The sequence below is a fragment of the Toxotes jaculatrix genome, chromosome 16 (genome assembly GCF_017976425.1).
Source record: "Toxotes jaculatrix isolate fToxJac2 chromosome 16, fToxJac2.pri, whole genome shotgun sequence".
In the NCBI taxonomy this organism is placed as follows: domain Eukaryota; kingdom Metazoa; phylum Chordata; class Actinopteri; family Toxotidae; genus Toxotes; species Toxotes jaculatrix.
In genome coordinates this window covers 7326486-7380667 of record NC_054409.1, presented here as the reverse complement: position 1 = coordinate 7380667, position 54182 = coordinate 7326486, and the positions used below count along the sequence as shown (strand labels likewise).

The following is a 54182-nucleotide window of genomic DNA, read 5'->3' as shown; positions in this document are numbered from 1 at the left end:
GTAGGTGTGAGGAGCTTAAACATTCAGGAAAATCTCACTGTGCCTTCAGGTTGAACTGAGCCAGTTGAGGTTATTCATACATCTGATTATGACGATGCCTCCCGGATGCCTCTATGCGGAAATTTCTAGTCCAACTGGGAGGAGACAGGAGGACCCCCAGGGCAGACTCAGCATGGTGGAGGAATTATATATCTCATCTGGGCTGGGAGCACCTCCTTCCTGAGGGGCCAGAGGATGTGAAGGATGGATGGGCTAAAGTTATACTGAAGCAAAGCACATATCAGATATTCTGAATCAGAATGTCGCCTGTATATTAAAGGCAGCAAATGAGCTGCTGTACTCCGTCACCCAGCGAGTACCTGGGGAAAGTTGAGTTGAAGTTTTTAAAATATGTGAACTGTGTTTGCTTTCATTTCTACTCCCCTGTTGTAATCGATTGTTAATTTAAGACCAAATATCATCATTGTAAATATTGTTCTTTCATCACTTTTATCACTATTCATATAATGTAAATGGGTAAAACTGACTCCAGCTGCAGCAGAGCATCTAAAAAGAAAGTCAAACTAATAATCCAGCACAGTGTTGACCATCACCAGTGTCCAAATTTGGAAAATGGCACCTGAACAGTTCAGTAACATAAACATGTACAGTTCAGGGCTCCTCGTGTCTCTGTGTAAACTATAAAAAGATCACAGTGTTTGGATGAAGCAGCGTGTCCAACCTCCTCTCTTTCATCTTGTGGTTTCCATCCAGCCAACCTTTTTTTTAAATCTATGTTATTTGTCCTGTGAGGAGTGGGCATGTATTGTAAATGCTCTGGGATAAATGTTCTGGCAAAGACAAAAAGTCATATGCTTTTAGTCGCCATGGTTACGGTGAACGGTGTGAAACATGTGGAAACTGACATTTAGTGAAATTTGGGTCATGTGGTAAGTTGATAATGGAACATGTCCGACAAACATGAGCCCAGTGGGAAAACGTAGGACAGGACATGGTAAGTGCATTCATTTGAGGATTATTTAACCGTCAGAGAGGTGAAAACAAGACCTCAGCAACACTTGTACACGTATGAAAGAAAAGCAAGTAGACAGTACGAGGGAGTATGTTTGGTCTGAAGGGTAAAAAGAGCAAAGGAGAAGTAAACAACTACAAATACATACTAACTGTAAATCAGTTTTTATGGGGCAGTAGATGTAGAAATAGAGACAAAACCAGCTAAATAAGACAAACAGCTGTTATGTAAAGGTTAAGTAGTTACACAGTGTCTGCAGGGTGCTGGTGTTAAAAGTGATGTGTGCATGAAAAATTGGGTTGGAATAAATAGTGTATGGCTTGTACGATGAATTATAAATTGGCTTGGCCACATGTGCAGCGATGGTTCAGTAATGTAAAGGGATCTGCTTTGTAAGTAAAGGCTAAAGCAGTCAGTCAATTAAGTGATTGGTCCTGCAACATAAAATAAATCAGTGACAATTTTTCAAGCAGAGAGAAACAAGCAGGGGAGAAAGGTGCATCAGCAGAAGACAAGTATTTATTGTATTTATAATATTAGAGTTAAAAAAAAAGAGCAGCTTCTCATATGAAAGGATTTTCATTTCTTTCTCTAATCTTTAAATATATCAATTTTTATTTGGCTGCTGGTTCAGCTAGAATAAGCCAGTTATGTAAGTTAAAAGTTACAAGTTATTCCTGTGGGTTTTGGGATCAATCAAGAAAGTAATTGTAGTCTAATCAATAATTAGCAACCACCTGTGAGTCTGTGTGAGATTACAGTCAACAAAGTGAAAGTTACGTACAGGTGATCATACTGGACTTAAGGAGTGTTAAACAATGTATACACCAAAAATATTCAGTGTCTGAATGTATTGCACATTTACTGTGTCAATAGCTTGAGACGCTCAAGACGCTGTTTTGTAAGGGCTTTATGCGTGTGACGGCAGGTGGGAGGGAACAAACAACAACAATAACTTGGGTGTGATTGTTCTGCCAGGCTGCAGTGACTTTACTGTCCTGAGTCAAACCAGACAGTGATGATAGTGGAGAGAACAGACTCAGTGCAGGACTGGATGAAGCAGAGGTTCGTGGGACGTTTGGTACCCCAGGCACCACCACCCCTCTGTGTGTGTGTGTGTGCGTGCGTGTGTGTGTCTAATATGCTATAGAAGGGGGATGGAAGCTGGCACAACAGTTTGTGAGCAATGTTGCCTGGAGTGTGGCGCGGCTTTTTTTTTTTTTTTTTAATTAAAGCATCAGTTCTCTGACTTGCTCCATCTCATCAGTCTGCATTCAGCTGCAGTGCAAAGCTCATTTTGGAATTTTTAGCTCATTTTTCAAATTTATCTCAGTTTATTATTGTCTTTTATTTTGCCACACACAGCAAATGGCCGTGGACCAGATCCTTAACTGAAAGTACAGACCGAACGATAACAGCTCCCACTAACTCAGTGTGTGTGTCCCTGTGTGTGCTCACATTGGACAGACTGATGTTGGTTTGTTTTCTTGTCCTTCAGATTTCAGATTTTTTTTTTTAAAGTTGTATATTTTTGCACATTTTATACTTGTAATTGTACAAGTAAAGGTCCAGTCACTGTGGTGAATCATAAGCTAAAACATTTCACTCACTACACAGCAAATCTAAGTGTCCTTTTCTCTGTTCATCTGTTTTCATCAAATTCCTGTAAGGTTTTATTCTTCTATAACCTTGAATTTCACCCTTTCGGAGCTGAATAGCATCCGTTGCCTTTCCTGTGGCTCAACATTCAGCCACTTTTCTCCCATGTGAACAGAAAGGAAGCAGTGATCAGCCAGTAAAAAAAACCTGAAAGATGATCTTACTCTGCATTTCCTGCCTGTGTTGCCTACAGTATGCTGAGGGCCTCCACTCACTGCATCAGCAGGATTTGTCCTCCATCACCATTTAAGGGTAAGGTTTCCACATTTGTCCATGGCAGGTCAATTCTTTAAGCACACACAGGCAACAATATCAGTTATTGAAAGTCTATTCACCATCAATCATTGATCAACTGCGTCCGTTGCCTTTAATAAAACAACAGAAACATTCTGAGATCTGCCAAATGTTATTGGCTTTGCTCCTCTAAGCATTAGGGCACACTGTATGTTCTATATCCATAAACAGAGTGGACATGAATGATCAGGCAGTAACGGAGAAGGGATGGTGACAGTGACAGCAGGTACATTAGCAGCTTTGTTTCTTTCCAGGTGAAATGAAGCAGAAGGAGGATTCTCACTAAAGTGTTTACAAGACAGATCAATTCCTGAGGGTTTCCTGTTCATGTTGTCCACAGTCACTGTAATGAGTAAGAAGGGTCTGTTTAAAAACCACGTAACCTCACTGAGGTTCCTCACAACATGGACGGCCCCATTTTTAGTAAGCTGTAAGGGTATAAGGAAACCAACATAACACTTATCAAGTTGCAGCTAAAGTTTTTCGCTGAATTTACAAAATGCAAATGAATGCAAATGTGAATATTCCACTGTGAGTGCACTGAGATAAACAGCTGGTGACGAGGATTCTCCAGGTCAGGTGCCATTAAACTGCAGGAGAAGAGGAGGGATCAGAGAGATACTGTCATTAAAAGAGCATCAGTCAAACCTAAAGGGATTGTGTTGGAAAACAATGTGAACTATGATGTTTTCTGTTTGTTTCCTGTGTTCATTTCTGTGCTTCAGTGAAGCAGAAGCTTCTGAGGATGTTTAAATCACATGACCTTCATGTAGGTCATGATTTATTCACTGAGCCAGTTTTCACTGCACTTTGTCACAGTTTGCTTTGATTAACAGCAGTTCTTCCACCTCAGTCAAGCTGATATTTAGAGTTTTTACCAAAATAAAATATTAGTAGTAAAGCAATACCGGGTCCAGCCCGGCTCGGGTCCGGCCCAGGCCCTTTGCTGAGAGCCACCCCTTCTCTCTCCCCTGCCTCTCCTGTCTATCTCTCCACTATCACTGTCAATAAAGGCAAAATGGCCAAAAATAAATCTAAAAGAAAATTATAAAGCAGTATCTAACGACCAACTGGTTTGTGGAACAGGAGATAAAAGTGTCTTGGTCAGATATGGAGACATATTAAATTTTTGAATGAGAGGAAGCTGGAGATGTTTGAATGTAGGACCGGAGCAGACAGTCACAATTCAGTAAAGGTGAGAGAACACGTCCTCTCTGAACTCTCTAAAAAAATTTAATTATCGTTATTTGAGCTTTGAATCTAAAAATGTTCTTTTTCTTTTTCAAGAAAAGAAGAGACAGAAGTGCAGAGAAAACTGTAGACAATCAGAGACACCAGTAGCTGGTGTGTCTTACCACCTTCTGATCAGGACTTGGACTTGGATCTGCTCAGGACTACAACAGCAGATGAAAAGTGTGATTATATCATGTGAACCTCTGGCTGTAAATGAATCATGATTGAAACTCAGGGTGACTCAGGTGTGAACGACTTCTGTCCAGGGAAGGCAACACCACCACCATCGAGATGACACACACTGATAATTTTCCAGTCTTCATCCACCAGTTCACTCTAAGGAACCTCCAATGAGTTTGTGATTAGTTTGTAAATGAGCTGTCTAAACTGCTCGCTGCTCAATGTGATGATGATGATTCTTGTTACTCTCGGGTTTTAACATCTCTGTGTTTTGTCATGCCCCCTGAGGTGTTTCACTGGCTGCTAATAATCTGTTATTGTCATCTGTTATCACAGACAAGATGTCTCAGTCTAAACTGACAGAGAAATGTTCACAGATAGATGATAATAATACATAAGTTCCCATCCTCCTCTTTTTATGAACTTATTGAATTTACACATGAAATAGTTTGAAAAATACCTAAAATTACAAAAAGGTTGTTGAGAGTTGTTATTTCAGATGCAGAGCTGAAAGTGTGAATACTTTATAAGATTTTATTTTGGTGGTGTGTTTGGTTCCGTGTTGTGTGAATCATACTTTAGTGCTCACACAATGCATTATTTTGCCTTTTTCACTATATGCCATGGAATGAGTATTGGCAAAATCAGGAGCAAAAACTTCATGACCATAACGCACTTAAGTGATGCTCACAGCTACGGTGGTTTGGGTTAAAGGACCTTTGTTGCCATGGTTACAATAATAAACGCACAGTTGAGGTTGTAGAACAGTCATGGATAAAACAAACAACAAACATGTTGGCTGTCAGACTGAAACAGGAAACAAGAAGCGGCCTCCTGTGTGAAAGTTCTGTGTTTTGTCCACCACTCCAACCTCAACTACATCTCCTGACTTCCTCCTTTCCACAGATATGAAGCTTTACGTTCTCCAGAGTAGCTGATGAGTTCGAGATTGAGTTTGTTACACAGTGATAACTGCCGTGGTAAACATTTCCTCCTAAATGATCACCTCTGACGACCAAATACATTAAATGCGCTGGTCTGAATGCCATATATAATAACAGTAATTTGAGATGTTGAAACAGAAAATGGGATGGTAAAAACATGAACAGATTTCTCAGCACATGGTGTTTGACATTCAACTATAAAGTGCACTACATTTAACATTCAGCCTCTATGTGTGTGCACACCACATGGCGTTTTGTTATGACACCTACAGGGGACATCACCTCTCCAAGCCTGAACGTGGAAGATGGGGCTCATTTGAGAGAGGAGAGTTATCAGGCGGCATCTCGCCCACACAGCCACTGATAGCTGCAATCAGCAGAAGGAGGAAGAAGGGGCCTTGAGAGGGCAGCTCATCAGCTCTGATAAGGCCTTTTGTACCACCTCTGATTGAGTTGGAATACTTAGAAGACGCACTGTAATGATAGCCATCTCAGCTAGTGCCTGTCCGGGTGCGTTGTCTGAGAATCTGTGCCATTTGGTATTCATGTGTGTGTGTCTGTAAGAGCGAGGGAGTGAAGGGAGAAAGTGAGGATGTGAGAGTGTTTGTGTAAGTCAAGAACTCGTGCTGGGAAATATAAACAAGACGTGGCCCCGGTCGTCCTCCGTGGAGAAATTCAATCTACGGTCACATCCGATAAAATGTGAAGGCAAAATAAGGCGTGGTGGGAAAATAGGTGCCACATATTTACATTTACATTGTGTGCTATCTGAGGTGATTCACAGTGACTCCATCGATACAGTAAATATAATTCGCTCTGTTCTGCGGATAGTTACCAGGGAACCTTTGGTTATTTAGAAATGTTTGTCCTTATTCTAAAGTCAAAGTGCCAAATACTCGCTGGTCAGAGCTTCTCAAATGTGAATAATTGTTGTTTTTTTAGTCCTCAGTAACAGTAAACTATATTTTTCACAATCTTCCTACCAGATTTGAGAAGTTGGTTGCAGGGATTAGCTCCCATTTATTCACAGCTGCATTCATGAGGTCCGGCACTGATGTTGGATGATAAAATCTGACACAGCTGGCATTCTGGGTCATCCTAGAGCTGTTGGATGGGGTTGAATTCAGGACTCTGTGCAGGCCAATCAAGTTCTTCCACAACAAATGGGGAAAACTGTTTCTTTCGGGTTTTTGGACCTGGCTTTGTGCGCGGGGTCACTGTCATGTGGAAACTGTAAAGTTGAAAGTACACTATTGTCTAAAATATCACTGTAAGCTCTAACTCTGGGATTTTTCTTCAATGGAAATAAGGGGCAGCCCCATGTGCGTCCACGCCATTCAGTGTAGGTGTAGGAAAAAAAGAAGATGAAAAAAAATGTTTTAGCAGCGATATGAAAGCAAACAACTACATCAACATCTATTTTGAGTGCCACTGTTTGGTGGGGTCGTATTTTCATGATTGTTGATGGGAATAGTGAGGTGGCGCGTTTTGTCTCACAGCATGTTGCCGCTTACGAGGAAGCTCTTTGGCATCATGGAGCTGTCATAACGAAGATCCGACCCAGCTGAGCATGCTGCGAGCAATCATACCCGGAGCTGACCACAGCCATCCTAATAATATCTGATGTTGTCATATGTAGCCGGCATGAAGTTGAAGGGCCAAGCAATTTTTGTTATGCCTCCTGTGTGCTGACATGTAAATAGAGAATTATAAGATATTCTGTGTATTCACTTGCTTTGTTAATGTGACTTTGAAAGCCCTTACGATATAATGATGTCCATAAATGTCTTTGTATAACCTTCTAAGCACATCTATGTTCATTCTGTGTTCTAATCTTAGATCCAGAAACAAAGCCAGAATATGGAGCACACATCCAGATCACACAGGTGGGATCACGTTGCCAGTTTGGCCTGGCAACTTCTCAAGTTACATCAACAAGAGCACGTGGCTGAACAGAACAATATGGAGGGTAGTTTGGGTGGATGCAGGATGGATGCTGCCTGTGCCTGCTCAGATTCCAGCTCTCACCCTTTTTTCCACGTGTGCGAGCTATTTTCTCTCAGTTTCAATTCAGAACCCAGCTGCTTATCACTGGGCTCTGCCAGTGGGTGCGGAAAAAAAAAAGAGCCTGTAGTTCATTTTGGCCTTGGAATATAAACCTGCAAGGGCTGAATGTAAAGCCTCTGCTTGTCCTCTGAAGCTTTATTCTCTCTAGACTACTAATGGTTCAAGTGTGGTATAGTTGGATTTCATAGCTCTCTGAAAACTAGTGAAAAATGGGTGGATGAAAAAATGGAGAGACAATTTTACTATTCTTAGATGCTGTACTGTAAAAGAAAAAAGCTCCTGACTTTGGCAGCCTGTCCTAAGGATGGCACCAGAGGAAAAGCAGTGTTGAATGAAAAAGGGTCTATCTTCTGTGGCCATTTCTCACTATTTGTAACAATATGTGAACTCAGAAAGAGAGTATGAAACTGTATGTATTTGTTGTCATTATAGTTGTTTTGTTAACTTTCTTGTCAAGGATTTTGCTAAATTGAGTTCAACAGCATTATTAAGCTTGATCAAGTTTATTTTGCTCTTGTGGGCCAGTTTAGCATTTTTCTGTCTTTGTGATGTTAACAGTCACCCCAGAGTACAAACTTTAAAATGTGGCAATGTGATGTTGGAAAAGTATAAAGGGGCACAAATATCCCCAAGTGCTAAACAGTACATGTGAGTTTGTTGATGAAGGTCAGAAAATTAAATGTGGCTCAGAGTTACAGTGCTTTTCCAGAAAGTGATGTCATTAACAACCTTGAAAACACAGTTTTGTTTTATTACGAAGTTTTGTTATCAGGCATGTTCTGTATGTGTCACATCCAAGGCAACCGGGAACACGAAGGGAAGAGAGAACCCAAATGCAAAAACCCTGAGACAGGCAGATGAGTAAACTAAAAAAGCCTTTTAATTAACTCCAAATCACTGGGAGAGTCCGGGGTCAGAGAACAAAATTTAAACAACTAAAAGTCATCCACGAAGGAGGGAAAAAGGCTGGAAACATAAAACACAAAGAAAATTCCAAAAGTCCTTACTAGAAAACAAAAGGCAACCAAGGTAGGTCCATGAGGGGAAAAACACAAGGCACAGGTACAGGAACAAACACAGGGAACCAACACAGGTAGAGACACAGGCGGTGGAAAAGGTGGAACCAATTAGGGTGGGGCAGACAATCACAAATGGAGGGAAACTAGACAAAGACAGGAAGTAGAACAAGACAAGATACACTAGGGACAAGGTTTACAAAATAAAACAGGAAACTACTAACAAAACTTAAGAAACTAAACAAGAGTCCAAAAAGGTGCTGTAAAGGGTTCAGAAAATATCCCCCTGGTCATGACAGTAGGAGTGTCTATCGATATATTATTATTTTGACTTCTTCTATGTCAAAATTAAATTTTCTGTGTATCAGGTCTCTTTGGATCTCTTTGGGTCTACAGTCATCCACTAAAAGTGAAAAGTCCAGTGATTAGAAAACATTTTTTTCTGAATTACCACTAGCATAAGTGACTTGGAAGTATATGTATTTGTCTTTGTATGTATTGTTACAAATTCCCTAGTCCTGTTTTATTTAGTACTGGTGCATGCTGGATGCCTTTGTTTGAGTCTTTAGGACCCCTGCACATGCACGAAAAAATAGTCACTCATGCAGGTAATTCCTGCAAAGTTTGGTATGTGTTCATGAAGAAGTAAGTTGCACTGTTTACTTTTAGTTTATTGTTATTGTTGTTGTTTCAGTCTGTTGCTCAGGGTCCAGCTTTCAGATTAGACCAGATTGACAGTGACAATTTAGAGTCTCCAATCAACAAAAGACGCATGTCTTTGGAGTGTGGGAGGAAACTGGAGCACCCGGAGAAAATCTGCACAGACATGAAGAGAACATGCAAACTCCACACAGCTGCACCAGTTGTTCATAAGCCCCAGCTTTGCCTATTTCTAATGCAAGTGTTTATTAAGTACATAGCAATGAACTTAGGAAGAACTGGTGCAACGCAATCCAGGGCAACAATTCAAACCTAGTCTTCTGCTGAATCTACAGCTCTGCTGTTGTTCTCGGGCTGAAGTCAGCAGGAGAACAACAGGAACACCTGCAGAAAGTATCGAGAGAATAAACAATGAGCCTGTGTTTGATGTCTCACTGAAAACGACTGAATGTGAAACCAAAGAGAGCGACAGCAGTGACACCTGCTGCAGGTTCAGCAGGGTCAGGTTGAGGAAGCCAAGAACAAACCAGGCTTTAAGATTTAGGAAAGGAGCAGAGAGGGGGAGGGGGGGGTCACCATTTTTCAACATCAGACAAGACACATATGTTCACTGTAACCAGTTTTTGTAAACTGAACAGTTATTAGTGTAATTATTGTTCTCTCTGTAACCGGGTAAAATGGTTCTGGAGGCGGTACATGACAATGGGAACTCAGTTTGTGTCAAACTTGCAAAAATACCAGTAGAAAACATTTCAGACACATCACACACTATACACATCAGAAAGTGTGGTCCAATACTACAGCAAACACTGATTCAGCAGCTGCTGTTGTGCCAGTGCTGTTTATAGCACAACCAAACAAATTCACATTTTAATAAATAACCTGATTAACAATATTTACAACTCCAATCCGATTTCATGCTGCACATGATGCGAGTAGATGTCCACACAACAGCAGGGTATAGTAAGAGGAGTTTGTAATCATGGCTGCTTCTTCTTGCTCCAGCACTCCCTTCATTAAAAAAAAAATGGATGTTTTGTCTTGTTTTGTAGACATATTTTTGATGAATGATCACAGCCGCTGTTAATCACAGTGCCAAATACAATGTGTTTTCTGTAACTGCGTCGCAATACAAGCTATCCCGTGTTTCACCAGCTGAAAGCTTTTGATCTGGTGGTAGGAAATGTCGGGGCTGCATTAGCAGTAACTGGATATAGCTGTGTTACTGAGGGCGAGTGAGCAGTAAACAGTGAGGGAGATTTTACTCTAGATTACATGCGTGCACCGTTTCCTGTGAATCTTCCTCATCATGCATGTGAAGGAAATTTGAATCCGACGCCACGATGGCAGACTCCCGCCACTAACAATTAAAATTACTACACAGTAATTGCAGAATGTAATAACACTGAACAACTGTTGCTGGAAAAATGCTGAACATAAATGATATCAAAAACGGGGCTTGATTTGAGCAATTATACATGATCTGCTATCTTTTTTTGTAATTCTAAAATAATTTCAACCGTCTCCCATCACATGGACTGCAATGAAGTTATTAATTCCTTCTTTATCATATTCTGTACCCTCAGCTAAATGAGACAGATATGTCCTGAAGTGCTCAAGTCCATGTAAGTATAGACAAAAGCCCATGCTTCTTCTGTCAGGAGAGTGTGAAATTTCTGAAGGCGTTCAGATGGTGCAAGACTATAGAAAAAAAAGGTGATTACCTATCATGACATACTTTATTCACTGGGGGGGAAAAAAGCCTAATCTTCATCATTTCAAACGCCACAGTTCCTGCCTGTCACAGATCCCTGCTTATTTGTGCCTTCCAGTTATTTCTGCAGTGGAAAACAGACTGCAGCGCCCGCTGCCACCATCTGCCAGTCTGCACTGACCTGACATGGGTTAGCAGGCTTTCACATTATGGAGCAGCTCACATGACCTATCTACGTCCATGAGGAGAAAAACAAAACAAGGAAGACTACTGGAGCAGTCAACTGAAACCTCCTCTAAACGTTTTCATAGACAAACTTCCTACACTAACATAAGTGTCTCTCTTAGGGAAGGAATCAAACTTGCATTTAAGGAAGTCATTGTGATTTGTGTGAGAACAGAGAAAGTAAAGGTGTTTGGGGGGTGTGCTTATACAGTATTCAAATCTCTGGGGAGAAAAAATGTCACTCATTTAAAAAGTACCCATTAAAGGTAATTGAGTTGGACTGATATGACAATACGGGACTTTAATTAAACATAAGACACCTCTGATAAAGATAATGATATTCAGATGCAATTTCAGAGCTACAGATAAAATAAGATTTTCATTAGCATAATAAAAGTTAAATTAATGAACATGCAGCACAAATTCAAACTGTGTGTACTTTAAACACAAAATTCAAGGTCAAGGGTAGAGAAAGCTGGTAAAAGTAGCCAGGAACAAGCATTTGTAATGTGTATTATTAACCCTTTACTTTAAATGAATGTCAGAAGAGTAAAAAAAAAAAAAATGTGCATCAAAGCCTCCCAGAACCCAACAAAACATTTTTAAATTCTGTGTTTAGTTAAAACTGGTCTACAGCCATAGTGGTGCTGACGTTAGCATGCTAACATGATCACAGTGACAATGCTAACATGCTAGTGGTCAGAAGATATATGTTTGGCATGTTCACAGTCAGAGTTTAACATGTTATTGTGCTAACATATGCTGAGTAAGATAAAACACAAAGCACCAAGGTACAGCTGAGGCTGATGGGAATGTCATTAGTTCGGCAGGTATTTGGTTATAAACCTAAGAGTTGAACAAATTAAAAATATGACCTGATAATGATGCTAGATGAAAAATCAGGGGCTCACCAAGGCTATTACCGTGTGTCTGTACCAGATTTTAAATCAACTTATCCAGTTGTTCAGACATTTCACTCCAAACCATGTGGACTATATAATATGTACACATATTGTTTTTAAGTTTTACGTATTTGTTTTTTATTAACAGAGTTTTAAAACTGTTTTACGCTATGCTTTATCTTATTTCAGTTATATTCAGCTTCAGTTATATTTGGCACAATGGTTAATTGTGCTTGAGTATTATTGTTGATTGAGGTGCTGTGTAACTCATCACAACCTACTTTTTTGACTGTGATTAGCAATGTCAGAAAGAGCAAAACTCTTCAGAAATGTGCCTTCGCTTTCTCAAATCGGTATCTTCTCCCAGCAGCTGTGCATTGATCATTATCATCGACCCCAATCTTCACCAAGACCTTTGGGACTTCATCAGAACAAAGAGTGAAACAGAATTTCGTTGTCTGGTTTCGGTTTGGCTGGCAAGACCAAAAGGTGCCCAGATGATCCAATATGTCGTTTTATCTGACTGTGTCCAGGCTGCATCAATCATCACATTCCTCCCATCAATATAAATGCAAATCATAAAGTCTGGTAAGGCTGTGTGGATTATGACTTTGCAGTAGACTGTGCACAATGATGCGGTGAAATGTCACTGGTTCGTTAAGTTCGGGCGATTGCCGAGACAGCGAGCGTAAGGGGGTGAGCTGACTCGTCTGTACACTGTAAAGAGCAACATTATTGCAGGGCCTTTCTAAGATGTACAGAGCTGGGTAGCAGCTGTATGATGTGTCAGATCAGTTACAGTGAGGTAAACCTGCATAATACTGTGCACAACTGTGCAACCTTTTGTCATTTCATTCACTATTTATATCACCTGAAATTTTAGATTATTTCCTATCTTGGTTCGTAATTTCCTTGACTTTCTTTACTTGTTGATTTGATTCCTGTTGTTAAGATAAGATTATTTGTGACCTATTGTAGGTTTCACGCAAATTCAAAATCAATCATTAGGAATTCAAGAGGAGAAAACAGGGGAGGAGTTTTACAGAGGGAGAATGTTTGTGTGCATAATGAAGAGCACAACTTGAATGATTAATAACTGAAAATGTCCACTGCATATATTCAGGAGTCCCTTTGGTCAGATTACATATTACAAATTAATATTTCACAACATGACCGGGCTTTGGATAAGTTCCCTTGTGATGCACACACAACCTTACTCAACTAAGAGCAGATTGTGCATGAGTTATTTTCATGTCCTGACTCTAACCATAACTGCTACTAACTTGATAGACTACTAACCCCGACCTAAACCTAAACATACCCCAACTTTAAACCAAGACTTCACACTAGACTTTTAGACAGTTTTAGATTTTAGAGCCCCAAGTATGTGCCTATGTAAAATGTGTGTCCTCGCAGCATGAGTAATAAGAGTACACATACAAACACACAAACACCCGGATAGCTCTTTTCTGCACTTAGTCTAGTGGTGGCTTCACTCCAGCCCAATCAACCAGTCCATTTAAATTGCAGACCTTTCTCCACTCCAAGGATAATTACCCCCATTATTCTATTGATGAAGTGGCACCTGAAAAATCCCTTTAATGTTTTACACTCTTTGTGTTTTGCAGCAGTAACACGCCTCCTGTGTTGCATAAAGCAAGAAGTTCTTTTTTTAAAAAAAAGGTCGTAATGACTGTGTGGGCACTGGTTCAAACTCCAGAAAAACCAAAGGTCCACCTGTGTCAAACTACAGGAAAGGAATGCTAAAGTCCACCTGCTGCCTCACTCAGCCTTTAAAATATGAAAGTTATATAGTACAAAACATAGAAAGAAAGATAAGGTAATTTTTCAAATATTAGATTCATGCCAGACCCTCATTCACTGCCCTTTCCCACAGAGGTTTCAGTGGCATGGCAGCCGTCCTCATTTGTTTTGCAAACTAACTCAGGGCTATCAGCAGCCAGGGCGATTAATTAGGCAATTGGTTGAGAGCAGGGGGAGTTTGTCACAGAGAGGTCACCGCATGAGGTGTCCGTTTTTCTCATCTCCCACTGAGGTGTATGTAAACCTGTCACTGCTGGTCTTTGTCAGTGAAAAGAAAACTGATCCACAGCAGAAATGTCTTCAAATCGCATTTCAGGATTTATTGATGCTGGTTCAACTTCTCATTTCTGAGAAAATGGAAACAGAAGTTTTGATTGTAGGAGACCTATTTTCAGACACTGGACACAGGGCTTCATGTCCTGCGTCCTGCATAGGGTTAAATTTGGGACCGAGAATACAGTACTTGATCCCAACCTTTGAGTTTCACTTTTGTCTTCTCAATCTACAATCAGCTTTCTGTTGGCTGGAAAAGGCGTTCACTCATGTTATCCTATCTCTACACTCAGACTAATGCTACACCTTCTTTTCAGGTCTGGGCCAAATTTCAGTTTCATTCTGACACTTTGGGCAAAATAAGCACCCACCCCAACATCTCACTGCTTGCTTGATCATTTTTGAGCTAATTTAAAAAAAATAAATAGATTAAAAAAATAAATAAATAATAATTACACTTGAGGGCTTCACATGATCCTTCAATACAGGATTCCCGATGACTCAGAACTGTCTGTCTGGTGTCTCTGTTCCTTTGTGTTGGTTATTTTTTTAAGTTTGGATCCTGTCTTATTTTAAAATCACTAACTCATTGTCAAGCAAGCTGACCCCAGGAGACGTAGACGTAAATGTAGATGCAAGTGAGGGAAGAGAAGAGAGCTCCATGCTAGACTAACAGTTCACGCTGGCCAACTACCGATGCCCAGTCTCTTGCTGGCTAACGTGCGGTCCCTGGAAAACAAACTGGACGAGCTAAGAGCCAGGATCACAACACAACGGGAAATAAGAGAGTGCTGTGCTATAATTTTCCCCGAGACCTGGCTTTCAAAGTCCCAGGATTAGCCGTTCTGCTACAGACCCACTCCATACACCGAGGAGACCGGACTGCAGCCTCTGGTAAGGCCAAAGGGGCTGTTTGCGTGTTTATTAACAGGTCACGGCGTGGAGACATACAGACTGTTCATAAGCATTGCTTGCCAGATGTGGAGTTTTTACTGCTGAAATGCATAGTCAGGTATGCCACATGCTGCGTGCTCAGTCCATTGCATTTAGATCAGGCAATGAGACGGAGTACAAAGCTATGAAGGAAAGCCATTACAGCAGCCAGGAGGCAGTACAGAGAGAAACTGGAGAGCTTCTACTCTACTGCTGACTCCGGATGCGGCAAGGTCTTTTTGTAATGTTCTTTAAACTTTGCACATATTATCACTGCTTGTCAAAGATGGAGTCAATTTGTATTGGAGGTCAGAGGTCAAAGGTCAAGGCCATTGTGATCTTGTGTAAGTTTTGGAAGATTTGTGGAGCCATACCACCGCCATGCGGTACTTCTAGTTGTATTAAAGATCAGTCTTCGGCCTTTCACTCCCTGTATTGTTTCTGAGTCGAGTATTTGAGTCCTTTGTCTGAGCCGAGTTTGACAACCAGGGGCCTCTGCACGATGTCATGACTTGCCAGAGGAGCTCAAGACCAGTTGTTTAAAGTCAAACATCAAATAATGTCACAATCTGTAATAACTGAGAAGTCACTGAGACTAAACTCTGTCATTAGCCACTGTAGGTTGTTTTTGGGAAACTTGGACACTTTGAAAGGAAAGCACACATGTAAAAAGCATCCCTTTGCTTGCTAATGCAATGTTCTTGAGGGACAGGAAAGATCCACATTGGATCACAAAGTTGTGTTTTGTTTTTTTTTGGTCAATAAAAATGTTCTGGCTGCGAGCCATAGACAACTTGTGGAAGCCTTTCTGATCTTTTGTTGAAGGCCAAATTAACCCACCTTCAGTTTGTCTTTGCACAGGTCTGAGGTCCAAGTTTTTACATTTTCACTTTTTAGTTAAACTTTCTGCTCCTGGCAAAAAAGGCATCCTTAATGCCAGTACAACATGACATGATAAGGTCTCCTCGATCATTTGGCCTCATCCCTAGTCTTTTATAATCAGTCACATGCAGTCACAATCAGTCAGACACAGTACAGCTATCCACAGGAAGCAGAGAGCACAAAGCTACATGAAGTCTACAATTTGGGGAAATATACAGGCATACAGCGATGAGAGTCAGGCTGCAAACTCTACTGGCATGTAAGTATACTCTGACATCCACCCACACCTGTATGTTGTTTCAGGTGGTGCTGAGCCTAGAAATCATGTTTTTATTCTTTAAAATGACAGAAAACTGCTTGGATCTTCTGCTGATCTGCTGAGTTTTGTAGTTTCTTAAAACATCCCAGATTTATGTATTCACACCTTTCAGTATTATACAAAGACAGTGTAACTGTGGTGACAGTGGATTTGTAGAGAAAAATGTAAAATGGTGGACAAAGTGTGTGAATACAGAGAGAATCAGTCAGAAAACTGTGACCTGAAATCTGATATTTGCAAAGAAAATTCTTTACAATGAGGCAAAATGATCACTTAGATCCAGAATAGTTCGTCACTTTATGGTAGATCACCTCTTATGTAGTAGTGACTCAAGAAAATGTTGAAAATAGAAGGTTAAATGCTTTAATATATGATCTAATTCTTCTAGGTCTTATCAATAATAATAACAGTGGATGGTCAATTGAAATTACTCGTTGTTTACAGTTCAGTCTGATTTGTTTTAGGATTAATTTCTGTTAAACTTTAATTTCAATTTTTGTCATTCAGCTTCACGGAATTTCAGTGTGGATTTATACAGCACACAACAGGCAGTTTAATTTTAGTTGACAGTATTCCAGGAAACAGAGAGCTATCTCTGAGTTACAGTCACAGCACTCTCACTCAAGTTTAACACTCTTAGTTTAACAGTAGCAAATACATAATATACTTCTTTGGTGTTTCAATTGCAATAGATTTTAATATTAAGCTGTTCATGTAAAAATGTGTTGAAATATCACTTTAAAACACTTAAGTTTTTGTTGCCACAAATTAATGTATTTATAAAATGGATACTTCATTTCATATATATATATATATACACACACACACACTTATACACACTTAAACAAACATACATACTGACATATAAACAATATATTTTTTAATACTTTTAAAATGTTTATACTTTTAGTGTATTTTGGCATTCTTAAATTCTTGATGCAACATGATGAAAACTATATGTTTAAATAATGTTAAAAATACAACTACATAGAATTAGCGAGCTGCAATGGAGTAAGACGCGCTAGTCTGAGCTCCTGCAGAACCTCGTTTAATAATATAATTAACGACATCTACATGCAAAAATAACCCCCAAAATGTGGTAATTGTATAACCAACATCACTTGGCGAGGCCAACGGGTTATAAAACCGATGCTGATGGCATCAAATCTCCGAAAATACAGATACAAAGGTCAGTCCAGCACAAGGCCTAAAACCTCCTTGGCTAAAAGTCCAGACAAATCCGACCTAGCCTCAACTACACCTGAAGTAAACACCAGAATTAGGGCCCTATGACTGACTGACTTGACACACAATGACTTGGGATAACACACTAGATCACTGGACAAGAGACAAGACATGAGACAAGACGAACTGATCAGAACACAGGGAAACAACGAGACTTAAATACACAAGGCAAGGGGCAACAGGTGAAACCAATTAGGGCAGGGCAGACAATCACAAATGGAGGGAAACAAGACAAAGACAGGAAGTAGAATAAGAGAAGATACACACGGGCCATGATTTCAAAATAAAACAGGAACTATGAACAAAGCAACAAACTAAACAAGGATATATATCAGATGGAACAAATAACATACTCCCTGAGACTTCAAAAGGACATTTTCATTAAAAGGTGGAGCCCTGCCATGAGTATACTATCATAATGAGGGACCCCTGTATACATTGTGAATCAAATGCATACTATTGGCTCCTCCCAATACTGCAGGTCCAGCATCTAAAAAAGACACAACAAGCAATTGTATTATTCCTAGAAATTAAACCATAACTGAACATACATTCATCTGACACTGACATATATATATGTATTTTATTTTTATGAATTTTTATACTAAAGAAGGTGCAGTTACTGCACACCTATAATCCATGTGGAGGAGAAAAAGCAATAGTACAAAACAGAAAATGGAATCTCACACACCATCAACACTCATGGCGAATTGATCAAAGTGCCAAAGTGCCAAGCATTTATCATGGATTAAGACCATTTGTGCAGAACTCTGCAGGAGATGATTTTTTTTTATTTTTATTGATCTTCCTGTACATTCAATTTCTACTGTTCTGTTGAACCCACAGCAGGACATACCACAGATCCATCTGTCCCATCATCGTTTTCATCAACACCATCGTTATCCTCAAGTGCACCATAAAAATCTTGTCCCTTCTCATCAACTTTTGTTAGCACTGTCAACTCCCAGTCTACACCTGTCTCTGTAACTGAAAATCGCTCAGTCCTCATCTATGCAACCCGCCCTAGCACCTGCTGATGAGACAACTACAGCTTCAGCTCAGGCCTCCAACAACGCTGGTGCCACCTCTACGGTTTCTACTCGATCAAAAGAGTTAAAACAACAAAGTTATTACAGTTCATCCTGAAAGTGTGTACAAAATTTCATAGCAATCCATCCAGTAGCACATTACATGTTTAAATTACATCATGTCCAAAATAACAGATGAGCTAAGAGATGAGACAAACATTCTTAAATGAAACAAAGGACGACTTGATCAGACAAGAATGACTGTTGTATGCTCTCACATGTGTTGAAACACTTTGACAAGTAACAAAACAATGTTTGTCTTGAATTACAGGTCTACTGCTGAGCGGTGCAGTAACATCACAGAGCTCCACCACACCGGTGATGAGCCTAGTGACACTGAGCTCAACACCCACCAGCTCCATGCCCACACATGGGATTTCATCAAGTACCCAACCTGCCACGTCAACTGCTACTATCCCCCATCTAAATCCAAACAGTACATCTCCATCCACCAGCCATACATCTTTCTCCACTGCAGTTACACAAACCCCAGCGTCAGCCAACAATACAAACTCAACAACTTCATTCTCCCCCTCAACCCCATCACCTGACACTGATCAGACCCCAAATGTGACCCATGTGACGAGCACCACCAACAGCACCTCCCCTACAACCACCATCACCAGCAACAGCACCTCCCCTACAATCACCGGCAACAGCACCTCCCCTACAACCACCGGCAACAGCACCTCCCCTACAACCACCGGCAACAGTACCTCCCCTACAACCACCGGCAACAGCACCTCCCCTACAACCACCGGCAACAGCACCTCCCCTACAACCACCGGCAACAGCACCTCCCCTACAATCACCGGCAACAGCACCTCTCCTACAACCACCGGCAACAGCACCTCCCCTACAATCACCGGCAACAGCACCTCCCCTACAATCACCGGCAACAGCACCTCCCCTACAACCACCGGCAACAGTACCTCACCTACAACCACCAGCAACAGTACGTTCCCTGCAACCACCATCACCAGCAACAGCACCTCCCCTACAATCACCAGCAACAGTACCTCACCTACAACCACCAGCAACAGTACGTTCCCTGCAACCACCATCATCAGCAACAGTACCTCACCTACAACCACCATCACCAGCGACACTACCTCACCGACAACCACCATCACCAACAACTGTACCTCATCTACAACCACCATCACCAGCAACAGTACCTCACCTATCACCACCATCACTACCATTTCTCCCAATATAGCCCACACCACCGCACTGGATCAGGAGGGACACAAGTCCAAAGTTCTGAGCTCAGGTACACAACACCAAAAATATTAATTTTTCGTTTGTACTTCGTTCTTCCCCCTAACCCCATCATCTACATCTGAAACAGATCAGACCCCAAAGGTGGCTGTTATGACAAGGGACAAGAGCATAAGAGCCGTAACCATCAACAACAGCAGCCTCAGCACCATCCAAATCCACAGTACCATCAAAGCCATCCAGACTACCAGTGCACCCACCACCTCTCCCAGTATAACCCACATGACCGCGCTGGATCAGGAGGGACATAAGTCCAAAGCTCTGAGCTCAGGTACACAACACTAAAATTATTATTTTTTGTTTTGTTCTGGTTTTTTAATAGTTGCTACAGTAAAAGCGTAAACGCAATGTAAATTTTTTGTGGGACGAGTTTATGCACAAACTACTAATTTTTTTTAACTCAGTTAAGCTTTATTTTATGCTGAGACAGTATCACTGCTTACAAGTTTTATTTTTATGCTGAAATAAATCTGTTTATTGGAACAAGACCCAGGGTCTACAGTCAAACCAGCAGCTCTGTGTGGCCTCAGTGGAACTGCTGTGCTTTGCGCTTAATGCTCACATCAGCAAGTTCATATGCTCACAATTTCAAAGCAAACAAACTGATGTTTAGCTGGTATGTTTACCATGTTCAGCATCTTAGTTTAGCATGTCAGGATATGTTACAAGCTAACATTTGCTAATTAGCACTAAACAGATGGGACTATCATTAGTTTTGCAGGTATCCGGTCATACATTGAGTACATATTCAAGTTTACACCAGATGATGGTACTGGATGAAAAGTCAGGAGATAAAATTTACTTCAGTTCAACAATGAAAAATGTCAACCAGTTAGTGGCATTAGAGAAAAAGTCAGGGGATCACAAAAATAGTTATGATACATCATCTAGGAACCATGAGTGACTATACAAAATTTTATGTCTGAACATAATTTTATGGCAGTCAATCAGTCTCAGCCAAAGTGGTGAAAGTGACAAACCCAAAGACTGACATTGTCATCCCTAGAGCCATGACACCAGCATGACTGATAATGAAGACAGGCAGGAGCAGGATTAATATAGAAAACACTAGGAAACGAAAGACCAGGCTCCTTTTTGGCATAAAGCAGTGAAGCAGGTTATTGATTCATTTATACTTTTCCTTATTGGGTTTCACGGACTCATAGATGCCATCCTTATCTATTTTTATCAATCTCTTTGCTGGTTGAGAAGCTCCGGGCCACTTTTTAAATGTATGTGCTGCTCTCTGCTGGCATGGATTAAAAATTACAGCTAAAACATTACTCATCCATGGTTTAATTAGTCACATAGTGTAAGGACTGAAGGAAAATAAAACACAACTAGAAGTACTGCATGGCAGCGGTATGCCTCCACGTGGTTGGGTGCCTGTTTGTAGCAGATGTAGAGGTAGAGGTTATGGCTGTTTTGTAGTGATAATGGCAATGTTTAGGTAGGTTAATGTTAGGTGTTCACAAGCAAAACTTACACAAGATCACAGTGGCCTTGAACTTTGACCTCTGACCTCCAATACATATTGACTCCATCTTTGACAAGCAGTGATAATGTACAAGGGCTAAAGAACATTAGTCAGCAGAGTAGAAGCTGTCCAGTTTCTCTCTGTACTGCCTCCTGGCTGCTGTAATGGCTTTCCTCAGTCCATACTTCATAGCTTTGTACTCTGTCTCATTGCCTGATCTAAATGCAATGGACTGAGCACACAGCATGTAGCATACCTGACTGTTTATCCAGGGCTTCTGGTTGTGGAACTTCCTGACTTGTATGATGGGCACAATGTTGTCAACACAAGTGCTAATGTACCCAGTCACATACTCAGCGTAATCCTGTATGCTGACGGAAGAGTCCTCCAGAGTGGCTGCTGCTTTAAACACATCTCAGTCTGTGCAGCCCTGTATGTACCACGTATGTTGCTGTAGACATGATCCAGTGTGTTTCTTTCATGAGTGGGGATGTCCGCGTGTTGATAATATTTAGGGAATACAGTCCATAGATTGCGCTGGTTAAAGTTGCCAGCGGCGATAAATAAACAGCGTTAGGATGAGCCATCTGTAACGTGCTGCTGACACCGTGGAGTTGGCTCACAGGGGGATGTAAACGACATTTCAGCAGAAAAAAACTTCAGTTTGTTTTCCAGGTCCAGCACGTTAGCTAGCAAGATGCTGGGCAGTGGAGGTCGGTTAGCTCAAGCTGTTAGCCTAGCATGGAACCTTCTCTTATCTCGCTTGCGTCTACGTTTGCGACGCGCTCTCCTAGAGTCTGCTCGCTCAATCACCGTCAGGCCTGTGTGAGTTGCAAGGGGGGAGTTGTAGGTTTCAGCAGTGACGATCACTTCCGCGTTCAAAAAGCTGCAGTTCCTCGGCTGCCGCTGGGGGCTGGCTCCAGAAGTGAGCAATTCTCCATTGACCCCCATGTTAAAATAGCCAACTTTACAGCCTAAAAAAACATATTTACAGCCTGGTACATTTTTTGTTTTTGGTCTCTATTGATAGTTTCCACCTCCGTGAACACTGTGAGGGGGGTGAATTTTTTTGTACCACAACCGTTTTAGTGTTATTTAGGCTTAATAAATTGGGGCGTGGTTACGTTGAGTGACAGTCCGTAGACAGGCACTGAAAGTTAGCTCATTGCTAAAGCATCGGCTGGGCTAGGCGGCTACATCCAGAGGCCTACGGCTACCTCCAGCGGTTGACAGGAGTTGCAGTGTCCGTGTTTGTTTACCAATGTTCGGATAGGTTTTTGTGACAGTATGGCTTGTTGTAGTGTGGACTGTACTAACCGACCGTCGAAGGAGTCTGTGTTGCAGTTTTTTCGGTAAGTAAATTTCTCAGTATTTTACCTGGATGTTGGCACTAATTAGTACCGGCATATTTTGCCGCTGGCTTATGACTTAATTGCCGATTTATGGTCGCTGCTGATACAGATAGAGGACCGGAGCGGATAATGTTAGGAACGCTGCTGCGGTGTGTTCCGTGCTCTCAAAGTCCGTTTATTGCGGCAATACGAGGCTACGACTTTATTTCGTCTAATTTTTCTGTTTAAAAAGTCCGACATTGCATGGACAGAGCAGCTCCGTCATTCAGCGGCTGCTGTTGTTTGTGTGCTGCTGTAACTGTAAATGGATAGGGGATGGAGGCAGCAGCGAAAGCCGGTAAATATTAAATATTAAACATTAAACATTTTAATATATTATCATCATCATTATTTTTTATCGTTCACTCATTATATATCATTAATAATAATGGCAACAATAACAATAATAATAATAATAATGTTTTAACTTTTTAATATATTTTATTAATATGAAATAATAATGATTGTTTCACAGTTAAATAACAGGCTAGAAACAAATCCCCCCCCCACAACTCCACCAAACCCTGCAGCTCCATCTAAAACCTCTCTATCTGAAACAGTCATGTTTAAAACACAGCAGCAACATTATGATCTCTGTTGTATGTTCTGTGTCGCGGTTACACGGGGTCGAGCTAGTCGGGTCGGACTCGGGGACTGGATGTAGCTGCGTATAGCTGCCGCTTAGCTTGTTAGCCTAGCTGATTAGCTGATTAGCTTTAGGCTAGCTCGGTTGGTCCGAGCTAAGTGGCCGGATTCTCGGCCGGCTGACCCCGGCTGACCCGTAGAGTAACCGCCTCTTCGCCAAATATGGAAAGTACACTCCCACTAAAATCCAAGATGGCGCAGCTCAAATGCCCATGGTTTGGTCACAAAAACGACTCCCCGAAACCAATGGGTGACGTCACGGGTGCTACGTCCATGTCTTATACAGTCTATGGTGAGTTGGCGATATCCAGCAGCGCCTGCCTGTTGTATGTTAGCAGTGCATGGCATTTGTGCACTGCAGAAAGCACACAAAAAAAGCCGGCATTCGAGAGCAGCGTGATCAAACACGTCCACCACAGAGGGTGCCATGTTGCCATAACACATTCTGAAGCACAACATTTGCATTAAGGTCACAGTGGACCTTTGACCTCTGACCTCCACGATCTAATCAGTTCATCCTTGAGTCACAATTAACATTTGTGCAAAGTTTGGAGACAATCCCTCAAAGGTTTCTTAAGATATTGCATTGCCAAGCAAAACCTAAAAACAGTCACAGAGACCTTGACCTTTGACCTCAAGCAAGTGGAAGGACAGACGAAAGACTGAAACCATAATGCCTCCGGCCTTGGCTATCGCCGGCGCAGCGGTATAAAAAAAAAAAGGACTAAGAAAATACTACAGCGCACTAAAACAATACAGCTTAGTTCATTTGGGCACAGCCACACAATGGACAAACCAGGTTACCCCACAGAAAGAACTTTATTCATTCCCATACATTTCATTTATTAAAACAAAACTATTTGGAAAAACATAACTGTAATAGTTTAGAACAATAGTTTAATTCTGTTCTCTCCATACAGTTGTACAGAACATTGTACAGGCACCTACAGGAATATTAGTGATACCATACTGAATACTGTCAAGCACAATAAGCTCACTGTTAATTTAAAATACAACAGAACTTATATTAAACCCAACTTATATTAACTTATTACCTATTTATCTTCCTGTGATCTTTGGTTTTAAACTCTTCATTACAACATGTTCCTGCTGTGACGCGGCCGCCCTGGGAGCTTTTCAATATGACTCAGTCATCATGTAGCCTCGCCCCCAGGCTCTTACAATCAGTCACCTACAGTCACTGGCAGCCACACACACTGCAACTGTCCACAGAGTTTACAGAGCACAGAGCTGCAGCTACACAAGTGTTTGCGGAGATATCTTCAGTAGAAGGAATACAGTGATGAGGGTCAGCCTGTTAAGTCTGATAACATGTAAGTAAACTGACATCAGTTTATGCTGTTTTATGTCCTGATGAGTCCTTTCTATCTCTGTTTGTGTGAAATTACTTCCTTTATGTGTAAATGTTGTCAAGAGAATCCCAGGGACGCTCACACCTCAGCATTGATATATTATTGATATATATTGATATATATATGAAAAACTGGTTTAAAGATGGTGATCAAAAGATCAAAAGTTAATTATCAGTTAAAAAAAAAAAAAAAAAAAATCACAGGCTGGCTCTCCCTGATGGATGTGACAGTTACACAGCAGAATGCAGCTTTTGAGAGAGAGAGAGAGAGAGAGAGAGAGAAATAGAGACAGGCCTAAAATGTCGTATTTGATTTTTAGGTACATGAGACATTTCTGATTGTGTTGGTGACAACAAAACACAAGTCTCTTAAGTCTTCTATTAGTTCTGACAGTGATCAAAATGAAAGTGATCAGAAACTGGTCTTGAAGCTGTCTTTAAAAGTCCAGCACCTGAAGCACCCTGACAGACTACACAGGGCTGACTTTATTCTTTAATTTTCCTATTGTCAACAAATCCCTGAAGAGATCAAAACCAAAAATGTGTTAGTTTGTCAACCAGAATGTTCTGACTTCCTTTTTCTGCTTTAACCCCAAGCCCACTGCTTCGTACAGAAAAGGCAAATCTTTAAAAACAGCTCACAAATGGATTCATTTTTTGAACGACAGCAGTATCAGTCCATCGATGGCTCTTGTCTTTCTGTGGGATTTGTTTACTTTACTAAAATACTGAATAATCACCAGTCAAAAGTACATTTTAGACTTTAAACATTATATATGTACACTATGTGACTGCTAAACATCGGCACTGATATTGCTAACATCCGCCACTGTTCCAAGAAGGCTGCAGGTTCCACTCAATTGCTAGCGTAGCCCTTTTTGTTACTGGCAATGAAGCTATTTAGCTCCTGTTATATGTGCTGAAACACTTTGACAAGTAACAAAACAATGTTTGCAGGTCTACTGCTGAGCCATGCAGTAACATCACAGAGCCCCACCACAGAGTTACCAGTGTTAACTTCACTGAGCCCAGCACCCAACAATTCCCAATCAAGGATCCAACCTGGCACGTCAGCTGCACCTGGCACCCATCTAAACCCCAGGGGTGGTACAACTCCATCCACCTACCACCTACACACCATAAAAGCCATCCAGGCTGCCAGTGCACCCAACACCACCTCTCCCAGGACAATCCATGGCACTGCATTGGATCACAGCTCAGGGTACCTGAGCCCAGGTACACAACACCAAAATTACTATTTTTTATTTTGTCTTCTTTTAATAGTTGCTCCATTCAATATTTTATTGAATAAACTGAAAAAACTGCGACGCGTTGGTGTCACTAGGGGGAAATTCAGAGGATCACTAAAGCCATTACAATTCAGCCTTTCGGGTCCTTAAACAGTATATATGTTGCAAATTTCATTGGCAATCTGTCCAATACTTGAAAAGATATTTCACGCTCAACCTCAAATGTCAACCACATGGCAGTATTAGAGGAAAAGTAAGAGGATTGCCAAAATCACTACAATTCATCATATGGGAACCATGAATGTCTGTACAGTGTAAGTTTCATGGCAATCCATCTATTACTTGTTGGGATGTTCACCAACCCACTGTGTCTAACTATATTTTTCAACTGCATGCTGTGTTTTATGTGTCAAAGTCTTTCTGGAAGTGCTGCCTTGTTTTGAAACTGGATGGGACTTTTGGTTGTTCAATATGTTGGTTGGGCTGTCGACCACAATGACCCAGACCCTAAGAAAGAATTTTCCAATTTACACGTTTCTGTCTGCCTGGTGATTGGTCGACCGAACGTGCTGTTACTCTTCCCCACTAACTGAACACAGTCTAGTGAAAAAGTAATTAACTAGGCAAAACTACAAAGTTGGCTGGTTAGTTATCAAAAAGAAGAGATATGTGACTCCTGATGATTCCAAAAGTAAACAAGAAAAGGAGGAAATGACACTGGAGACAAAGAAGGAAATGGAGGAAGAAATTTTAGAAGGAAAAACCATGGACAGGTCATTAAAAATACTTTTAAGCAACACTGGATTTATTGCATCTTTCGTTTTCTCTGTCTCTCTCTCTCTCTACAGGAAATATTGTAACCATCATTTTTGTGTTCATTGAAATTGTCATCATAATTGGGCTGTTCTTCCTCAAGACCCGGTAAGTCAAACAAATTTCCTACAAGTTATATCAGCATGCAGCTGTTACTGTGCTGAAGCTCAAGTGTTGACATTTTGTGGAAAACATTATATCATATTTATTATTTATGTATAGAACTAACAGCAAAAGAACAGTTATAAATGGGTCCCTGATCTAAACCTCACAGACAGTAACATTTGACTGAATCCTTTAAAGGCTTTTTTTTTTTTTTTTTTTTTGTCTTTATCTGAAATTTCTACTTCCACCCAAATACAATAAAGATTAATGGACTTTCATTGCTGAAGCTGATAGCACTGAAAATTTAAAACAGTGTCATAAACAGTGTCCCTGTGACTCTGTAGCACACACCCTGAACAGGCCTCATAGGGACTGCCCTTCATACAGTAAATTTAATTTTACAAATGAAAAATGCTTGTATGCCCCAAACATCAGTTCTTCAATGATCTTCATTTCCTCTTATTCTTTCTAAATAAGTCCACTGTTATTAATTATTGTCAGAGAGTGTGTTTGAGTGATTCCTATCATAATGGTAAACTGAAGTAAATTTAGAGGACTGACCCTTTAATGTCACAGCATCACAACCCAGATGAGTAAACTAAAAGTCTTTTAATAAACCAAAATCACTGGAAGAGTCCAGGGCCAGGGAACAAAACTTAAACAACTAAGAATCATCCACACAGGAGAAAAAAGACACATGAACAAAACTGAACAAAAACACAATAGCCCTTACCTGAAAACAAAGGAAACCAAAGTAAGTCCATGAGGGGGAAAACGCAAGGCACAGGTACAGGAACGAACACGGGGACTTGACAAGGTAGAGGAGGCAAAGCAGAAGCACACACAGGAATCAACACGGGGAACCAACAAAAGGTAAACAAGGACAAGGACACAAGGAAACAACGAGACTTAAATACACAAGGCAAGCGGCAACAGGTGATACCAATTAGGGCGGGGCAGACAATCACAAATGGCGGGAAACTAGACAAACACAGGAAGTAGAACAAGCCAAGATACACAAGGGCTATGACTTCAAAATAAAACAGGAACTACTAACAAAACTTAAGAAACCAGAGTCCAAAAAGGTTCAAAAGTCCACAAAAGAGTTCAAAACGAAACAAAAGGGTTCAGAAAGCAGTCATGTTTTCTGACACTTTAATTTCTTTATTTAAAGAAATAATAATTGAAAACCCAGAAGAACAATAAACTAAACCAAATTAATGTGACATCAAATTCAAATAATGTTCAGTAGATTGTTGGACCTGTTTTTTCATTACTTAAACTATGAAATGATGAGATTTCCATCACAAAACTACATGTTCAGATTTTTGAATTTTCAGTTGTCTGCTTAACTGTAGGCAGCGAGACAAGGCCCAAGGCTTAACGAACACTGAAGTCAATGAAACCCCCTGCTGAAGTGACCCCGTTCAGCTGCGCCGGATCAGCTGATCTTGACAAAGAGACTTCATCAAGGAGAGAACGCATTACACCTTGTTCTCCAACTGCGTCAACTCTGATGCTTTTCCCCTCCAACGTTTGCGTTAGCTTGCTGCAACTGCCAGACGAATGAACAACTTATTGTTTGTCAGCTGTGTTGTTGTAGGACTGCCGTGTCCTATGTTTGTTGAGCGGCGAACAGGGTCTGTTGTTAGCTTATTTGTTTAATTGCACTCAGTGCTTCGTGGCTGCTAACACGTGCTAACATACGCTTTTATACTTCCATAGCCACGTGAGTGTAGCGATAGCATAGTAGCATAACCTAGGTTTGGCCTGACGCCATCTTCTTGCTGGGTACACGTGTCAGACCACACTGTTCCCCTTTTGTTCCTCGCTCTCTCCATTCAAACCTCTCATTTAAGCCAGCCATCTTGAGCTCAGCGATTTGACGTCACTCATATGATTTCTTCCACCATCTTCGCCTCTCTCTTTCTCTCTCTCTCTCTCTCTCTCTCTCCCCCACACACACACATACACCCCACATGTGCCAGTTTGCTTTTGTGCTTGTTGTTTTAGCTGTTTATTACTGATCTTTATTAATCTGAAGTAGTGTTGATTGTGAATTAATATTGCTCTTCATAAATAAATTCTGTTTTAGTTTAAGTGGTCGCTGTTTGTGTTTATTTGTGGATACTGGTGTGACAGTATGGATTTTGACAGCCAGTGCTCGGATTCAGTCCTTCACTGTTCGCTTGATCAGTGTTAATATTTTCCAAATATTGACACCTCTAAGTGAAAACCGAATTGAGACTGTGCTTCCAGTTTGGTTATTGGTCCATGGTAACAGGGTGGTGCTCTGTAATTAACGATATCTGTTCCTATCTGTGCACAACAGGCATTTCGTGTCATATAGGAGTTTGATAAAGTGCAGGTCTGTCTGCCAACAAAGGGAGGGATGCAGTGGAAGAGTTTTTTAATATAGTGTTATTAAGTGTTTGTTAAATGCATGTGTTTACTTACGTATTGATATCCATTATGCTTTCATAGCCGATTGAAAGTTTGACCCCACTGATTAAAGCCATTCTTCGTGGACACAGTGTTAAAAGGATCTTCCCTGGGGATGCCATGGATTGGACTAAGACGCAACAAAGTTTTGGTAGTGAATATATTAGAGCATAATGGAACCAGTTCCTGTCTGAAATGACTATAAAGACAGCTTGAAATGTTTTGTTAATTTTCTTGTCAATTTTTTTTCTCTAAATCGAGTTTATTTTAGGTAATTGTGCTCTAGTTGGCCAAATTAACATTTTACTATCTTTGTGATGTTAACAGTCACCCCAGAGTGCGAACTTTAAAATGTGAAAATGTGATGTTGGAAAAGTATAAAGGAACACAAATATTCCCAAGTGCTAAACAGTACATGTGAGTTTGTTCATGAAGATCCGAAAATTTAATGTGTACAGAGTTTTATTATGAGGCATATTCCATATGACTGTCTATCGATATATTAACTCCTCCTATGTCAAATTTAAAGACATTGTGTATCAGTTAATTATCACTGTTTGCTAAAACTAACTCTTTGGGTCTCCAGTTATCCACTGAAGGTGAAAAGTCTAGTGATTAGTAAACATTTTTCTAAATTACCACTGGCATAAGTGACTGAATTTGAAGTATATGTATTTGTATTGTATAAAGTTAAAGTTTAAAGTTGTACAAGCAACATGAAGGTTAAATTTAAGATTTATTGAAGGCTTAACTCCAGCCCAACAGTGAGCCTTTTAAATATCAATATATATATAACATCAAAGTCCTCATCATCTTCAAAGACTGTCAGTACAAAACATAGAAAGAAAGATGAAGTAATTCCTCAAATATTAGAGATTAATTCATGCCAGACCCTCATTCACTGACCTCTCACAGAAGCTTCAGTGTCATGGCAGCCGTCCTCATTTGTTTTGCAAACTAATTCAGGGCTATCAGCAGCCAGGCCGATTAATTAGGCAATTGGTTGAGAGCAGAAGGAATTTGTCACAGAGAGAAAAACGGACACCTCATGCCGATAGTTACAGCAGGAGGTGTCCGTTTTTCTCATCTCCTACTGAGGTGTATGTAAACCTCTCACTGCTGGTCTTTGTCAGTGAAGACAAAACTGATCCACAGCAGAAATGTCTTCAAATTCAGGATTTATTCATGCTGGTTAATGAAACAATCAGTTAATCTTTAACATAACTAATTTGTACTTCATATTGACTAATTGTTCAAAACTATTATGCCAAATTAAAGATTAATTAAATACACTCACATATTTCTGTAACAGACCAATTACTAGGATCGTTTTTTTCTATGGTCCTACATGATATTTTAATATAATGAAGCTATTGGGACATGGATTTGTGATTTGGATCTTTTGGATAGTTTTTATCTGTGTTATTCCTAATGTACATGCTTTAAAATATCCCATGGTTTCTCTGCTATTGAAAGCACAGGCCACATTGTAAAAGAACATGCTGCTCTCTGCTGGCTTATAATATAAACTACAGGCTTCTGACAGACCAGCGTGGGACACTGATGAACCCACTGAGGGCAGCAGTGCACTGCAGTCAGTTGTCAAGGCTGTATGACTGCATACTAAAATAAAATACTGAAATACTTCCAAATGTAAAAAAAAACACTAAACAAACTTTAAAACATTAATTGGGTAAAACAAAAATGCTAATTTTTCTAAATTAATAAAATCTGACTTCAACACACATGTGGACGCTACATACTGTGTAGCATCCACTTATCGAGCAAAAAATGTAGAATTTTAATTGTCAGATTTTAATTAATATGTCCTGGAATGAGTGGACATCACCAGAATGTCCAGGTGGACAGTCACACTCTGTTACTGACTGATATTGGAGCATGCCTCATACAATCTTTTCTGTGGTTTTACCCAAGACCCCAATCCTTGGTCCTCTGTTGTTCTCAGTTAAGTGCTTGAGCTTTTCTTTTTCTTCCTTCTTCCTTATCCCAGTGAAGCAGGTTATTGATTAATTTATACTTTTCCTTATTGTGTTTCACAGACTCATAAATGTCATCATTCTCTATTCTTTTCAATTTCTTCGCTGGTTGAGACGCTCCAGGCCACGTTCTGAATGTATGTGCTGCTCTCTCCTGGCATGGATTAATAATTACAGCTAAAACATTACTCATTCATGGGTTAATTACTCACATAGAGTAAGGACTGAAAAAAATAAGATCATAAAAAAGGACTAAGAAAATACTACAGCACACTAAAACAATACAGCTTAGTTCATTTGGGCACAGCCACACAATGGACAAACCAGGTTACCCCACAGAATAAAAAGAACTTTATTCAATCCCACACAGAAAACACCTATTTTTATTTTATTATTCATTTAATTTATTAAAACTATTCACACTGTAAAACACAACAGAAATATTTTGGAACAATAGTTTAATCCAGTGCTCTCCATGTAGTTGTACAGAACACTGAAGGCACCTATTGGAATATTAGTGATACCATACTGAATACTGTCAAGCACAATAAGCTAAATGTTAATTTAAAATTCAACAGAACTTATATTAAGCCCAACTAAAAATAATCTACAGAGACATTTTAGATCTATCTATTATTTATCTTCCTGTGGTCTTTGGTTTTAAACTCTTCATTACAACATGTTTCTGCTGTGACGCGGCCGCCCTGGGAGCTTTTCAATGTGACTCAGTCATCATGTAGCCTCGCCCCCAGGCTCTTACAATCAGTCACCTGCAGTCACTGGCAGCCACACACACTGCAACTGTCCACAGGGTTTACAGAGCACAGAGCTGCAGCTACACAAGTGTTTGCGGAGATATCTTCAGTAGAAGGAATACAGTGATGAGGGTCAGCCTGTTAAGTCTGATAACATGTAAGTAAACTGACATCAGTTTATGCTGTTTTATGTCCTGATGAGTCCTTTCTATACTTCCTTTATGTGTAAATGTTGTGAAGAGAATCACGGGGATGCTCACATCTCAGCATTGATATGTATATCAGTCACAAGCTGCATAATTTAAGTTTATGTTCGGGTGAGATGATTTCCTGTTCGGCAAAGTCAGGCTCGTTTCACGACATTTTCAAAATTCATGTGACAGCATTTTTAAAAACAGACTACTTACATCCTTTTTTATTTTTTGTTTTTTAACTTTGACTGTGAAACCTGTGGGTAGTGACAGAAGTCGTACAAAACTAGATGATGCATTCACAGTTAATTCGTCTCGGAAAGAATGAAACTTTCTGCCACATGATGAGAAAAAACAACAACGTTTTCATTTCCAGTGGAGCTGTGCAGTGAAGACTCAATTTAAAACACTGCGACCAGAGCAAGAAGACAGGAAAAGCTTGAATGCATCATACCAGGCTGCTGCCCTGATTTCCTGTTCACTGAAATGCTGACAACAAAACTTGGCTTCTTACATGGTTCTGCTCCACAGCATGTGAATCGTTTGTCATTGTTAAACATGAGCCTCTCAAGTCTTCTATTTGTTCAGAGAGTGATCAAAATCAAAGTGATCAGAAACTGGTGAAGCTGTCCTTAAAAGTCCAGCAGCTGCAGCACCCTGACAGACTACACAGGGCTGACATTACACAGAAGAGGCAAATCTTGAATTGCCCCCCAGGGGACAAATAAAGTTCTTGATTGATTGATTGATTGATTGATTGATCTTTAAAAACAGCTCAGAAATATATGGATTCATTTTTTTAAATGGCAGCAGTATCACTCCATTGATCTTGTCTTTTTATGGGATTTGTTTACTTTAAGAAAAATATTGAATAATCACCAGTCAAAAGTACATTTTAACTTTACTTTAAACATTATATATGTACAGTATGTGATTGCTAAACATCAGCATTGATATTGCTAATATCCTCCACCATTCTGGGAAGGCTGCAGGTTCCACTCTAGCCTAGCTTGGTTTGTTATTGACAATTAAGCTATTTAGCTGCTTGGTTGTTTTGTCCATTTGTCTCTGCTGTCTCTGTACTGGTGTTATTTGATTTCAGATGACCTGATGCTGTGTTTACTGTTGTGAGATAATTAACTTTTTGCCAGGTTTAGGTTGTTTTGCGACCTGGCTGTCTGCTACTAATGGTCCCACTCTGTACCTGCTGGCTTTTCCCAGCACTCGCTCATAACATGTTAAAATTATATCATGTCCAAAATAACAGATGAGCTGAGAGATGAGTCAAATGTTCTTAAATAAAACAAATAAAACAAATGACGACTTGATCAGACAAGAATGACTGTTGTATGCTCTTATACGTGTTGAAACACTTTGACAAGTAACAAAACAAGTTTGTCCTGAATTACAGGTCTACTGCTGAGCCGTGCAGTAACATCACAGAGCTCCACCACACCAGAGTCATCTACACTGAGCTCAACACCCACCAGCTCAATGCCCATAACTGGGATTTCATCAAGTACCCAACCTGCCACGTCAACTGCTACTATCCCCCATCTAAATCCAAACAGTACAACTCCATCCACCAACCATACATCTTTCTCCACTGCAGTTACACAAACCCCAGCGTCAGCCAACAATACAAACTCAACAACTTCATTCTCCCCCTCAACCCCATCACCTGACACTGATCAGACCCCAAATGTGACCCATGTGACGAGCACCACCAACAGCACCTCCCCTACAACGACCATCACCAGCAACAGCACCTCCCCTACAATCACCGGCAACAGCACCTCCCCTACAACCACCGGCAACAGTACCTCCCCTACAACCACCGGCAACAGCACCTCCCCTACAACCACCGGCAACAGCACCTCCCCTACAACCACCAGCAACAGCACCTCCCCTACAACCACCAGCAACAGCACCTCCCCTACAATCACCATCACCAGCAACAGTACCTCCCCTACAACCACCACCAAAAACACCTCACCTATCACCACCACCACCACCATCACCACCACCTCTCCCAGTATAACCCACACCACAGGACTGGATCAGGAGGGACACAAATCCAAAGCTCTGAGCTCAGGTACACAACACTAAAATTATTATTTTTTGTTTTGTTCTGGTTTTTTAATAGTTGCTACGGTACAAACGTAACCGCAATGTAAAGTTTTTGTGGGACGAGTTTATGCACAAACTACTAATTTTTTTTTTTTTTTTTAGCTCAGTTAAGCTTTATTTTATACTAAGACAGTATAACACTGCTTACAAGTTTAATCTTTATGCTGAAATAAATCTGTTTATTAGAACAAGACCCAGGGTCTACAGTCATACCAGCAGCTCTGTGTGGCCTCAGTGAAACTGCTGTGCTTTGCACTTAATGCTCACATCAGCAAGTTCATATGCTCACAGTTTCAAAGCAAACAAACTGATGTTTAGCTGGTATGTTTACCATGTTCAGCATCTTAGTTTAGCATGTCAGGATATGTTACAAGCTAACATTTGTTAATTAGCACTAAACAGTCATTAGTTTTGCAGGTATCCGGTCATAAATTAAGTACATATTCAAGTTCACACCAGGTGATGCTGCTGGATGAAAGGTCAGGGACTATAACTCTGAGGACCATGAATGTCTCAACCAAATTTAATGACAATTCAACAGTTGTCAACATATTTCAATAACAATGAAAAATGTCAATGAGACAGTGGTTGTGGCACTATAGAAAATGTCAGGGGATAACAAAAGAAGTTATGATACATCCTCTGGGAACCATGAATGACTATGGAAAATTTTTTGCTGGCCATCAAGTAGATGTTGCCAACATCTCTAGAATTCATCGCCTGGGAACCATGAATATCTGTACAATGTTTCATGGCAATCCACCCAGTAGGCTACTTGCTGAGATATTTCAAACCCACTGTGCATATGCAGTGATTTCATTGAAATTAGTGCCAAAGTTGTGTTGTCAGAATATATTGAGAGTAAATTGTCTGTCTGTGAGTGTCCAAATGAGAGTGTTTGTGAATGTGTCAAACATTATCATACATTGCCTAACACTCAAGCATTGTTACAAGAACCCAAGAAAGTACAGGTTATCATAGCTCTCTGATTAAAGAGGTCAGATGTGCACATGCATCACATTATCTGTTACTCCTCCTCTTTGACCTGATTAAGCACTGTGTCATTCTGTGGTTAAAATATGAACAAAACAGAGCAAATCACTTGTGCTTCTGTTTGCTTCTCAGTGGAGTCTTTAGCAGGATGTCTGCCAGCTCTCTCTCCTGGGATGGAATATTGATAAGCCTGTATATCTGATTATCTTCTTACTATTTCTATTGTATCTGCCCTGCTTAACAAGGCCCGTATTAGGCAACTCCAGGTATTAGGTGTTTTTCTGAAGCTGCATTTGAACTCTGTCCCTCGTGTTCAGGAACCATAAAGAAGACTTCCTTCCCATCATCAGTAATTGTCACATCTGATAATAAATCTGGCTCAGAACTTTAATAGCTTCATTCTAGGGTGTTGGTTTATGAACTTGAATGTTTCCAGGCAAGGTGTCCTGTTAAAGTGTGGAGAACTATGACTGGCCTTTTTGACCAAGTTGCCTGAGAAACTGAAGTCAAGAAGTAAATTGGAATTATTTCTCTTCAGTTATACACTTCAGCAAACTATTAGGAGGCCAGGAACTAAGTAAAGATGCTGGTTGCATCATTGAGATGTCGTAGAATAGAGCTGTAAGTAGTTACAGGACTGGTTACAGGACGTGCGTTTTTTCCAAAGCGGTTTTCGTCTTTTTGCAGCTGGAAAATATGTGCTGGTGAATATCTTATTTTAAGATCAGCTGCCTCCACTGTTTAATCACAGTCTTGAAACAGCTGAGATTTTAGCAAATTTCTAGAACTAGCAAATGTTAGCATGCTATCACACTAAAGTAAAATGATACACACTGTAAACGCTGCGTCTGTTAAACTGGTCTTTAAGTTTAAGTTTATACTTTATTGATTGCATTTTACCCACACAAAGTGAACGAAACACACACACAAGCATGCACATGCACATGCACTCGAAGCTGTTAAGAGGGCACCACGGCCGCCCTCTTAACAGCTTTGGTTTGTTGTGGTTTGCAGCACAAACCACTGTCTCCACTGAGTTGACATCAAGTGGGTTCAAAGATCACACAGCTTTGTTCTATGATCGGTTCATGATTGTTAATAAACAGTTTAGGTAAAAGGTAACAAGTTGTTGAGTCACATCCTCATAAAACCCCTGGAGGCCATAAACACATTTAGACATCATAACACTAAAAGAATGACCCAGTGGAATCAACTACGTGGTGTGTTTTATGTCTCGGAGTCTTTCTTAAAGCTCTGTGTTATTTTGAAACTGGATGGGACTTTCAATTTGTCACTGTGTTGGTTGGTCTGTCCACCACACTGGCCCAGCCTGGAACAAATCAACAACTATTAGATGGATGGCCATGGAATTTGACCCAGACGTTTATGTTGCTGTAAAAAAGAATTTTTCATTTTACTTTACATTCACATCATTATTGGGTCATAATTTTAATATGCTCAATACTCTGTGAGTGAATGCTCACAAAACTACTGGCATTTAATGTTAGTCAGCTAGAGACAGAAATCACAAATAACTTTTCAGTCAACAAAAGAGTTAAAAAAAAGTCACTGGATTCATCATTAGGGGATTTTATGAAAAAAAAAAATTCCAGTGGTCATTCGTTACTCTGTGGGACAAAAACGTACTTTTAAGCAACAATGGATATTTGCAGGGTTGATGTATCTTAATTTCTTTTTCTCTTTCTCTCTCTCTTTCTCTCCAGGAAGTATTGCAGGCATCATTTTTTTGTTCATTGTAATTGTCATCGTAGTATTAGGTGGGCTGTACTACTACAAGATCCGGTAAGTCCAGAGCTCAAACAAATCTCCTACACTTTACATCAACATGCAGCTGTTACTGTGCTGAAGCTCAAGTGTTGACATTTTGTGGAAAACATTATATCATATTCATTATTTATGTATAGAACTAACTGCAAAAGAACAGTTACAACTGTGTCCTTGGTCTAAACCTCACTGAGTACAGTCAGTAACTTTTGACTGAACCCTTTAAAGGCATAGTTCACCAAAATCAGAATGTTTTCCTTTTTATTATTATTATTATTATTATTATAAAGAGCAGTTTGCTAACTATATTTATTTCTTCTTATCCTTCCGAAAACAAGTCTGCTGTTATTAATTATTGTCAGAGAGTGTATTTGAGTGATTCCTGTCATATTGAAACTGAAGTCATTTTAGAGGACTGACCATTTCATTTCTTTATTTTTTTCCACCACTTCCTTTATTATTCTTTTTTCGTTTTTTTCTCTTTTTCGTACATTTCAGACGGACAAACTACGGTCGTCTACTGGACAACAGTGACTACAGCACTTTAGAAAACTTCAACAACCCCATGTATGACCCTTGAATTTGAACTTTTGACCTCCAACTCTGGAAGTTACGCCCTCAGAGGAAGCCATTCTGATCAGACTGTTTATTGTACGTGTGTAATGAGTTCAGGACAATCACATTTTATGACTGATATGTGGGTTCATAGCTTGATTGCACTCAATTGCAAAACAAATGTGATGTTTATCTTGACCTTTGTTCAAGTAGCCTCATTTTTTTCCCCTAGATGAACAGGAAAGGAAATGAAATAGCAGTTCTCAGGTAGCTCTTCATAGAGCTCTGGCTGCATAGACACCATGCATAATAATTTTACCATAACTGTATGACAGCTTAAATCACAAGGAAATGAAGCTTGTTCATCAGAGGTATTGTGATTCTAACGGGATATTTCCATCCAATATGTACAAAATGAAGTGAATTATGGAAACTCGACCACGATACTGAGACCTGATAACGAAGGGTGACAATTTCTGCTGTCTGAAAACTGAATTAATGTGATCAAAGTTCAAATAATGTACTGTAGATTTTTTTTTTGTAATCATTGATTGTTCTTGTTAGCACCTGCTGAGTTGTGTATTCATTGCTTAAACTATGAAATGAAATGAGATTTCTGTTGCCGAACTAGATGTTCAGATTACTGAATTTTCAGTGATCAGTTTCACTCTAGCCAGCAAGACAAAGCCGAAGGCTTAGCAAGCACTCAACTCATTCAAGCCCCCCTGCAGAGGTGCCCTTGAGCAAAATACTGAACCCCCCACCTGTTTCGAGCAGTGGTCTGCAGATGATCAGCCACTGACCATTTTCAACTACTGTCTGTAAGTGAGTTTTTCATTACTGAATGTTATTTGTGTGACTTTTTCCAGTGTGACTTTGCTTCGCTTCACAGCTCATCCAAGCTGCATTTCTGATTGTAATTTTCTTTCCTTCAGTATTTAAAACAGTGTTGTTTGTTTAGGTGAAGAGCAATGTGACAGTTTTGATGCTTCTGTGTGGCACGACTGTATTCAGTTTTTTGTGTAATAAAAGTGACAAAAGAAAAATGTGAGCCACTATGATGGTTATATAGAAGAAACTCAAAGACACACTTTAAGGTACATACATACACACTGAGACAGAGTGGCATAGAGCATGACAAACACACACACACACAAGTATTTATATGCTTTTTAACCACACTAGCAGCATGGCTCTAGGATTATGTCAGTCTGTTGGTCAGTGAGTCCACTTTGGTCCAGACTGAATGTAGTGCAATGTTATTTCATACAGCCATTCATGTTCCCAATAAAATCATTTACTTTTACTTTTGTGGTTGTAATAATAACCAAATGTTAGCATGTGGACACGCTAAACTACGATGGTTAACACGTTAGCATGCTCAAGTCTGCATTTAGCTAAGCGCAGCTGAGCCTTGCTGTGTTTTTATTGTCTTTTTCAAAGCTTCTTAACCTTGTGTTTGTGCTCATGTGGGGTTGTTTGACAGGGTCAAATCAAAGGGGTTCAACCTCTGGGGAACAAGAATTTTGACAGGGAAGTCCAGTATATCTGGTCCATTATGTCTGATATTTCCATTGAAGTGAAAATTACTATAGTTAGCACTGGGGAAAATTCGTTTAAAACTGTTATCACTTACCCATTACATGTTAATCACTGAAAAAATAATTACATTACTAGTTACTAGTAAAAGTAATGTGTTACATTACTTTACTTTCATTAATCCGCTCCTCCAAAATATCTTTAAACTCTAACTGCTCCACACCCACGTGCATCTTGTGCATCTTTTGTGTATAACACATGTATAAATACAGCACCAGATATTGCAGTTTAACAGGCAGGCAGCCCCACAATCAGAGGAATTAGCGACCATCCATTGGCTGGTTTAGCCTCGGTGACTGCATACTAATCTCCAGAAGTCCTGACGAATGAAATGATATGACAACAAAGTATGTGTATGAAACACACATGGATGCTGGGGTTCAGCACGATGTCTCCATCTCTGCTCCTCAATGGGCTGCAGAGCGTTTATTAGTGGAGGCTTTAATAATAGTCCTGTCATCGCTGCCTCCCATCCTAACTGCTTCCATTCTTCCTCTTTCTCAGATCCTTTCCCATTAAATCCCCCTCTCCTGCCCACGCTCTCCTTCACTCTGCCTACTTTACCCCACACCAGCTTCCCCTTGTTATTTTTCTAACCTCCCATTTTCTTTCTTCTTCTCCACCGAGACTCTAAAAATGTCAACTCCCCCTGTGTAATTTACACAATGTATTAAGAGCAAATAAACTATCCATTGATGTCCTTTGGCCAAAACACTGACTTAAATAAAAGTAGAAATATCATCCTAAATAGAAGTTCTTCTATTAATGCTGTATGTGCACTATACTATATAGACTATATTGTATTAGTAATATAGATAATAATATACTGATGGATTAATATGTAAACAGGATTTTAATGCTGTAGCTGGTAGAGGTACATCTGATTTTCGCAACTCAATATAGAGTTTATAACAATATATCTTTAAAAAAAGGTTTAAATCTAAAAGAAACAATGTTAAATGAAAAATAAAACAAACAAATAAAAAGAAAACATTATGGAATTCATCATAGACAAAAATGACTAGCTGACTAGCAAAAATGATAGCTGTCCAATGAGACGATGTAACTTTTGGCTGAACAGCGTCCACTGTGGCCACAAGTGGTTATTACAGGACAATGACACATTTTGTAAGATTCCTTTAGTTACTTGTTTTACGCTTGTGATGAGTCATGTAAATGTTTAGGTGCGACATGTTATAAAATTGTGTAACAGTAGCTCTAGTAGATAAGAGTAATCAGTAAGTTACTAAGCATCAAAAGTGTGCTAACGTTAGCCACGGTCAAACCAGCTAACGGTCAAACCAGACAAAACATAACACTGAAAACCCATGAGTGTTGTTAACTGAGTAAGAGAGCTTTTGAGTTCAACTTTCCTGTTTTGAGAGGAGGATTATGTTATTTCCTGTTTTGAAAGTTACGTAGTCACGCTTGAAGAGGGAGATTTTTGAATTTGCACAGGATGTAAAATTCTAATCTGCAAGCGACTATAACTATTACCCGTTAATGTGGTGAAGTAGAATTAAAAAGTAACATGAAATGGAAATAGTCAAGTAAATACAAGTACCTGAAAACTGTCCTGAATAATGGTTGTTTAAATGCATGTGGGTTGACAGGACACGTTTGTGTTCTAAGGTAGAATCTCTTTCAGTGATAATGCAGAAAGTGTGAAGTTAACATCTGTGGTATTTCAGTTTCAAAAATTAATTGGTTCAAAATTACTAGTCAGCTGTGTCTGAGAAAACGGATACATCGACCTTAATGCAGTCATCCACTATCTCGGTCTCAAGGGCTCATCACCCAATGAGGTCCTCTGCCTCATTTGACCTGATCTGGCCCCTCAGACTACTACCCCTTCCTCTAGATGAAGATGAAGCTCAGTGGTCGCCATTTTGATAGTGATGATGGCGTCACCTCTGCAGTGGACCACTTTCTGTAGAGGTCCAAGACACCTGCTTCTACAAAGCAGGGATCAGCGTGCTCAAGGACCGCTGGACTGAGTGTGTAAAATTAGGAGTGGACTATGCGGAAAAATAAGTGCACTAGATTTTCTAAAACTGCCTCCTTCTACCTTAGGCCACGAACTGGTCAATCACCCCTCATACTTTGTTATTCCCACCACTGGTACACAACCTCTCTATTTGTCGCCATTTCTGTGCAGCAGATGTAATAACAGAGGGAGCAGATTCTCATACTGCACCGTTATTATCAGGCCCTAAATATAAGCATGTATGTGTGTTTGTGCATGTGCACGTGTGTGTGTGTGTGCTTCTTTATAATTACACTGAGGGGAGGGCAGGACCATTTTTTTCATGAGAAACATCTGGACAGAAAAACTGTACCGTGATAAATGAAGAGTTAAATTCAGTTCAACTGTGAATTCTGTCTGTGTAGAATTTTACAAGTCACACGTTTTTGTTTTTTTTTTTGTTTTTTTTTTTGTTGTTTTTTTTGTTTTTTTTTTTATTCCTGGTTAGATAACAGGACAAGCAGTAGGAAAAAAAGATAAGAGGAGGAATAAGAGTAGAAGGGCCAGTACTGATGCTCAGAGAAAATACAACAGTCTCTGGGTGAAGTCTGGTGAATAGTCAGGTGGTTTTCCTGTAGGTCAATCACTACCCTCATCCTACAGAGACAGCATCAGACCGTGCGAAACAGGAAGAAGCCTGTTCCTGTCTTACTCACCACTTGCTCAAAGCTCACAACAGTTTGAAACCACAGATTAACAGCGTGTAGTATGAACACATAAACAGAGGTGGCTTACATGGTGAGGATGCTCACCATTTGATTCCATACCTTCTCCTCCAAACAGTTTCTGCTTTAACAACAATCAGAATTGACCACTGAAGTAGACAAAGCTGATACATCAGGGCAAAAATCTCCTTCTCTCAATAAATTGATCTGTCAAAGTGCTTTGGCAACAAGGAAGGGAGTAAAGAAGGAAGTCAGGTGATGTTAGCCATGTAAGGGGAAGGTGGATGGATGGATCAACAAAAGAAGCTGACTTTATCATTTATCATATTTAACTTATTATTCACATTGATTTGAACATGACCAAAAAATATAAAGTAATGTTAGTGGCCTTAGGAGGCTATCCTTATCTAGGCACAGTAGTATTTTAAGCTATGTTTAGCTAGTTATGTTCACCTCCATTTTAGTTTAGTGTGTTAGCTTGCTAATATCTGCTAATAATTAGCACTTCTTACAAAGTAGAGTAGAAGCTGATGGAAATGTCACTAGCTTTGTAGGTTTTTAAGGATACAAAAAGGTATTTTAAAAAAACAACAACAAAGAAACAATATTTGTGGTGCTAGATATCATTGGATAAGAAAAGTCAGTCAGGGGCCTCATGGGGGGAGCATGACTGTCTGAACCAAAATTTTATGGCAATACATCTAATAGCATGAGGAGTTATTTTAGTCTGGGTGAAAGAGGTGGACTGACTAACTGACAGACATTAGCCATCTCCAGAGCCATACCATGACTGTGGCCAAAAACTTCATCAAAAGAAAAAAAAAAAAAAAACATATTCACAACAGATTTTAAAAATAAATTATGATAAAAACTGCCATACACTGAAAGGTTTAGCAGTTGTAGCTGGAAAACTTGAATCTTACAGGAAGTGTTAGTGAGGAGCAATAAATCTTAACTCGCCTGTTAAAACTCCAAACTCACAGACACACACACATGCATATGTGCCCACACACTTTTCACTAACCGAACGGAAACTGTTGTCTGAATTGCAGTTTCTTCTGAGTGGAAAGCAGGTTACAGGTTTCACTTTCTGCCTCACAGAGACTCAATTGCCCACCGCAGCTTCGCTGTCTCTGGTTTCTTCCCTTTTTAACACATTTTAATTTCAGGATTACAAGCTCACGTAGAAACACTTAGGTTTAAAAAACTTTTTGTGGCGTGGTTGATAAACTCCAAACTGCCCTATGGTATAACTGGAAAAGGAGAGAAAAGAAAGTGAATTTTGGTGGCTGTTTAATCATATGAAGTGTTAACTTTTTTTTTTTTTTTTTGAACAAGCAAACCACTCAGCCCACTCATAGCCTCATCCCAGTCCAATATCCAAATTCAACCAAATAACAGTGGTGATGTGGTGGTAACTCAAAAGGCAGAACTGCAAAAATACCTTAGGGGATTTTTCTAAATGAACTGAAACATTTCTGGCTTTGCTTTGATGTGATCACATGAAAATCTGAAGTAAATCTGAAAGTAAGCCTGACTTGATAAACCCAAAGGAGGCTGATATAATTACAGAATCAGCCCTGCAGGCGGAATCTGCAAAAGGAAGTCTTTTAAAAATGCATCATAATAAAATCATAATAATCTTAATAAAGATACACTTCAAAACTCACCAACAAAGGAAAGAATGAGATTTTACTATTCAGTAAACTCAATGTAAAACACCAGCAACAGTTTCAAAGTGTACCAAATATTGTAAACAGCAAGTTTCTAGCACATGTTAATGTTGTCTACACACTGGCCAATAGAATTACATGAACATAAATTTTGCCCTCTTTTCATTTTGACTGCAAATTTCTTTCTGACTTTCTGATTATCTCAGTTACCTGTCTCTTTTCCACTGTCAGCATGTGGCCTCGCCTGGTCATGGTTTGAAACCTGTCCACCTACAGCAAGGTAGCACTGACAAGGTGGTTTGTGAAGAGGAATCATTCCCTGTTCTGTCCCAGCATGGTACAGCCCTACAGAGAGAAGAACAAAATAAAAAAGTAAAAATAGGCAACACTTTCGTTTTTAAATATGAAACTGCTAAAGTCATTTTACTGCCACTGTTACTTTCCATAATGTCATAAAAAGATTAGGAAAAGATTAACTCCAAGGTCATTTAAAGAGCATTTTGCTGCCATCTGCTGGTAAAAAGGTAAAAAGTTGCACAAGTAGAATGGAGGTGTGTAGAGGGAGGGTGTTGGGGGGTGGTTGGAGAAAGTGCCCATGCATTCACACAGAAGTTAACAGAAAACAATTTGTAACCAATTATTTCCATGTGCACTGTATGAGTAAACAATTTTCATTTCATAATTATTTAGCATTATCTTATTATTATCAACCAAGATTCAGCATTGTGTCTAGTGTGAATTAGCAAATGTTAGCATGCAAACAAAGATGGCAAACACATTAAAGAAAAATTATACTTACTAAACATCAGTAGGTTAGCATTGTCACTGTGAACATGTTAGCATGCTGACATTAGCATTGATATGCTACAGCTTCCCGAGGTTGCTAACATGGTCATGTAGCTCAGTCTTGTTCTTTTCTTTCTCTATTTTTTGATGTCAGGCTGGTTTGGTTGTGAAGAAAGCTAGTTCACAGGTTTGAGGAAAATAATTTAAGAAATAAGAGTTATTTCTTGATAATTCCCATTTGAAACAGTTTATGTTGAGCTGAATGTGCGTGAAGTGCTTTGTGTTGGATGTGTTGAATATTAGTATTGCCACTCATTTAAGTGTATACTTGGTGCAGAAATTTTAATGTTGGTGTTTCTGTTAAGCTGTCCACCACCTAAAGATGTAGTTACTGCAAAGTTAAGGTTGCACAAGATTTTTGTGACCAGTAGATGTCACTAACCACCTGGGTTTGTTACATACAGGATGCAACACAGAGACAGCGTACAATCTTACACTTATCTGATTAAAAGATACCGTGTTTCTGGCTTCTGATTTAAAGGAACATTTAAAACATTTGAAGTTTTTGAAATATCTTGTCCCTAACAACATACAACTCTAATTATGTATTCTTTATGGTTTTTCAGATTGTTTTCTTTAGCAATATGTTTGTGAAGCCTCCAAAATTGGTTGAAGTATAGATTCAGACATTTAAGTGTTAAACTCAGAACTAAAGTTGGATTATGCTAAAAAAAAAAAAAAAAAAAATGCTTTTCTTCTAAATAAAAAAGTTACATAATCATCAAAAAATCATTAAAATTGTCACCAGGTTTTGAATGCGATGGATCGTTTGGGAAGGGAAACACAATTTTCTTCTTTTAAACGTTTGATTTTTTTTTTTTTTTTAAACAAAGATGGCACTGGATGGAGCAAGTCTCCCTTGATGACTCCTCTCAAAATACCTAAAACACGAGACAAACTTTTAGAAGTGTAGATGCTGGATTAAAGAAGGTAAATCCACATGTTCAATATGTGGATTTACAGCATCTACACTTCTAAAAGTTTGTCGCCACACTGGGCCCCTTTTTCTGGTGCGACAGAGTAAATGTTATTTTCTGGTTTGCTCTACTGAGTGTTGAAATATAGAAATATTAAGTAATCAAACTCAAAGTAAAAACTGTCAACTCAGCAGAACATCAGACAAAAACACGATCAGACCGCTAATTAGACTTAATGAAAACATTCCATGAAGCCACATTTCACTTTACACTTTCATTTCACATCATTTTTGGTTTTTTTGTCTGCAAGCCCCGACAGCAGCGTTGCTTCATCCTCCACCCTGATTGCCAAAAGGTGATTAAAAAACAAATGATCCAAAACAAGGAAAAGAAATTGACATTTGCTGAGTTCAAAATCACCAGTGATTTTGTGGAGGTGTGTCTCATGTGTTTTGCAGATGTTGCAATTTTTACTTAGACTTGGTTTGACCTTAGACCTCAGAAACAACATACAGAACCAACCCTACTTCTGCAAAACACAACTGATGGTCTCAAACACATTAAGAAGGCAAGAAATTCAACAAATTAACTCTTAACGAGGCACAGCTGTTAACTGAAAACCATTCCAGGTGACCACCTCAAGAAGCTGATTGAGAGAATGCCAAGAGTGTGCAAAGCTGTCATCAAAGCAAAAGGTGGCTGCTTCGAGGAATCTAAAATATAAAACATATTCTGGTTGGTTTAAGACTTTTTGTTAACTACATAATTCCATATGTGTTCCTTCATAGTTTTGATGTCTTCAGTATGAATCTATAATGTAGAAAGTAATAGAAATAAAGAAAAACCACTGAAGGAGAAGGTGTGTCCAAACTTTTGACTGGTACTGTATGTTTGTAAATGGATTAGGTGAGGAGGCTCACCCGAAACTAAGTCATCACTGACGTTTGTGCACCAGGGTTTTATTCATCACCAGACCCTGACTGTGCTTTAGTCACCAGGAGTGGATCCTATGGCGATTAAAGATGCACAATCCCAGATTCCTGGAACTGGTTCACCTGAATGGAACACAGTCATCATTAATATTATTCATCACAGCTGTGATTGTCCTGCTGCGACAAGTTTCTCTTGGTGACTTTAGTAAATACAAGTAAAAAGTCCTGATTAGTCCTGATTAGTTCTCACTGCTGTACATTTCTCAGAGTTGGGAACACATGTTCAGAATTATGTGGAGGTCTTGTGACCTGTTAACACCACCTATTGTATTGATAAAATAATTTGGAATAATTAGTTTGTTACACAATACTAAACTTTCGTCTTAGAAAAACAGCACCGTGTGTAGTAACAGTGTAACTACGCAAGTGAGCATCCACTGTGACTCAGTGTTTTGTATGAAGAAATATTGTTACTTCACATTTTTAACGGCCACATTCAGACTACTTCTCCTAAAATCTCATTGTTATAAACACTAAATTTAGTGTTTATAACAATGCTGTTTGCGTGTCCATTGTCTGCTTGCAGATAATTTATAAAAAGTGTGGGAGCTTGACCAACATGCATTCCTAACAGCATAACATCTACTTAATACAATAAATGTGAAGTTAAATGGAAAATTTCAGCTTTTTGGGGGGGAAATTGGGAAGTCTCAAAGGTACCTTATGGTGATATTGACTCAAATAAAACACAAATACTGACACTCTGAGCAGTCTCAGTGTTGTGTATTTATATACTATAATATTGTGATGCATACAATAAAACTGCATGTCATCAAAAATTCTAAAACATTAAGAGGTTTGAATCTTCTGACAGCCTGGGTATTGTTCAATCAACCCTGTCCTGTAGAAATCATCCCTGTATATTACAAATTAGCAACAGTGAAAGACATGTAATGTTTTCTTGATTGTGTTTACTATGAACAAAAAGAAGACACGTTTTGATTTGAACCTTCAGCATGTTGCAAAATCTTCAAGTTGAATGTATTGGGAAAAAAAGAAATTATTGCATTTTGTGTTACATGTTTTCAGCACAGTATCTACTCATAGCAAGCAAAGCATGATTAACGTATCTCTGCTTATATTTCGGCAAATCAGACCACTTAATGGTGAAGGTTCAGGGAAGATGCTGGTGTTTTTTTTTTCAAGATGCAGGATGTGAACCCTGGTCTCCGACCACCTCACTACAACTTCTGTTTTATAACATCACGCTTCTTGAGCTGGAAAAGTTGATACAATGAACATGATCCAGGCAGGAACTGTGATTCCTCCAGTTTCCCACAGTTTACTTTATCACATCAGCTTGACAACTTTTCCATTAACGTCCAAATTTAAAGTTGGAATCTCGATATTGTTGCAGTCCTGTCTGCGAGGACTATGACTAAGCTGACCACGAGTCATTATTTTTCAGTCACACTGTCATTACAGTATTAGTAATAATAATGAACACTCCCGCTGTCTTTCAGTGTTGTGTTAGTTCGCATTCATGACGCACAGATATTCCACAATGAGGGGAAAAAAAGGTATTTGTAAAAGTATGTTGATATAAATATTATAAACATAAATCATTTAAATAAACACAATTACTTTGTATCAACATGTAAGCATCATTTACATAGACTCTTTTACACACAGCAGTTTGATCTATTACAACGCATCATATTTTATAGGCTTATCATGTATTTTGGATAATACTCTGAAAAGTAACTAGCAACTGTCCAACTAGAGATGTTGTGAGGTTGCCCTTGAGCAAGACATGGGAGAGATTGACGCAGTGGCCAGCAAACAGTAAGAGCATACTTATTTTTATTTAAATAAGTATGCTGTTTATTTTAGGACTGAGTAATGTGTCCTGAAATAAAATAAAAGGCTTAAAATAAAGGCTTTTAGTCATAAAAATAAAAAAGAGGAAGTAGTCTGACCTGACAGGGGAAGAGTGACGAAGGAAGAGGGGGGGCATTTTACTGTTAACTCCTACGACTATGGTTTATTTCCCAAACCACCAAGCTGCTGTAATGATGTTTTGGTTTTTTTTCACAGTGTTTTCATAATTTAACCATGAATAAAAGTTTAATGTGTTAGTTGTCCTGCACATGACGATACCTGAGGGAAGCCTGAGGTTGGATGACAGTAATAACTGACCAGAGTACATTTTTTCCCATGAATGTCTCTGGTTTTAAGTGCAACTGATGTGGATGAAGCTGTTTACCCGGTTATTTAGTAAATTTACTGAATTGGTGCAGAGATTTTCACACAGGATACGTGGATGAAGGAGTGTTTACACTCTGCTGTCCTGTCTTGTACTACTGCTATAATGATATAGCATATGAAGGATTGGTCTTCCGGGAACCATGAATGTCTGCAAGTAAATAAAAACTTTGACCTGCTGGAGGAACTAGATGAAAAGTCAGACAATCAGCAAAGAGTTTTCATGCTGTGTATAGCACGGACATCTGTGCTAAATCTCATGGACAATCCACCCAACAGTTCTCAAGGCAGTTAACTTAAAAGCCAAACTGTCAACCTCTTAATGACGCCGCTGACGCGGCTAAGAAGACGTCCATCATAATTCTCCAGATGCCAGGGTGAGGTGATTCTGAGACGGCTGAGAGATTTTCGTGACAAGAAGAGAGAGGAAGCGAAGAGGGAGGAAGTTTCAGAGGATTGAAGTAACACAGTGGTGTCACACACACACAGACACACACACACAAACACACACACACTCATGTAGCTGTCTGATCAAAGTGTGGCTCCACTGTAACTCTACTGTAAGATTCCACTGACTGCCGAGTCATCACGTCATTCAGACTTTCATCACCCCTTCTCATTTGATAATCTCAGCATTCTTTCTACAGTATCTGAATATGGGAAGTAAGGTGTGGTTGATGTTTGGGATGCTTAAAAAAATCAGCTAACATTAAACATTAACATTAAACATTATTTTAATGAACACGTTACACGTTCAAACACCAACCGTACCTCCACAGTTCTATCGCTGACACCAGGTAGCTATGTAAAATCACAGTAGTAACTAGCTCGCAGGCTTGTGTTTTTGTTAGTGGCTTTGTTTGATTTTCCAAATAATGTCAGTTCAATTCAGTTTGCCACAGGTGGAGAAAAATCAAGGTTTAGACACATCCCGTGAATAATTAAAGCCAACAGAACGCTCCTGGCCGCCAGCTGGAGCTGAGCATCACCGCGCTTTTGTAAATTATTGCGTAATATTTCATTAGACTGCACTTCAGCTGGCAAGGAAAAATAAAAACATAACTCACAACACAAAATAAACCACTTTTCTGTCTGATTTGCCACATCTTCAGCCCCTCCCCTCCCCTCCACTCTAACCTCAGGCAACCCAGAGTTACTCAATCCTCACCACCACCCCTGTCTCTTCCCCATCACAGCCCTGCCTTGCCAAGCCTCTCTGCCCAGGCAGCATATATGAAACAGTCCTAGCGCTGAAACAGAGAGTGATCACAGCTGCACAGAATCCCATTGCTTTAAACAGGATTTGAACAAAGTTAGAAAGAACTAGAGAAAAGATCTGCTGCCACAGAAAATTGGTAAGTTTAAAGATTTTTTGATTTATATTTTTATTTTAATTAATATTTTATGATGTTTTATGGGCTTATGAGCTACTTCTCATCAAGTATGTGAATATCTATCTCTTTTTTAAACATGGTGGATTTTATATCTGTTATCGGTTTTTATTGGATTACTGGGTTATTCCAGAGTCTCATGCCCAGCCTCTGTCAGTGTCTTGTTTCTGGTTGTGTGTGAGTGACTGTGTTTTTCTTTGTGGCTTCCCTCCTTTTGCAGACAGGAGGAGAGATGAAGCTTCTAACAGCTGCCCTCGTCATCATTCTTCTCACAACCATCTCTGCTAAGCCGGTGAGCTAACCACAACACAGCATATTAATCTTCCCTCCGTCACCTCAGTCTCTCTCGCTCGCTGGCTGTGCCTCGGTTCTCTCATGCTGCTGGAACGTAAATTCCCACAGAGGAAAACTTGATTTGTGCAGTATTTGCGTGGGCAGACAATGAAAATTGTTTTGCTGTCACTACAGTTTCCAGCAAGCACCCTGCAGTTAACCAGCTGGGGACGGACATTCTTGACTGCTGCTTGGTCCCATCTGAGATTTGAACACTTCCTACATCCTACGCTGCGACGCCACACAATGTTACTTAGACTCATGATTTGAGAGTAATAGCTAAAACTGTTAGGACTTCTCTTTGTATAACACAGGACAAACACAGAAGCTGCCTGTGACTTTAGATTTTAGCACTTTAACTTTTACCAAAATGCTGAGTGATGTAGATGGACAGATGTCTTAAACTGATAACAGTTGATAACTAAGGCTATAAATACATTTAGAAAAAGGAGAGAAAAATGTCTGTCATCAGTGTTTGCTTGACAAAAATTATGCAAAATAGCTGCAGTATCACTTTCGTTTACATTTTTCTTTCACAAGTAGTGAGTAGAAATCAAAATCAGTTTGTCTTCAAAAGACAGTTTGCTGCATTGTGTTTAATTATGTTTTAAAGCTTTCATTGTCTTTGTGGCACACACATGGCACCATCAGTAGGGTTAAGGTTAAGAAAAGAGCTCCATAAATTGACTGACACACTGTAAAATAATCCCATTTGTTTGTGGCAGAATCATTACCTGAATATACTTTCTGGGTCGAGGAAATCAGACAAGGAATCGTGGCCTTTATTTGACAGTATCTTGACTCATGCATCCATTTCCTTCACAGTTCCGCTCTCACAGGCTTCATGATGCCGACATCTCTGACAGTCACATGAGACGGAGATGGCCGGATGGACACAACAGGTTTTTGCGGCTTGCTGAATCTTCCAGCTACGAACACTCTTCCCCAGAGTCGGATGAGTCAGCTAAATCGAGCGACTCTTCCCAAAGTAACTCCTCTGATGATGACTCGTCAGAGGAAGTCACCGATCAGACCCCACCACCTGTGACAACTGATGCCATGACAACCACTGCCGTGACAACCACTGCCGTGACCACCACCGCTGCCATCACAACCGTCACTATGGAAGACAACAGCACGATCACAACTGAACCAGGCACGATGAACACAAACATGCCGATTGAGACCACCCCCGTTACCATGACGCCCGGCAATGTGACTCTCTGTGTTACCAAGGATATTCCAACTGAACCTCCCATCACAGAAAACAGAGGAGACAACTAAGCAGCTGTCGTTCCTGTTAACCAACTGCAAACAATAACTAAACCCATCCCTATTAAGGCTTTGTCACTGACTGGGAAATTTTAGGTCTGGCTGTAAGAGTTAAATCTCAGTTGGTTGAATGAGGGCTGGATTTATCAACCTGGGAAGCAAAGGTTCACCTATAAGTAGAGTTACTCAGTAAGGCTGGCTTGAACTTAGAAGGTGAACTAACTCGCTAACACAGTATCACTAGTCCATAAAGATGAGTTATAGACAAGTTCCTTAAAATGCACTTCCTTTAATGACCACTAGCTTGCTTTATCCAAAAACAGTATATTGATGTCATTGTAAATTCTTCAAAGTTTGATTTGGCAATATTGAATGTTTTTCTTAACTAAAAACTCTTTATGGCTTAAAGAAAACTAGCAGATTTCTCAGCCTGCCACAGTCTGCATGTGCAAATGTAAATGTGTGCAAACGATGGAAAGTGGGATAAAAGCTCAACTTCTAGAAAGAGGATGTCGCAGATTTAGAGATTTTTTTTTAGGAACTCTACTCTTAAAAGATGTGACAGTTTCATGCCATTTTTTGGTGAGGCAATAAAGGGATGCATTACAGTCAAAAATGTAGTTTTCTTCAGTATCAGGGTAACCCAGTGACAGTCGTCGTACATCCGTGGATACACTGCAAACAGGAACTGTTTGTAGACAGATATGTTACCTACCAATTGTAAAGGCAGATACAGGTACCTGCCTTTACAACAGCCCATGATCAGATCTCACTCTCCTGATGGCTTACATTTTTTTTTTTCACTCATCATATTGGCTGTCAGATAGGCTTATGCTAACTATTGGTGCTAACATGTTTCCATTATGACATTGGCCCTCAATTCCCCACTTTATATACAAATAAACACCATTCATTTTACAAAGACTAAAAGGTGTTATTTTAACCAATGAGAAAGTAATGAACTCAAGTAAATTAAGCCACATTCAAAAGATCCCTTGTGAGCAAGAGTCTTAGTGCAGTGCAGAGGTTGAACTCATCTGATAGGCTAATAAAACATAGCTAAGCAAGCTTTCATTTCCAGCAGCTGTGGATGCACCACAAGCTGCCCGAGGGTAACGGGATGGCTTTGTAATGTTTCTGTGCAAATGAATCGCAAATAAAGAAACTGCCAGAAGAGCGAACGATGAATCAAACAATGTCTTGCTGTCTTTTCATTTTCACTAGTATACTTCACTGTGCCTCTCAAAAGGCCACTAACAGCTGCCAGCAACTTTTAAGGTGGAATGTTGTTTTTTTTAATACATGTTACTCAATGCATTATTCCATCAATACACCCTGAAACACAAAATGAAAACTTTGACCATTCTATTTTTTTAGTGGCTCTCTTATAGGACATATGCTTTAGTGATGATTGGATCTTCATTTGTTAAACATATGCATGAATTTCAATCAGATTATGCAAACTGCTAATGTTGTATTTCCTCACCCGGACAAAAAAAGTGGCTGAGCATCGTTACAGTGCGCTCTAGCAGCAGTACATCCATGGACAAGACTGGGTCTATTCCTTTGAATAGCTAAATAACCCAGGATGTTTGACACACTCATAACACATCTCTGTGGGCTTTTCAAAACATTTCAGACGTCATGGATAAAGCCACCTCACACTACAACATGCATTTGTTTACAATAGGTGTGTAAATCCACTGACACACAGGACGACAGGTGAATAGGCGGTCCTTCAGTGTGGCCCAGAACATATCTGCATTAACATGCTAAAAAGAATGTGGCCATTTGTGGCTCAGACCACCTCAGTCCATGTGGTCCAAGTGACCAGATCTCAAATGTGTCTTCAGTGCATCCTGAGTGCATTCACACCTGAACTTAGAGCTGTCCACTTGTGATAATGACCCACATAAAAAGTTTAAAATCCTACAAACTTGTTGATTCACCACAGTTCAGTATTTACAGAGAGAATTAAACATAGTTCCCACATGCTGCTTGTATTTCAATGAAATTTTACTAAATAAAAGGGATGAAGAACCCAGACCACGTATCTCACAGCAGTGTGTTTATAGACTGTGGAGGGTGTGTCCTGTTTGTCTTGTTAGCTCATGTCTGTTGTCTGTACATGCTGAATTAAGACTTAGTTTTTGCTGTGGTGGTTTTGTTTAATTATGTGTTATGAATTTATCCCAAATTAAATATGGCTTAGAGGGCTGACGACAATACCTTCACATTGTTTGTTTCTGTTTTAACTTGTGCTTCATTTTCTTGAACACGATCTAATGCACATAATTACATGTGTTGTATAACAGTTCTGATTCTCCTTATAAAGAAAAAGGAATCATCTAAATTACAAATAAATTGATTATTGATTTTATGATGACTGATTTTTATTGATTTTTTTTTTACTTTTCTTTTGTTTTCGTGTGATTTTGATTACCTCAAGTTAGAATCAAACTTTTGTTATATTTTGTTAGGGAGCTCCACATGATTTAAAACTTTTTTGGCAGAAAAATTGTTAAAATTAAACAATTTTAAACATAAATGCATTAGAGTTTTTAAAAATGATAACTGCACTACATTTATCTGACACCCGCAGGTGTTTTCA

The 54182-nt window shown here is 39.6% G+C and overlaps 3 protein-coding genes across 5 annotated transcripts; all 3 read left to right on the top strand.

Annotated features, from left to right (window-relative positions):
* The first annotated feature begins 15971 nt into the window (after positions 1 to 15971).
* On the top strand, positions 15972 to 28904 carry LOC121195814 (cell wall protein DAN4-like). 3 transcript variants are annotated; one of them, XM_041059479.1, is made up of 7 exons: positions 15972 to 16077; positions 18742 to 19414; positions 19634 to 19743; positions 19822 to 20022; positions 25594 to 25872; positions 26735 to 26807; positions 28163 to 28904. In XM_041059479.1, the coding sequence occupies exons 1-7, from the start codon at positions 16047 to 16049 to the stop codon at positions 28218 to 28220; spliced, it is 1425 nt and encodes a 474-aa protein (XP_040915413.1). In that variant the 5' UTR covers positions 15972 to 16046; the 3' UTR covers positions 28221 to 28904. The 3 variants fall into 3 exon arrangements, with proteins under 3 accessions (XP_040915413.1, XP_040915412.1, XP_040915411.1); XM_041059478.1 differs by having other exon boundaries at positions 18742 to 19501; XM_041059477.1 differs by having other exon boundaries at positions 18742 to 19743.
* Positions 28905 to 32028: 3124 nt separating this feature from the next.
* On the top strand, positions 32029 to 39402 carry parm1 (prostate androgen-regulated mucin-like protein 1). Its single transcript, XM_041059480.1, has 4 exons — positions 32029 to 32155; positions 33601 to 34284; positions 37037 to 37115; positions 37596 to 39402. Exons 1-4 carry the CDS (start codon positions 32125 to 32127, stop codon positions 37675 to 37677), a joined length of 876 nt encoding a protein of 291 aa, XP_040915414.1. The 5' UTR covers positions 32029 to 32124; the 3' UTR covers positions 37678 to 39402.
* A 10375-nt stretch (positions 39403 to 49777) lies between these two features.
* On the top strand, positions 49778 to 52758 carry scpp8 (secretory calcium-binding phosphoprotein 8). The gene is made up of 3 exons (XM_041058187.1): positions 49778 to 49930; positions 50187 to 50258; positions 51125 to 52758. Exons 2-3 carry the CDS (start codon positions 50199 to 50201, stop codon positions 51581 to 51583), a joined length of 519 nt encoding a protein of 172 aa, XP_040914121.1. The 5' UTR covers positions 49778 to 49930; positions 50187 to 50198; the 3' UTR covers positions 51584 to 52758.
* Positions 52759 to 54182: the final 1424 nt, after the last annotated feature.

Bases quoted from the DNA above. Each gene is read 5' to 3' on its own strand.
- LOC121195814 (XM_041059477.1), top strand. From the start codon at position 16,047: ATGAGAGTCAGGCTGCAAACTCTACTGGCAT. The intron at 25,873-26,734 runs GTACACAACACC...CTCTCTCTACAG, and splicing joins CTCAGGGTACCTGAGCCCAG to GAAATATTGTAACCATCATT. The intron at 26,808-28,162 runs GTAAGTCAAACA...GCTTAACTGTAG, and splicing joins CTGTTCTTCCTCAAGACCCG to GCAGCGAGACAAGGCCCAAG.
- parm1 (XM_041059480.1), top strand. From the start codon at position 32,125: ATGAGGGTCAGCCTGTTAAGTCTGATAACAT. The intron at 32,156-33,600 runs GTAAGTAAACTG...CCTGAATTACAG, and splicing joins CCTGTTAAGTCTGATAACAT to GTCTACTGCTGAGCCGTGCA. The intron at 37,116-37,595 runs GTAAGTCCAGAG...CGTACATTTCAG, and splicing joins CTGTACTACTACAAGATCCG to ACGGACAAACTACGGTCGTC.
- scpp8 (XM_041058187.1), top strand. From the start codon at position 50,199: ATGAAGCTTCTAACAGCTGCCCTCGTCATCATTCTTCTCACAACCATC. The intron at 50,259-51,124 runs GTGAGCTAACCA...TTTCCTTCACAG, and splicing joins CAACCATCTCTGCTAAGCCG to TTCCGCTCTCACAGGCTTCA.